The sequence below is a fragment of the Pollachius pollachius genome (genome assembly GCF_949987615.1).
Source record: "Pollachius pollachius genome assembly, chromosome: 1".
Classification (NCBI taxonomy): Eukaryota; Metazoa; Chordata; class Actinopteri; order Gadiformes; family Gadidae; genus Pollachius; species Pollachius pollachius.
Genome location: NC_136934.1, coordinates 23282832 through 23343968, shown reverse-complemented (window position 1 = coordinate 23343968; position 61137 = coordinate 23282832). Strand labels below are relative to the sequence as shown.

The following is a 61137-nucleotide window of genomic DNA, read 5'->3' as shown; positions in this document are numbered from 1 at the left end:
AATCGTAGGGGCTGAACGAGATGCCAGAGAAATGAGCAGGTTGGGGGTCGTCAATTATCCGACCACCGGAGCACGTTAAGGTTGCGCAGAGAGACGTGTCTCTTGTAAAAGCTCAAGGTGGAATGTAACTTGGGGGGGCTTCACACTCTCTCTTTCTGCGGCACCGCCCTCCTCCCCACCCATCCAGGTGCAGCATCTGAGCTGGAATGAGGGCAACATGTTGGGAGACATTCATATATATGAGCACCGACCATACATACTATTTATACATCATCTGTTCTTTTGCTTTCTCCACACTCCACACACTCCCCTCATGGACCTTCCTCTCCACAATGTGTTGACTGCTGACATTGTCCAGGTGCAGTCCTCAGGGCCCTGGGACAAATACCACAGCCCCCCCCCCCCTCCATGCCATCACTCACACAGCAGACAGGCACCATTTAACAAGAGCTGATGTCTGTATGCCTGGATAACAAACGGAGAGAAATAGCCAAGAAGACATCAAATACACAATCTGCTCTTCAAACACGCCAAAAGTCATGTCTGAACTGGAAGATATGGAGTTTAAATGTTGCTGTATATTGTTAATGCTTATATGGTTTACAAAGAACATTCCTATATGCTCTTAGATTTCTGAAATGGAGCTGGTCATTGCCATGTGACGTTCCCCCAAGTCTGCTAGGTATTAATGCAACAGAAATATATATTTATTGGCAGGTAAAGAAATCCATGTTACGTAGATTGTAACAATTATACCCTTTTCTCTTTCCATTGTGGGTAGTGTTCCATGCAACTTATAACAGTATTTAGTCAAACCTTGTCTAATCTAGGCCTGCGAACGGCAGTGACAGCAGCCCCAGCACTTTATTGACTAGAGAACGGCGAAAACATATCCATTCAACCGCAAATGTTACATGCACTTTAAGTACAACAACATATGTTTAATATAAGACGTGTACAATGCTTGCCATGAACATCGAAAAAAGGCATTATAAGCTAAAAAATAAGAGACGTATGTGATCTCCAACCGCTACAAGTTCAGCCGACTTCCCTCATTAGTTAAGGGGAGCAGACTTAGGTTCTACCACTTGACAACTGAACACAAAGGTTTTAGGTCGGCAATTGATTTAAAACCATTGGGGAGCCATACTTATTACAAAGTAACTATTATATTTATTAAATTATTACAGGGAATGCTCAGCGTCGCATTTCTGTGCTCACATGTTCAGCAATTATCAAGGGTTCAAAGGTCAAACACTTTTATTATTGACTTGACCCTATCTAATAAGTGAAGGTCAATGGTGCAAAAATGCTTTTTGTCCTTGCATTGAAGGCTCTGTCAGTTAGATTTGAGAGTTGTGGAGGGACAGACAGCAGCAAAGAGCAAAGCTCCTCTCTCTGCTCCCACCCTATATTTAAGCGATTCAAGTATGACTCAAGTGTGAGATTGTCATGTTGATGTAGGATTAAGGATGGCAAATAATAACCCTGGAGATGATTCTGGAGAATCAACAGCCCCACCCTTTCACTCTCCGTGTTTCTGCCTGTACTTCAGAATGAGTCCTGCGCAGTACCAACAAAAACAAGGATTTGTTGCAGAGGCTACTATGTCAGCCCCTGTGGCCACCATCTCCACTGTGGTTCGCAGATGGTCAGAATTCCTTCCTCCTATGAACTTTCCTGATTCTAGCAATGTAGACCTTAATGTCATGTGTCTGTGAGACTTTGTTTCCACACGTCCTATTGCCTTTTTGGCAAACTGAGCTTAAGCCCCAACAGAATACTACAACGTTAAAAGTCCCGTCGTATTTGTAACACGACACAAACAAGAAATAGAATCATACACCCACACACACACACACACACACACACACACGTGGAGGCATGCAAGCACACGCACGACACATAAACTGTGTTGGTTGAATAGTGAATCCTCCCAAGCATAAAAAAATAAAGATCATTCATTCATTCATTCATTCATTCATTCATTCATTCATTCATTCATTCATGTTAGGCCTTTGTGGAATGAGCAGCCAGCCAGTGATGGGTTCAATCCACCAGAGGAGGGGAGGGGCCCCTCACTGACAGTCTCTGAAACATGTCAGAGACCACAAGCAGGACTCTCTTCAGTTAGTCTGTCAGGACGGCGTGCCTGCTCTTCTAGCAGAGAGCAGGTATTTGTATGTGTGTGTATATATATATATGTGTTGGGCAGTGACGGTAAGAATTTCGTGGGATTAATTAAGTACTGTGAAACTGACTTTTGCTCCGTGTGTTATTTGTATAGCCAGCAGTAGAGCGCCACCAGTGTTACGGGCCCTAAACTATTGTGGGCCCCTCCGAGGCCAGAGCAATGGATCGCCCTGGAGAACCTTGCCATCGACAGCGACATCGCCAGGTGGAGGGTCATGACCCCTCCGATATGATCCTCCGCCTGAGGGACTACACCCACCTGACCCACTACCTTTGGGACCACACCCACCTGACCCAGAGGGACCACACCCACCTGACCCTGAGGGACCACACCCACCTGAATCACTACCTGAGGGACCACACCCACCTGACCCTGAGGGACCACACCCACCTGACCCACTACCTTTGGGACCACACCCACCTGACCCTGAGGGACCACACCCACCTGACCCACTACCTTTGGGACCACACCCACCTGACCCACTACCTTTGGGACCACACCCACCTGACCCTGAGGGACCACACCCACCTGACCCACTACCTTTGGGACCACACCCACCTGACCCAGAGGGACCACACCCACCTAACCGTCTCCCTGATGGACCTGACCCTGAGGGACCTGGTAATCCCAAGGGTATTTCTTGTTCTCCTTTCAGGGAAGGTTAACTTGGTTATCAACTCAAGGGAAGTAATGCAATTGAAAGTGTTGCGGTGGACGAGGAAAACCCTACAATTCATGACCCTCTCAGCCAGACCACAGGATTTGACCACCCTAATATGTCAAGTAACTCAAAATCCCAGTTTGAAAACTAACTCAATCTTACATTTGATGTTCATCTTAAATGATCAATTCAAGTTTTGTATCTTCATTCATGCATATCTATGCAAGTCTGAGTAGGTCCCAGATGCTCAGGGTTAAGTTTACTTGGACCTGTTTTTTGAGAAGAATTTTGAGAAGGGCTGTTGTGGGGCACACAAGTTTATAGCTTTAACCATTTGGTCACCTCTACGACATGTTTCAGTAAATGTATTCATCATGAGTTACTATTCCAACACTACACATGATTTCTTTTAGTTGTACAAGGAAGACAACTAGAAAATCTACCTGCAGGGCTCCATACACATGTTGGAGAAAGTTGCAATACTTCATTAAAAAAGGTGCGGACACACAGCCATTACTTTGACTCTTTATTTAGCTCTATGGTTTAAATGTGGCTGGACAGAACAGTAGTAACATATACAAACTAAGACTGGTGTTTCATTGCTCTGTGACATCACATACCTAAAACTAGTTTCAACCAGAAGAAAAAAAAAGCGACATCAGCTAACAGAATTTCTGATACAGAAAATACAATTTACGGAATGAAAACAAAAAAAATAAACACTGAGCATTGGAGCGGGCTCTCTAGCGCCTCGCTGTCCTTTGAATAATCAGGCCTCATTACATCAGAAATGAAACATTATGTAAAGACAAAACAAAGTTTATACTGGAAACCATGAGAAACATGCTGCAAAGGGAATGTCTCCCCAACGCTGACGTTGAGGTTTTATTTAACAATGGTTAAATTGCATCGATGCATTACTGAAATAAGGGATTAAAGTCTGCACTGTAAAAACAATGTCGTTTTTTGCTTAAAACTTACAACCCAACGGTTTGTCATCAGAGTTATTGATGAAAATCTCCTAAAGTAAAACATACAAAAAAACTAACATCTGAGAAGCCAATCCCTTGGCAGGGGCAGCCAGGCCCCGCTGACCATAGAACGCCGGGACCGCACATTCAGGGGGCCAGGGAATGGTACAAATGCATCTCATCTCTTCTCCTTTCAGATTGCACGTGTTTAACTTCACTACCAAACAGAAAATATTAAATCACAGCAAAGCAAAATGTGACAGTTAAGCACGGCAGCGATTTGACCTTATTCATCAGACGAAGCAGACTCGGCCCCAGCACCTCTGTGATGGTATGCCTCCTTTCTCCGATCGCTGCTGCCCGTTTATAGTACCAGTCCTCGTCTGCATTTCAATTAACCTAAATCCTACGTCTTCGGTCTCTAGGGTAAAGTCCTGTGTGTACACAGTCTAGCTCACAACCCCAGGGGTTCGAGGGGAAGAGTGGACCTGATCAAGGCGTCCTGCTGACGGAGCCAGACAGCGACAGCTAACCAACAAGCCATCCGTTGCGCTAACTAAATCCACATCTGAAAACTGAGGGTACAAAGACCTCACTACCAACCGCCTGCTCTCCTCGTATAGACCATGGAGGTTGGCATGCCAACCGGTCATCTCTTGGTGCTTATGGAAAGCAGCAGCAGCAGATATCTGCCTTGCTACAAGAGAACTCCAAACGGTACTTAAAGGCTTGGTATCCTCACTATGAATGGGCGTGTTCCACCGCCGTTGGACAGCCAATGGGAACACACCACCATTCCGATTCTGTTTTACGTCTACTGGGGCCTTAAGGGATAACAGAAAGGATGAGGGACCTTCAGAGTCACAGTGGTTAAGTCTCTCTCTCGCTCTCTCTCTGACACACATACAAAATTGTCCATCGGCCACCTTTCTCCATACGGTCCCAACACACACACAAACACACACACACACAGAGCTGTGCTGTAGGGGGGAAGGCTGTGATCGGTGGGTTTTCCTTTCTCCTGACGGCGGCGTCCTAGCGCCTCTGCGGCCCGTACACGGGGTAGGACAGCGTGACGTTGAGCGAGTCGTTGTGCTGGACCAGGGAGGCGTGCTGGTAGTGGAGGACCAGCTCCTTGAGGGAGGCGTACAGGTTGTAGGGCTCGGCGAAGCCGTAGCCTGTATGGGTCTTGTTGATCACACAGTGTTTCACCTCTCCTTCCACCCTGCAGGGAGACGGAGAAGCGAGCCGGATGAGAGAGGGAGGAGAAACATGTTCATGCTTGGCCTCAAAACATCACATCAATAATACAGAGGAGGGATAGGACTGACCCGGAGCTCAGGCAGCAGCACATATATAAATAAATGGCCTGTTAAGCCCTTTGAGACTGTAATTGTGATGAAGGGCTACACAAATACAATTAAATTGAATAGATATAGGGGAGGATAGGGGAGAGACATTGACAAGGCACACTGATAGCCAGGGGGCTGCATAGAGCCAGGGGACTGCATAGTCTAGGAGTGATAAGGGTGTTGGACTCTCAATCGAAAGGTTCTAGGTTAGATCCCCAATGTCTGCAGCCCACTCATGGGCCTTTCCTTACTCCAATAGGATCCTTAATGACATGTGTCTGACTTCAAAGTCAGTGGCTTTGGATAAAGGCATCGGCTAAATGACCAAACGGTGGTAACGCTGGAGACAGCCGTACTGACAGACAGACGAGAGGGGGGTCCTTACACCACAGAGCAGGCGTAGCAGCCCGGCTTGCTGCTGTCACGGACCAGGAAGGTCCCGTCCCTCTTGCCGCGCAGCAGAGTCTCTGCCTGGATGCGGTTGATGTTGCCCAGGCGCCACAGACACTCATCATGGTGAGGCAGGTCATCCTCGTCCTCCAGCATGCTGTACTCACTGGAGACACACGCACAGACACACACTTAGAAATCACTCTTTGTTCACTGTTGATGAGCCACTGAGGTGTTCGCTGTTACTACAAACCTACTGTTAGGACAACCTTACAAAGTAAGTAACAATAATACAGTTTATAAGATGACATTATCCCTAAACATGTTGCGTTTTCTTTCACAGAGAGAACCTGATTCTGCTCAAAACACACTAGTTCTGTAATTCTTGGCATCTGCAGCCTTCAGAAAAAGTTTAATTTCCATCCAATTCCAGGATTTGTAATCCACATTATTCAAATATTACCATCCCTTCATTATAGTTCTTATTATGGTGGCTCATCGGCAGTGTACTCACTCCTCCGTTGTGTCGTTCTTCAGGCCGAGCCATTCGTTTAACTTCCTCTGTCTCACACCCTTCTGAGTCAGCCACCTGTCACAAAGAATAAAGAGCATTACAACGTGCAAATGTGCAGATAAGTCGGATTTTGATAAATGTACCGTTTTCGACATTCAACAGCAGGGTGTGACTGGATGTGCGTGTGTGTTTGAATGTAGTTTAGGTCAATGTGCATGTCTTACATCAGGTACTGATCTCTCGTTTTGCGGAGCTGGATCAGATCCGGCTTGATGCTGTTCATCTTCTTGTCGATCTCCCTGTAGTCGGCCGCCTGCTTCTTCAGCTCCACCTCCAGGTGGCGCTTGCTGTCCACGATCTCACTTATCCGGGACTTCAACTTGTCATAGTTCCCCATGATCCTGTGGGGGAGACGGCAAAGGGTCATGATGTTGTCAAGCAGTGGTTTTCAACCGCTGATGTTGCGGATCACCGATTGGTGAACGGACAAGTAGGGTTGTGGGCACAACCTGGCAACCGCAGGCCACAGCTAACTAAATGTTATTTCTCAGACAGTAAGGAATATTGTAATTGCTGTACTTTGGAAGCTTTGAATATTATACAAAAATGTGGGCATTAAATATTCATTGTATAAAGAAAAAAGGCATGACTTTGAGAACATTGGTCCTTTGATCCATCGCCCTCTATTGTACATATAGTGCATGACACCATGTAGCTCGGACCCCAAATGATCCAGACTAATCACGCACATACAGCCCCGCTTCATAATAGTAATGTACGTTTTTAAAGTCGACATGGGATACATCTACATTACCCATCAATGAGACCTCATACAGATAACATACTTCATAATAAAGCTGTAGGCAGGTGTGTTGGCCGCCAGCCTACCTCTGGATCTCCTTGTCGTTGCCCTCACGCCGGAACCTCTCGATGTACTCCTTGCTGAACCGCTCCTGCGTCTGACACTGCTCCTCAAAGATCTTGATGGTCTCGTTGAAGGCTTCGATGGCCGTTCTCTTCATCTGGATCTCCTGAGAGAGGAAGAGATAGCATGTGAGGTGTGGAACGCATACATGTGCATGTGTGGTGCACTTACTGGGACCACGTGTAATGTACTCATGAGGACCGTGTGTCAGATACTCATGAGGACCGTGTGTAATGTACTTTGTGAGGACGGTGGGCGATGTACTTTGACCATGTGTGTGGGGTCGTAGTGTGTGTTCAATGTACCTACGAGGACCAGCGTATGTGTGTGCAGTCCTTGTACAGAGGGTGCATTGGGGCGTACCTGTGAGGTGCGGGTGTACTCCTCGTACAGCCGGTCGTACTCTCGGTTCTTCTCCTGGTACTGCAGGTGGTACTCGTGCAGCTTCTTGCCCACGGCCTCGATGCTGTCCTCCTTCACCACCTGGTCCTGTGGGCCACATCATCATCATCACGGTACAGGGATTAAAACGAATGACGTCCCGGGGACGTGATTAATTGCCATCGGGAGGATCAATAATCTCTCTCGGGTAGAGAATTTTGTGGGCACTGAATTCATCTTTCTGTTTAAGTTTTCAACACTTTCTGCAAACCAGATCGGGTTTGCGGTCGGAGGAAAAGACTTACGTATGTGAAAAGGTAAATGGAATAAGGACTGAGCTTCATTCAATTGGCTGGCACGCTCGCGTTTGTGTTGTTCACAGTGGTGGGTAGAGTACTGAAAATCTATACTATGTAAAATTACTTCCTTCAAAATCTACTTGAGTAAAAGTAAATATTCCAATTGGAAAACCTACTTGAGTAAGAGTAAAAAAGTACTTTGTTATAAAGTTACTCAAATTACAAGTTACTTTACATTTTTGTATTGGAGTGCTTGGATCAGTGAAAAAGACATAACGTGTTTGAATGCGTGAGTGAGTGAGTGAGAGAAAGAGATGCACTCTTAAAACATTTCTTCACAAGTTGCTTCATTGTGTGTATTGTTCATGCATCACCTTCTCTTACATGATCAGCAGCTTGCGGATTTCACTTTCTCTCCAGTTAGAACTGCTCATGATGATATCGCTGCGTCTACCCAAGCTACCCTGCGTCTACCCTAAAAAGGATTTTTGGGAAAATTCGGGACAAATCGGGACGGTTCAAAATGTTTTTCGGGACGTTGGTGAAAAAAGTTAGGTTTAACCCCTGTCATGGTCTGATCTCACACAGCTCTAACCAGGCATACACTGAGCCAGCAGTTTCCACCACCCAGTAATAATATGGGCGGTAGGGCAGGTCACCCTATGTAGTCAGCAGATTTGCCCTCACTAGGAACCTCTGGGCTGGTCCAATTACCAATTACAAATGGCTTTGAATACATTGATTATAAACATTAAATGTCCAACTAAATGCTGATCACTAAGTGCTCTATTAATGTCCAAATGATGTGACATATATAGTTTCCTAACTTCAGTACCGTGTGTGTGTGTGTGTGTGTGTGTGTGTGTGTGTGTGTGTGTGTGTCATAAGTGTTGTCATTACTACGCATTACGTAGTTATTACATAAGTGACACATGCATTTAGTATGTAGTAAGTATATCGTGCTCTTTTTCAAAGGTAACTCATAGCAGGGTTATTGATTGGTAGCTTGGTTTTTTGACCAGTTCAAATGTCAAGGCGAAGCTCGACCCTAGGGGGCAGGGGTCTATAGAGACTCTATAGGCCTCTAAACAGACTCTGGGGGCCTCAATAGTAAGGATGTTAAACAATGACCGTTTGACCGATGGTTGACCGTATCAATGTTAACCGATCAAAATTGGCGCTTGTCGGTTAAAAAAAAAAGAAGTGACTTATTGGAAGTTGGACGGACACCGCGTCTCTAGCCCACTGTTTAACTTCTCCTCAAGTCTTAATTATTCCTGCATGCGAGTGGCGGAGAATATGATCTCTAAATTATTATGGACAGTAGACTAAACGCTATAAGACTACAGTTAGCCATCTCATTCCAAGATCTTTTTGTGTGAAGTGAAAAAAATTATCCCTCACCCACCCACAATTTTTCCGTCTCCTCCAAACTAAACAAGCGGCGTCTCTTCGGAGCTGTAATTTTCTTAAATGAGCAGCGGCAATGTTTTAAATGAGCTCCTAACGCTGCCCTCTTCCGATTGGCCCCTGGTGAATCCCGCGCAGGATCTCAACCAGGTCCGCGCCATCTCAGACCATTGTGGGCGTTCGAGCCCGCTCTCTACACACGGTCAACTTGCAGTAAGCATGCCTCGTGTTTCAATTCAAACACAGGTCGTGCCGCGGTTGGAGCCACTCTCACTCAGAGAGTGTGTGTGAGTCAGAGGCAGAACGGGAGAGAGATAAGCAGAGTTACGAAATAGCAGGCGGCTGGCACGGCTCGAAATGGCTGTTATTTCAAATAGCACATTTTAATCTGATCGGTTAAATCGGTATTAACCGGTTAATGAGGCTCGGTGGCCGGTGAAGAATATTTTACATTTTCGCCATCCCTACTCAATAGAGACTCTGGGGGCCTCAATAGAGACTCTGGGGTAGGGCTGTACGGTATGGACTAAAATGTATATCACGGTATGATTTGAGGCATAGACGGTAACGGTTTTATATCACGGTATGTTAATTTCATCTTCTGATTTCGATATAAATGCTTCTGAAGAGGTAAAATACTGCTTAGGCAACAAAACTGCATGAAAAAAAAATGCTAAATCCTTTCTCAAGTTACTTCCATCTCTGGAAAACACTCTTCTTAGTATGGATTTCTTTCTCCACTTGCTCGTGGACCTTGCCGTACGGTTTTGGCATCTCAATTTGGCTGAAGTGTGTGCAGGCAGGTAACGCATACCTGGGATCTGTGCCCTTTCTATCGACATTTTGAAAGGGAACCATGTCCTTACACAGGTTAACAGTGTCGCCATTTGTTATCTCGTTCCACCGCTGGCTTTTTTGGTCGTAAGGACTGGCTTTGGAAAATGCCTGCGGAAGCGATGTCTGTGGAAGAGATGCAGAGACAGCTTCACGCTACCAGCGTCTGTCTCGTACGGTGTGGATTGAGAGCTTTTGAAGGGACTATTTCGCAATAGCATACTGCCTGAGAAGGCAGTATCGCTGTCAAATCTGTCTCTGGGAAAAGTAAGGTTGCGCCAAATTGAAAAAAGGAACTACGCTTCGTTACCATAATTTCAGCAATTGCGTGTAACTTTACTTTTTACATTGAAAAGCAGGCACTTTACTGTATTAACGTGTAACTTACTTTGTAACGCGTTACACACACAACACCGTCTACCGGTCACACAGTAACGTCAAAATCCATACCATAGCGCAAATTCACACCGTGTACTTTCTACACCGTTTATACCGTACACCCCTACTCTGGGGGCCTCAATAGAGACTCTGGGGGCCTCAATAGAGACCCTGGGGGCCTCTAAACAGACTGTGGGGGCCTCAACAGGGACTGTGGGGGCCTCAATAGAGACTGTGGGGGCCTCAATAGAGACTGTGGGGGCCTCAATAGAGACTGTGGGGGCCTCAATAGAGACCCTGGGGGCCTCTAAACAGACTGTGGGGGCCTCAACAGGGACTGTGGGGGCCTCAATAGAGACTGTGGGGGCCTCAATAGAGACCCTGGGGGCCTCTAAACAGACTGTGGGGGCCTCAACAGGGACTGTGGGGGCCTCAATAGAGACTGTGGGGGCCTCAATAGAGACTGTGGGGGCCTCAATAGAGACTGTGGGGGCCTCAATAGAGACTGTGGGGGCCTCAATAGAGACTGTGGGGGCCTCTAAAACAGACTCTGGGCGCCTCAATAGAGACTGTGGGCCTCTGCTGTGTAGCGCGGTGCGAACCTGCTGGTGCTTGGAGACGGGGTACAGCAGCTTGACGTCCAGCTTGGGGTTGTACTGGGCCAGGGACTCGTGGCGGTAGTGGTTGATCAGCTCCACCACCGAGCTGAAGGTCAGCGGGTCTGAGAAGCCATACTTTCCGTCCCGATGGAAGATTTTGATCAGCTTGTTATTGCCTCCTTTCCTGTGACAATAATTTAAACCGGTTACAATGGATAGGATGTATGCTCGATATACTACACAACCTGAGGTACATCTAAACAGGGTAAGCTCTTGTTGCAGCCTGTTTGTACTGGTGTAGCCTTTTCTGTGCACACACTTCTGTGTGGTCCACCCTTACCTGAGGGTTAGGGTGTAGTCTCCGTGCATCTTGGTGGAGGCGTCGCGGACCAGAAACGTCCCGTCAGCCGTGTCCCTCAGCTTCTCATTGACCTCCTCCCTGTGAAAGTAGATACTCATGAAGTACAGCCCCTGGCATGGTGCTCCTGTATGTGCTGTGTTCTAGGCTCTCATTAAATAATAATAAACCCTCGGTTTAATGCTAATGAAAAAGCTATTTACCCAAGCTACCCAGCCATCTGGTCAACCAGTAAAACATTTAGACAATACCGGTCTGGGAGCTTAGACCAACGTAGCTTGGCTCTGTCTCCGGACTACAATAAATAATCTGTTACCAATATCATCAGTGCCGATTCAGTCTCTGAGCAATCTGCATTAAACCCCCTGCCACAAATCGAAATATCGGACTTTGGTTATTGTGATAAAAGATTTTGTAAAATACTTTTAGGCGTTTGAATGCTGTGTTGTCCACAAACTCCATACTGACCAACGCTACATAAATACCTAAAGACTAAAATGCCATGTTGCCATTCTGCCAGCGAAGTCCCGCTACATGCAGAATTGATTCAAGGAAGTCCTTTAGACGATTTTGTTTATATATTTAAATATATATTTAGCCTGGTAAGCAAGACCCACATCAATCAAAGGGGTGGGATAAATGGTTGGATTTCAAATTCCCTCTGCATGCAATAGCATAGCGCTACAATCAATCATGTAGCAGGGACCACACAGACTTAACGCGGAACCGTCGCAACTCAGTCGTTGTAATGTTAAGCCCGCCCACCGACTCTATACACGATGTGATTGGCCTGACCAGAGTTTGGTTTTTCCAGCTTGTGAGCTAACGGAGAGTTGCTAGACTCCCCTGGCTGCAAATTAAATTTGCTGCCGCTAGGGGCGTCTAGATTTCTAGGCTAATATATATTGATATTGTTGGCCAATGTATAAGTGGAGCGAAGACAGACTGTTACGTTGATTTACACAGATGGGCATTGTCATTCGAGGGATGGCATAGGGATTAATAAGCACTAGTAAGCATGGCTATTTTCTCTAAAGATTACTGCTACATAGGCCGTCTTCAAGATAATCTGTTTCTGCGAAAATAGTAATCTTTCCAAACCGGACAAATGAGAGCACAAATCCAGGACCAATTTAGGGGCTGGGCGATACATCGATATTTGAAATATATCGATATTTTTTCAAACAAAATATGAAACGTGACGCTATCGTCAATTAGTGATCGGCCGATATATCGGCCGGCCGATATTAGCATTTTTTACTTGTATCGGACGATATTTTTTTCAGTATCGGACGATTTATTTTATTTTTTGCCGTGATTGTCAATGTCAATTTTTTTAAATTGAGACATTGTAACATTTGTTACCATCATTGTGTCATTTTTATGATGTCAATTGAGGGAGGCTTAGCCTGGAAATCCAAACCCACATCTAGAAAGCTGTAGGGTCTGGCAACGAGTAATGAAAATGGCCCAACTCGAGGGGCGACACAAAGCATGCATGCACGTATCCAGACCAGTGGAGCTAACCAATAGATAAGACTCTTGCCATATCCGGTCCGTAAAACAGCAACGCATTTGGCCCGCCTTTATTGATACATCGATGTGATTGATTAATGTTCCGGGCCAGGGGAGGCCCAGAATATACACAAGTATATTGCTCGTTCCCTGAGTGACTCGCTGAGCAAATTCAAATTGCGTTCTCGCGAGAACTCTGGATTTCCAGGGTAGTATCGGCTCCAAATATCGGCTCAAGAAAATCAGTATCGGCGTATCGGTTATCGGCTAAGGCTGATGAAAATAAATCGGTTTCGGCCCTAAAAAATCTGTATCGGTCGATCCCCATCGTCAATATCTATATAGTTTAATTTGCGTTGAAAGTACAACATATTTTATCCAAATAACAGCAGTTTCGAACCGCGACTGCCGCCTGCTATTTCGTAACTTTTTATCTCTCTCCCGCTCTGCCTCTGGCTCACACACACACGGCCCCCCTTCCACTCACGTCACTTTTTTAAATTCCTTATGGCGCGAAACATGGAGTCCGCCGGCAAACGCGGCGCAGAGGAGCTTGTATGTAAGCAGAGGACAACTGGCTCCATAGTTTGGAAATGTTTTGGGTACAAGGTGTCTGACGAATGACAGAATCAGCTTTTTTGTAGAGGGTGCTTCAAATCTGTCGCAACTAAAGGGTAGAGTACGACCAACCTCTTCCATCACTTGCAGCAGCACAACTGCTCAAAAACGCGTGCAGCGACCCGAAATCTTAAGCTGTCTCGGTATTAATATATATATATATATATATATATATTTTTTAAATTGTCCCAAAATTATTACGGACTCCGCTCCGGCGGGTGTCGCTCCATGTCGGGATTCAATTCTGTGCTTCAGATTGATGAGGAAGTGGAAGAACCAGAAACGTCGTAGAACCCAACCGTCTGAAGATATATTAATAATCTAATTATTATTAATATATAATAAGATTCATAATATTCCGGAGGCGCACACAGCTCTTGGCCGTGATATTATATATTATAATGTTCTCAAATACGAGGCGGTGGCAGTGTCTAGTCCACGGTTTATTCAACCATCAAACTGTATTCAATTCCGAACGATAGGAATAGTAACGGTAAATCCAAACGGTAGGTAGGTAGGCTTTAGTAAAAATGGTAAGTCAACAGTAACTCCCCCCCCATCAGCAAGGCAGGTTAACGAGCACAGCGACGCAGGCAGGCTGGAAATGAGAGCACAGCGGCACCACCGATGTAGAATGACGAGTTGGAGCGCGGCAACGGCAACTATGTTATTGCGTCAACAAATATCGATATTTATCTTATACCGATATTCTGCTTGAAGATAGAGATATTTCTTTTGGTCCATATCACCCAGCCCTAGACCAATGTTTTCTTTTTTCACATTCAAATATTTTTTTTAAGCTGCCCATTAAACAGAAAATAGGGAGAGGTCATCAAAAGGTTACTAGATAGTAGCTAGGCCTTAGCTGTAGCATTGTCTGAGGGTACTTGAATAAAGCGAGACTCATACTGTATGCCTGCCAATGTACATTGCCGTGTGTGCGTGCGCTACCTGGAGATGTCCCCCCAGAACCACTCAAGAGAATTTGTGTGCGTGTTGATGTTTGTGGACATGCGTGTGGGTGCGGATGTGCGTGTTGATGTTTGTGGACATGCGTGTGGGTGCGGATGTGCGTGTTGATGTTTGTGGACATGTGTGTGGGTGCGGATGTGGGTGTATGTATGCCTGCAGATATGGGTGTGCGAGTGGATGTGTGCGTTGGCGTGTGTGCGTGCGCTACCTGGAGATGTCTCCCCAGTACCACTCTGAGTCCTGGAGGGCCGTGCTGTTGTTGAAGATGCTGGGGACTGGGGTCAGCGGCTTGGTTGGTTTGGGCGGCAGGGCTGAGGGGGAGAGACGGCCAGCATGTCAGCCAATATGGTTGATGACACGACGGACGATCTGCAGTGTAACATATGGGCATTACCGGCCTCCCTATATTCTCAACCACATGAAAAATAAGACCCATCTTTTCTCAAAACTGTAATGCCAACATATGCCAATATATATATATATATATATATATATATAAAAAAGCAATACCACCCTTATTCCACTTTCACATAAATTAAATCGTAGATTGAAAGAAAGACAGCACACAAACGTGAATCATTTTCAGCTCTTCTCAGCCACAACACGGACAATATTCATCGAATGTCGGCCGTCTTGTCAGATGGGTAGTTGGGAAGCAGAGCCCTCCTACCTGAGCGCTGCATGTTTAAACAGCACAGAGTCGTGCCTCTTCCTCCACACGCCTCTGTCCGCACGACCATAACCCCTTCCTCCTCCTCCTCCTCCTCTGCCCTGGGCTCCATAGCGTCACATCACCCTGCCAGCTCTGTCCTTATCCATCATCTGCCTCTTCAGCCCCATATCATCCATACAGATCGCCATGGTAATGTCGGAAGACATAGTAGGCTACCGTTTTGGCCGTTTCTGTCCCCGTTTGCTTCCCTTCCGTGTTACTGCGGTCTTGTATGGAGCTACGACCAATACAATTTACAATCTGTTCAAAGTTTTAAAAATACCAAGAATCACCTAGAAATACCATGCTGCTCGGATCTACTGGCTCCAGAGGATCTCCCCACACCACCACACTAGCCTCCTCCTGAACCTAGCCTCGCTTCCTCTGCTCTCCTGCTGGAAGAAATCCATCTCATTGCCCAGCCGCCCGGAGATGTGTGACATCAGCGCTATCCCAGCCAATACCACAGAGGCGATGATGTCACCGAAACAGCACACCCACCACTAGCGTTGCACCTCTCAGGCTCCATGACAGTGATGTCATGGTGCCGGTGGCTTCGTGCCCCTGAGTGACAGCGGTCATAGCGCTTCTCTAATATAGAGCTGCTGAGCTACGTTCGGGGCTATTTCCTTCTGGGAAGAGTAAATGTCCAAGATTTGAACTTAAAATAAATAAATAAAGATATTACTGAAGCTTTACATTTCCCACGGTGTGTACACATTTGCAAGTGATCCATCATAGCATCATTTTTATATCATCACTGTTTACTATGGCCCAGTGTTCACAACAATATACACCTACTACAATGTTATGTTCAACAACACTATACACCTATTACAATGTTATGTTCAATAACATTATACATTGTACTGAAAATGTTTGCTTGTATGTCAGTCCTTGCACCCATTTCATGCCTAACCATCCCTGGATGGAGGGAATTTCATTTCTTCAAGGTTTCTTCCATGATAATTAGTTAGCGTTAGAGTTACGAGTTTTTCCTCACCCTAGGCCCTTTGAGACTATGCAAATGTTATTAGGTACTATGCAAATACAATTGACTTAACACATCTTATTATTTTACTTTCAATTTCTTTTGAGTAAGTGAAGGGAGGAAAGACAATACATGGAAAGGTAGAAGCATACGAAGAAAGCCGTATAGGAAGAGAAGGCTACCTGGAGCTGCTTGGTTCATGTTGAGTTCGCTGGTGATCAGGACCTCTAGAGCCTGGACCAGCGCGTCGGGAGCCTCAGAGCTGAGGACAGACAATTCATACCACAATCAAAGTGTGTGTGGCCAGATGTGTGCAGATGTGTGTGCATGCAGATGTCTGTGCATGCATGTGTGCATGCAGATGTGTTTGCGTGCATGTGAGTGCATGCGGATGTGTGCCAGTGGATATGTGTGTGTGCGGATGTGCGTATGGATGTGTACAGATGGATGGGTGTGTGTGTGTGTATGTGCGGATGTGTGTGGTGTGCGCGTGGATGCGTGCCTGAGTGTGTGACTGACCAGGTAGCGGCGGAGGAGGTCCTGAACAGCAGGGGGCTGAAGCCCTCCGCCAGGCTTCTGGGGCTGAGCTGGTTCCTGGCGCTCTGGAGACACAGCCTGGCAAGGTGACGCACCAAGCTGAGGAGGGTGAGTCCGTGCTGGGCGGGACAGGCCGGGGAGCTGGTCACCCCTCGCAGCACCTGGGCACAGTCCTCCAACTCCTTCACCTCTACAAAACGGAGGGGTGCAGGGTCAAAACCACCAGCAGCACACATTTTGTAACACGCCAAACTAAATGACTCAATCCGCTAAATGTGTTTCCGAGGCGTTTGTCAACGGCCTCGACCGGTGCTGACCTTTCACAGCGTTGACCATTTCCATCTGCAAGGCCGGGGGGACCACAGGCCCCGGGAGCTCCTGGAGGAACCGCACCACCCCGTCACAGAGAGATGCCACCTCCAATTGCTCAGGGTCTGAAAACAAACTCCCCCTTAGATTACCGTTGCTCAAAAAAACAAGCCCCTTGTCCATAATTTACCATCTGGTCATAAAGTGGCCTGTGTTCTGAAACCATAGCCAATTGTCTCTAGGTGATTAAATGCGTAATTTAAATGGTGTAGGTGGACGATAATGCAATCGTATGCAGAAATGCATAATATGAAGATATTAACTGAGTAACATGCATTTTCCCCCCTGCAATGGACAACTTTAACTGCTGATTATTTGCTGATTAACTGCTGCCGTTACATTATTTAATGTATTGACATAAACACATGTTCCCTCCTTGAAAGCAATTCATAGAGGGATGGGCGACCAGCTGAAAAAAATACTTCAATATCATTTTAGCATTTCCCTGCGTGTCAGAGAGGCTTAGTGTAGCAGCTCTCATTGATTCCAGAGTGAGAGCGTTCTCTCAGTTTAAAGGAAGGCTACGCAACATGACGTTATCAGGCCCAGAAAGGGTTAGAAAGAGAAACAGAAAGGCCATTTGGAGGACTATTTGTAAGGCCATTGGAGCTACAGGTGAGACAGGTGGCAATCAGATTGGCCCGTTAAATGACTAAACATTTATGCACAATGCACTTGTTTGTTGACAACAATGAAAAAACGCTTATAGCTGCATACTCCTTGTCACTCCAGACGCCTGATTGCGACGTGTCAAGTGAAGCAGGTCCAAAAGAAATGGAAGGCCACGCCCTCATGCTCAGTGTAGCTCCCAAGTTAGCCTGGTATCTTGTTAGGATCTGCACCCGTTTTCATCCTGTTCAAAGCGCTAGCCTCACCTGTTTCAGCCAGCTGCTTGGTGTCCAGACTGCCTCCGGTGAAGCTCTGGTACAGACCGGGGCTCTCCACACCTGCAACAAGCACCCAGGAGATAATGAAGAGGGTCTCTTTTTGGTTTGCTCGAGTGAAATACGCATGGCAGAGTATGGTTGTTGAAGGGTGATCAGGCCCCAGATCCTTGTAATGCTTATGATAGGGATGCATCGATACCGATACCAGTACACGGACCATGATACTGTGCTAATGTAGTCCTATTCTAAAAACGTCTCAGATACAAACACCCAATACCACTTTACTCAACGTGACATTTTTCACATGGAAATTTGTCTTTTGTGATAGTCAACATAGTATTCTATACCATTTTAACAAAGTTACTGAAATAAATGTAGAGAAAAAAGCGGTAAAATCCTTGATCGTACATTCATACATACATACTCGTGTGATGGGATGATAAAGTACTCATAACGGTACTCGGTATTGGCAAGTACTCAAATGAAAGTACTTGTGGTCTGAGAAAGTTGGAGTCGGTACATCCCTAGTTTAGGAGATGCATTCAATAATAGGCTTATGAATGTTCTGCTTTGTCTCAATGCGAGTCATAATGAAATGCCCGGCTTTGTTTATCACCTCCACCATGGCACACCGCTAAGTAACAGACTTAACAGACTCAAAACAAAGCGTCACACAGCGTTGACGTGGGAAAACACTGCTTCCTGTACAGGGCCTAGTGCACTGAGCAGCTGTAGGCCCTGGTGGTGCAGAGAGGGCTAAGTGGTACCTTTACTCTCAAGGGCGTCCATGAGTTTGCTGAGGAGCAGAGGGGCCGTTTCTGGAGGACTGAACTGGTCGGGCAGGTCTGGTAACACACAGCTCACTTCAGACAAACACACAAGATGCAGAAACACACAAAAATCCAGTTACCATCTTGATAATGTCAATGTCTTTGTGTGCCTGGTTTAAATGCAAATCTGACAATCTAACTTCCGTCCTATTTTCTCAGAGCTGGGATTCTTAGTCAGCATCACCAGCTGGGAAATTCTGTGGAGTGTGTGTGCGTGTGCGTGATGTGTGTGTGGCAATGAGGAAACAGCTTTCAGGAACTGATTCATACAAGCTGCATACAGAGTAATGTCAGGTACACAATCATCTGAAGGTTCGGTTTCACTTGGGTCAAACATGATTTAAGTCGGTGTACTCTATAGCTACCTACATTCCAGGCTATGGTAGGAGTAACCTTCTCTGGTATCTCTAAAGAACTTGAGGTGGTTAGTGAGAAGGACAGGTGGGCTCCTCACCCTCACATTCCGAGTCCCCCCTGGATGAAACCGCAGAGGGCGGTCTGGGTGGGCGGGGCTTGGGAGTGGGCGGGGACATTCTCTTCCTGCCTACAAAGGCCACATAGGTTCCTGGGAAATCTCCCTTCTCCTATTGATCACAGACACGTTTGAGAAAAAAATGATCACACAGCAATGTGGAATTTATTATAATATTGCTTGATTTGGTATTAGCTGTATTATTGTTTAATTGATACATCACATAAATAAATCATATGATGGTTTTTCATTGGTAATAAAATGTACAAGACCCATATCAGGATACCAATACCAACACATGACAATGTCAATTTATAGATCCTGTTTTGGAAAACGGAACTACAAACAGTTATCCGTTGTCCTGTACTCTGTTTAAGGCTTTTTAATTTAAACTTGGGACAAAATGTACTATGATTATTCTGTGCCGTCTATACTATAGTAAATGCAGACTACAGACTTGAGGCCCTGCTAGACTATTAAGTAGAGCCTTTTTATTTTTTAACATGCGACTGATAGGGAAGTTTAGAAAGGCATCATCAATGAGCCGGTAGAGGTTATGCACCTTGTCCACAGTCTCCCTGTAGACTGTTGAAAATTGTGTTCGAACCCACAAACATTGACTCAGAGTCAAACAACCCAACTAATACTATCCTGCCATACTATAGGCCTTCTAAAAACGAACATTTTGCCATATTAGCATCATTTACAATATGTCCCAAACTCTACCTTAAAGTATGAGCACAAGAGTTAACTCAGAGAAGCATGTTAATGTCTAACTTGCAAGATCAGGGGATGTGTCGTTTCTCAAATCCAAAATACAATTGGCACTGAGTGACCACTGAAGTGTACCATTGATCTGGGCCTACCTGTGTAGTCTCGTTGAACCCTGGCAGCCAGCCGATCTCAGAGGGCCTCTCTTCAGTGCCAACGGGGCACCCCAGGGCCAGGAGGGCCCCCTTACTGACCACCAGCATGTCCCCAACGCGGAGCTCAATGTCCTCCTCCCGCTCCTTCTTATAGTCGTAAAGTGCTCGGTACTGAAAGCCTTCAGAACTCATCCTGCTGTTTGTATAAGTAGCTTATCGCGGGGTGCACTATACAATACAAAAACACGTTTGTTTTATTCAAAATATAGGTTTCTCTTTTGCCTGAGGTGTGTATAAGAAGTTTGGAGTTTCTAAACTAACTGATCATGGCTTTTTAAGGGCTCCGTCTCTCCTGTCTCCATTTCGGATCTCACCGTCATCCCTCTAAACCAGGAGGCAGCCTGTCAATCAAACCACTCCGAGCTTTCATATACAATAGTCTCATTAGAGATAAGGGCCACATCTGCGTGATGTCAGATACACCTGCAAAACAGAACACAAAACAGTACAATATCAGCATGTTGAATTCGATCACTGTACAATTGCAACACCAAAGACATATTACTATTGCTCCTATGATTTAAAGTATACAATATTTTCATGTGTGCGTTTACAGAACAAAACAAACATGTTAACCGCCTCAAAAGAGTGATATGCATGTCGTCCTGAAACGCTATACAGAGATGCACATACATACTCACTAGCACGTACACACACACACACACACGCACGCGCATACACAAACGCACACACAGCAAATGGCCCCAGGAAACGGGAAACGACAATGCATACCGATGCTAGCCATGTAGCTCATCCGAAACACTATAATCTCACCTTATTAGTAGACAGTTCAGATCTTCAGCCTAGCGACAAACTAACGCCATGATGACGACGAACAGTAATTAAATCAGAAACATTAGCCTTCCTCGATTTATTCCCTTTAACGAATCGAATATCTTCAACGCGTAGAGACTCGTGGCTTAGCCGTCTGGTCTAATAAATTACAACGGGGCAGGCACTGCAGCTAGTGTTGCCAGATTGGGACAGATTTCCCGCTCAACCTGGCAACACTGGCTGCCGCGCGCTGACGTGACGTTCAGGAGCCCAGACGTTTGCTTTTTGGCAGGATGAATATGAATTTGCAGTTTTGATTTCAGAGCTGAATTTCCTCAACAATGTACTTACCTGGAGGTTCCCATTTATCATATTTTAAACACTGGCTGCAGTGTTGCCAGATCTTGCTGGGAATCTGGCCCAATCTGGCAACACTGCAGGCACCCTCGATCCCGACGTCACATCCGGTAACCTAGTTTTTTTTTTTTTTCTCCCCTCTAATGCCCTATAAATCTATGGAGCTGTCAGAGGGGGAGTGCAGAGGCCTGTGCCTCACAGAAACAAAAGAGTGGGGGTACGCGCACTGACACGCCATTGTACTGTATTCATTCATCCTCGCCCTCTCATTCAAGGGCCGCTTTGAAAAAGGCCTGTTGTTACAGTCTTGGTCTGTGGGGGAGGCTCCCGGGTTCCTCCGACATCATGTGATTTTCAGATGACTGACAGACAAACAAACCAGCCATTGCAAAAATAAATCTTTGTTTAATAAATTTGATGTTCGCCTGTAGGCAAATTATTTATAAATGCTTCACATTCTGTCTTAACATAGGATAACTTGGAATGTTTATTGATTCACAGTCCCTGCTGCGTCCCAACACATCTGTGACGCCTTTTTCACACTACATGCGCCCGTCACGGATGGGGGCTTGTTGGCGTATCCATGTGTTCTTCCGGGTTGTATTACAAAGGCGATTTCATTGGACAGTGTCCTTGCGCATATTTGCATAACGCAGTCTGATTGGCCGACGGATCTGTTGCTGCCTGAAAAGTTGAACATTTCTAAACTTTTTGACTTTCTGTCCAGACAGAGTCTGCATTGGTTACATGTTGAAAGTCCATAGTGCGGAGAGCTATAAGGTGAGGATGTTGCCCAGTTTGGGCACAGAGAGGGTGATCTGTCCAGAGAGAGCCAGCTCCTCTTTCAGGTGTTTCCCGACGTGCTCAGAGTAGAGAACATCACAGAAGACCCAGATCTGCTTCTGCTCCCTCTGGATGTTGGCGTTACATGTTGGCAGACTGGACCTCTTGATGGAGCGGTTAAGCTGCCGCCACACCTTTGAACCACAGGACAGGAAGTATTGATTAGAGGGGTCTTGGTGTTGCTAGCAGCTTAACATCATCTGATTACGCTCTATTAAGAAATTTAAATAATTCCTGTCACTCAGTCATACACATCCAAAGAACCAAAACCACACTGCACAAGATCAAAACTAAATAATATACATATTATAATAATAACATTATTTGAGGAATTCCATCATAGTGTATACATCAACTTGTGTTAGAATCTATCTCTTATACCAATGTTAACGTTTGAAAACCACCAGTTGTGAAAAAGATGAGGCTATAATATAGGCTCATCTTTTTTACAACTGGTAGTGGTGACTTGTTGAGTTAGGTGAAGTCTATGCCTCAGAATATCTACTATATTCTGAGACAAAGACTTCACCTAATCCAACAAGTCACCGCCACTCACTCACACATCCCCCTCCCATGACATCCAATCATCATCAGCTGGTATCTTCCTCCTAGAAACCTGTAATAGTGGCTGACCTGCTCCAGGTCACCAGCGGACCCCAGGTTGTGTTGTCCGAGGAGCCAGCGGGCCCTCTGCTGCAGGTGCAGCCCATGCCTGATCACCGTCTTGAGGAAGGGTTTGGAAAGGGATGGGGTACTCCGCAGCGGAAGCCTGTGATGTGCCACAACGCTCCAGGACCTTTTGACGGCCCCGTCTTGGATGTGTGGTCTGCTCACGGGTTTCTGTGTCCTCTTTTCTAGTGTTGGCCTAGCCCTGTCTGGTGAAATGTGGATGGGTGGGCTCGGCTGGCTGACGGTTGCAAGGGGAGGAAGAGGAGAGTGGGGGGGTTTTGGAATGTACGAGACATCATTGGATTTCCCTAGTTTCCCTTGAGACGGTCTAGTGCTTGGGGTTATGCTGCTGCAGGAGAAAACTGTTTGATTTTCAGGCCCGGCGTCAGTGATGACGACCGCAAATGTGGGCTTCTGTTGATGGTCGGTCTCATGCAGTCTGTTTACTGGTATCTGTGATTGAATGTCTTGTTTGTTATTGTATACTGGATGAGCAGCCGTATACACCCTTGTATCTGACTTTAATCTGTCTGGGAGAGAGCTTGAGGTAGGGTCACCAGAACCTACTCTGCTTGTCAGGTTTTTTGAGTTCTGGTGGGTTTGGTTGTCTTCTTGGGTCTTCCTGGTGATGGCTAGAATCAAAACACAGAGTTAAACATTTAAAGCAAGGTCTGAGAAGAAAAATTGCATTAAAATTCTCCCTCACTAAAATGTACAAGTACTACAATGGTGTGTAGATCAAACACACTAACCATGGGCTGTTGGAGCTGGTTTGGATGGTCGGATGGGTAACAGCCGGTCACTAGTGGATGGAAACCAGGGTGTAAAGGTTGGCGAGACCCGGCAGAGAAATGGCTCCAGCGCAGTCTCTGTCCGCCATATCAGGCTGCTTAGTTGACCTGCGTCGGCAGGCTTGTAATGTAAAACCACATCCTCCATATGGAACACTGTGTCAGGATGACACAGAGAATCCTTGTATTTTCTTCATGATGCTACAAAAAACAGATGTCATAACGTGAGAGGTAATCATTTCAGGGTTTATATTATCACTTATGTCTGACAAATGTGCTCATTGTAAGTCGTTTAGGATAAAAAAAAAAACGTCTGCTAAACGCCCTAAATGTGAATGTACCATTCTCCACAATGTAATAAGGAACAGCAAAATACCTTCGTAGGCGAGGTGGACTCAAAGGTTTAATCAACAGAGTTATTTTCATACGATTTTCTTGTGGATTGTTTTTTTAGGGTAATTGGGGGAATCAAACGGTAGTACCTATTGGGTGTTCAGTAACCTAATTTGTTGACATTACACAAAACTAAAGGACAGTAGATACTAGACAATTCTTTCTGCGGAAATGAGATGTCGCCAAATTTCTAGAAGCGCTGTCCTGCAAGTGTCCTGGCATAGGACAACGGATTTAAACGACAACTCATTCCACATCAAACATAATGAACTAGATGTTACCGTGGATGTTTTCGAATAACGTTGAATAGGTAATGTTTGTAAAGCTATACCTAGAATATTGAAATATAAATAAACGGTTAGTTGTCTAAGAGAAACCGATCACTGGTTCAGTTATTCGGGCCTGTAATGTATAATAGGTACTTACATGCTAGTAGGCCATTAGTTGTTTATAATGATGATTCTATGGTAGGCCAACATCCATGTAGGTATGCCATAATAACATCACGCTGGTGCTGCCAACAACATGGGCGCTGTTCCGCGCGATTACCACCAAATCTCGCGATGTGCCTGTTTGAAATTACGGACTACAAAATTACTGGCTTCAACAAAAGCCCGTTGACTTTTTACATAATACTTAACTATATGCTGAATGCGGCCTTCATCCACGTTCAAATACCCATACGTTATGTGCAGTACGGATCCACCAATAATCAATACTGTGCCCCAGGTACAACTACAATTAAATATACAGCGAATTCGATTTTTCCACTGGATACTCAAACGATTACTCAATATGGAGTCATTTGAACACAAGGTTAAAATGAAATTAACCTTGTGTTTATATTAAAATGAAATTAACCTTATTATATATATTTAAAAAGCTACTTCAGCACCAAGAAGAAAAAAAAAAGGGCTTTTCTTTGCCTTATTCTTCCACTGTATATAACCAGCCCCCCGCTTTTAAGCCTCCCGCTGTCCTTATTGGGTTCCTCTGTGTGTTCTTCAATTATAGGTCCCAGGGCCGGCCCTGTTCACCTGTGGGCCCTAAGCAGGATCATAAAGTGGCGAAGTCACGCCCCTTCCGGTAGAGCCCATGGGACCTATAAGATCGAAAAATATGATTGGTTTTCAATGGAGAGAAAATAATTATCTTCTGGTCCCAATATGCCCCGGATTACACATATGTTGTTTGTGGATTTAAATGATAATTTTTCATGTCAAGAGTTTGACCGTTTATTGTGCAATTGTTCAGTTAAAGGCTGTAGAGAAAACACAATGAGAAAGACTACACGTCTCGTATGTGACGTCACGCTCCCTGCGACTGGCGTGGACAAGACAGACAATCTCCCCATCGGCATCTCCACATGCCCCGATTTATAATGTTTTTCTCCTCTTTCGATGCTTTTATCCTCCCCTTGGAAAAAAAGCGGTGAAGTGGAGCAGAGAGATCGCCATGTCTGTATCGGAGTTCCAAGAGTGGGTGGTGAAGTATATCATTCGCGTCGAGAACAGCGAAGAGCTGTGGTTCACAAAGCGGCCTCACACAAAACCTAACATTATCAAACTTCTTTTTAGTTTTCTTTGCATTATCATTTAAATCCACAAACAACATATGTGTAATCCAGGGCATATAAAGACTGGGACCAGAAAATAGTTACTTTCTCTCCATTGAAACCCATTCATATTTTTCGATCTCATAGGTCCCGTGGGCTATACCGGAAGAGGCGTGACTTCGCCACTATTTTGGGGCCCTGCTTTGCGGTTGATAGAGTAGTTGATAGAGTAGTTTTGCCACAGAGAACAAGCAACTGTATGCGTTCATAACCCTTACTGTTTTTATCCGTACCCCTTTGAACATGATTTTCTGCTATTATTTTACTACTTATTAAGTATACTCACTAAAACAGTCAAAGTAAAGCTTACACACTTACCACATTTCTACTTTTACTTAACTCTCTGAATGCCTTGTATATTTTAAAACAGCACTAACTGTTTTGTCCACTAGGCGGCTTACAACTTTTAGTAGCAAAACATCTTCAATAAAATTGCTGGAGTCTTAACCCTTTGAACTGCTTTTTCCTTTCACATTTTAGGTTAAAGTTGAAATTTGTATTTGTGTTTGTATTTGTATTTATTATTTAGAAGTCATCAAGATAACAATAAATTCCACAATAAAAACACTGCACCACAATTATAACTTCAGTTAAATTAGACAAAAGTGCAAAAGCAAGGTTCAAGAGTAAAATATATGCATGAAACTAATTTGTAATAATTGAAAGAAAGATACAGTAATGATTGTCTCATTCTCTACAACGTCATCTATCTTATTGTCTCCTCTTCCTTCACTTCACTTTCTAGATCAAGCCTGAATTATTATGACATTCAAATCCCAAGAAATCAACAAAACAATTAGCAAGGAAGAAAATGCTATGAATAATAAATAAATGAATAATATATAAGCAAATAACATAGATAAAAAATAGATAAAAAACAAAACAAAAAAAACACAGTCTTAAAGCCTAAAAAATCAACAGCTTTCATTTCGGCCCGATCCCCTTTCAATCCAAAACCAGCGGCGCTGAATCAAACATCATGTTCCTTGCTTGTTGCCCTCTCAGCAACACCGAGCATTAACAACATGTGTAGGGTTGCCAGGTCAGTCAGAATAAGGTCATTTTAGTTTATCATGATCAGACCTCTATGGGACAGACAGACACAGTAAAAATTCTTTCTTATGCTATTAGGAGCTGTATGTTTATGTTTCCTTTCAAGTTAAGTAAATTGTTTTGTGTAATTAAAAAAATGATTTAAAAAATTATATATATACATAAAGAAAATAGAGCGCTCTTGGAGGCCGAATCTGAGGTCCCATGGCATGCTACTTTATGGATGCTTTTATATAGGTGTTAATGGGCCCCTAATGCAGTACTTGAAGACGTTCACTAAATTCAGCCTTGGTGCAGAATTACAGCCACTACGAGCCAGTCCAACAATGCGCTTTCCACAAACGTGCCGTTTGTGGAGGCGGGTCAAGGTGGAGGGTGGGGTTGTGGCCCTGAGCAGCTTGAGGCCACAGTTCCATGCGCTCGTGTTTAGTGGATGTATGTAATGGCGAGGCGCACACAGCTTTTGGCCGTGTTTTGTAAATATTCTAGAATACTCCGGGTGCTCCTGCGGGAGACCTGGAGCTCTATATCTAAATAATAAATATCCTATTATACATAGATATCAATATATATATTATCACGGCCAAAAGCTGTGTGCGCCTCCAGACGATATTTTTAATCTCCAACGACTGCGTCGGGTTCTCCGACGTCTCTGGTTCTTCCACTTCCACATCAATCGGAAGTAGATTGAACCGCGACATGGAGGAGAAAGGGATTGTTGCCCGCGATTGTCTCCCGCCAGAGCCCTGGTGCCCGCAGCCGAGGCACCACCGCATGGGCAGCGGACAGCGTACAGCACCGGGTGGTGGTGCTTCGGCAGCGGGGCTCCGGCGGGAGACAATCCCTTTCACCTCCATGTCGTGGTTCATGTACTTCAGGGAGTCAAAGCCACAGTTCCTTTCCCCAATTCCTTCTCAACCATGGCTGAGATATCCCCCACTACGAGTATCGTTGTGGAAATACCAGACAACCTGACGTGTTATGCGCCATGACAGCAGAATGGTTAGCCAAATAACAAAGTGTACACTTGCGTTACAGTGTGTGCATTCACACACACGTTGCGCTCGCACGGTCGTAGCTCATCGTCTCGATCAGAGGGTCAAATTCTCTGGGCGGGCAAGGCAGAGAAAGGGGAGGTAACATGGCCCCTTATCACGTCAAATTCGAAATCAGAGCGTCTGAGCTTTCATTTTTCAAAAGGCGGAGCTCGTTTAACGTGATTTCTAGCTGCTTAAAGAACTATGCAGACTAGGAGAACTCATTGTTAGAAAACCTCATAAAGTGAACTTTTCATGCCATGGGACCTTTAAAACCAACACAAACAGCTGAGTCGTTTGTCAACAGGAAGTTTTAATTCATACGTCCGTCGTGTTTATTCAAATTACAGTAATATACCAGCGCTGGCCAGACAGCTGAACTACTCGAAGCAATCAGGTTTCAAAAGGATATTTTTTTTGTCTTTTTTTTTTTTCTTTTATCATCTTGCAACAGAAAAAAGCACATATGCCATGAGAGGATGTGATGTAGAGTGAATAGGGGAGGTAGGGTTATACGTCTGGTCTAAACAAAACAAAAGAAAATAAACTTTGAATGGTGTACATGTTGTAAAAGGAGTCGAATATGGCACATTTGGTCCACGTTGATAGTTGTATCATCTCATCATTTTCTAACATGTATTAAACTAAATAAAAACAACATAGCTCAACAGATCGTATGTGTGTTTTGTCTTTTTTTCTGAAGCACAGCGTCATGACAGATTCAGAACACAAGGGGGCCCTGGCTCTTTAAGATACTTTTACGTCATCCGTTTCTCAGCCAATCATTCGTTTCTATTCTCCCTGGTACTGACTCCATGTTTCTGTACGGGGTGGAGCTCGATGGGTGATTGACAGGGATGATTTTGGACATTCACAGGAAGTAGTCTGGAGTGCGTCTGGTCACATGGGGCTCTCCACGGCGAGGAGCAGGGTCGAACTGCAGGCTGAAAGTCGAGAAGGAGCGCCATTAGATTGAGAAGTCATGTCTCCTTCCCTCACTTTGGTTGGTTGAAAAGACTAGTTTTAAATTAGTTACACTTCATCCACTAGACTATGGCTTGCTTGTTCCACATTAATACTGTTTCTGCATTAACATAGCACCAGTCAGCCTACATTCTCAGAGTCGTGTATGCAACAGTTTAGAATATAAAGTGTATTTTAATGGGACTTTGGCTAAAGTAAATCCTAGTACTTCCATCCTTTGTATCAAGATACAAAAGAAAAGACAGTAATGACTTTAACAGCAGGGTTAGTTAGTGCAAAACCCTGTAACCAAAGATCTCATCAGAACTGGGTTCGGCCCTGTCAGTGAAACGCTACCCTTGGCGTCCCTCTTACTAGGTTACTACTTACAAAGAGTATTTGAGAGTGTCATCCAGTTCCATGATGGCTGCCTGGTTTCCACAGCGGTAGCAGTAGTTTGGAGCACTGAAGATGGTCACCACGTTCTTATCATGGCCCCAGTTGTAACCCTAGAAGAGAGTAACAGGCCATTACTCAACATGAGCCACCATCTCAAACTACAATCAACAAGACATTTGATTGCACTATCCATCTACTCAATCTGGTAAAACAAAAAAAGACTGAATCTGCCCCTTTCGTTAGATGTCAAGCCGTTTTACATTGGGCTTCCCCCGAATCCCAGCCCTTAACTGCGGTAAGCATTTCGCTAGAAGCCACGGGAGCAAATGCGGTGTGTGTGTGTCTGCTTTTGTCTTGATGTACAAGTTAGACAGCTTTTCATTATTGTTTTAACTTCTCACTGCAAGAAGATGTAAAACAATGATGACCCATCCCATCATCATTATGATCCCACAAGAGGTCAACTACTCGAATCTGCAGCACTTTCCTCCCATTTAAATTAGAAACCCTGCAGCCCCATGCTGGGGTTTACAAGCATATTTCTGGGATGCTGATAAGGACGTGAGGCCCCGTCGACTGGGGCCGGGGCTTACCTCCATGACCAGCTGATGGGCGCGGGACACCAGCGTGAGCCCGTTGGCATGGTTGAATGTCTCCGAGATGTCCTGGCCAAAGGTGTAGCCAGCGCCTCGGGGAGAGATACCCCAACCACCGCGGTCATCAGGATCTGACCACAACAGGTCACACATGGGACCCTGCCGGACACACACAATTTCTTTTATCAAAAGGACATAGAATGCATATGAGAAATAAAAATAAATACGTGGGCAACATTTATGTAATCTATCCACAGAAATCTAACTGGACTCAAAACGGATTCAACTAGCTCATGCTGAATGAACTGAACAACCGAGAGTTTGCATGCTCACAGTCTCTTGAGTCAAACAGTGTCTGCTGCTTTGGCTTGTGGTCTATCTGGTGCTCTGAGCTAAAGGACTAAAATATCTCCTGCTCTGCTTGGGAACTGAGGCTAAACTCACAAGAAGCAGCTCTGAGGTCAGTAGATGTTTCCTCAGGCTACTGGGAATAGTTGCAGCTGGGGGGTTAGGGTTACAACAAAGCCCAACGATGCACAAGAGCCTTGATGGGACGAAAACAGATCGGCACCCGCCCACACCCCAGGACACACTCCATACCCCCCTCCCCACGCCAAATGACTTAATGCAGATCCATCACAGATTGTACACGTCTCCAACACACCCGAGTTGTTGCCATAGCACATTAGGATTTGATCATATTAAGGACAACTACGCAGCCTGGGTCCCGGATGCACGCTCACGCACGGACTGACCCCTGATCCCTGCTTGACTACTTTGAAACTTGAACGCGCTTTCAGAGACTGAAGAACAGCGTTTTCAGTTGAGCATCCCCTGAGACCATCCAACCTCAGTCCTGGAACATTCTTGGGGTCAATAGGATGAGGAATTGTGCTAACCTCATGTGGGACCTCTTGCAGGCGGTCCAGGGCTCGTATATGATCCAGAGTGTCTATAGAAGGTGAAAGACCCCCGTGGAGACAAAAGATCTGGGTTGGAGACAAAAGCAAAAAGGGGTTGTCCACTTTAGAGAACAGTATCATTATTATTGTACATTATTTAGTCTGCAACTAGAATTACAATGTTTTTTTTAATTAATCTACATAACAGAATAAAATTCATTTGATTCATTTGCAACATTGGTTAAGTAAATATCTTAGCAGTCTGCAAGTGTCTCACCTGTCCATCTACCAGGGCTGTGAGAGGCAGGTAGTCAAAGAGATCTGTGAAGTACTTCCAGACATTGGCGTTGCCATACTTCCGGAGACATTCGTCATAGAAGCCATACACCTGTGTGATCTGTCGCGACTCATGGTTCCCACGCAGGATGGTGATTCGCTCCTGAAAACGCACCTGGTGGGTGGGGGCAAACAGATAGTTCAGTACTGGAGAAATGGCTACTTGACTCCTAGTTCGAGGTAGGTAATCCTCTAGCCTAGGGTTAGTTATTCAAGATGAGATTGAGGAAAAGTAAGGATGGTTGCATCATTCCAAAGGCCGTCTCAAAGACCTTTATAGGGCCACCTCAAGTCTGCTATGGCAACAAGCCCTGACCCCTAGTATTCTTTACAAACAACCAGAGAGCAGTCAATGTAATAGAACACTTAATTACATTACATCTTCCTCTTTCCTCACTTTGGTTGATGAAACAGTTTCAAAGGGATTAGTCCATTAGTAGGCTCAGAGTAATTAGAGTACCTCCACTTAATTATGGCTCATTAGGCTACCACTGCAAGAACCCTAAATGTTAAACACAGTAACATGGAAGATCAACATAAAATCTCAACAAGGAACGTTGAACAGATACAGGAACAAGTTGATAAGCTTAGTTTGCACACACACAAAAGACGATGACAAGTGAGGGCGCAAAAGGTTTGACCTTCTCTGAACTCTCCCGTTTTCAGGAAATTATCATGTCTCATGATTTACTTCATTTGATAATTTCCTGCATCAACCATGGGCAATAATTTGACCCAGTAATTGTATTTCATTAGCTGCGCTTTCTTCTGTACACCATCAAAAATATAGTGATGCATCATCATGACAATCTATTCCTGCCCCCTCATGAACCACACACAGTAGAAATGGGTGTAAGTGATGAGCCATTAAGGACCCGCCATGATCAGACAAGTTCAGGCTCAACCTCTATCGGAGATGAGTGAGCAGCCACAGTCACCCACGCTCAAATTCCCTTTGTATTCGTTCTAAATCTCCATGCCACACAAATACCACCCGCAAGGTACCTTTAAAGTGACGAGCAGTGTGACCGTCTCCACGGAGTAGTAGCCTCTGTCAACGTAGTCGCCCATGAACAGGTAGTTGGTGTCGGGAGACTTCCCTCCGATCTTGAACAGCTCCATGAGGTCGTGGAATTGCCCGTGCACATCCCCACACACTGTGACGGGGCATCTCACCTGGAGAACAGCAAAACAACACACGCAACCAGTGTCAGCAGCCCTGATCGCGCCATCTCATTGACAAGACAAAGGTGGTGGTGGTAGTACCTCCCATACTGCTCGGGTAGAGCACATTGGCCAAGTACCGAGGGCTGGACAGCGGTCTGTACTTTTGGCTCACTAGTACAATACAGTAATGCTGCCTTTTTCTTATTTGGCACCAGCTATGGCCTCCTTGGGTCAGAGCTTCAACTTGTATGAAACCTAACATCCTGTGGATACTTGGCTAGTACCAGACCATCGTCTACCCTTTCTTCCCTAATAGAAAGAAACTGATCTGCTGACTCATCACATATCTCCAACCGCAAGGGCAAGTCAGAGGCTCGGGGCTAATCTGCCGTCATCAAGCTGTGTTATTTATCGGGTGAGTGCGTTGTGAATCATAATGGAATGCAACTGATCTAACTGGTATTAAAGTGCAAGTGCCGTTTCAGCCTGATTAGAACAGGAGATTTTAAACGTGTGTTTTGGTCAGAGAGGTCAAGAAAGGAGGAGGTGCGTGTTATCCTTATTGTTAGAACTCACATCAACTTTGTGCTACCTTTTCAGTGTATCGTCAACAAACTGGTTAGCATAGACTTCAAAACATAGGATTTTGCTCCCGTTTTATCTATATGACGGTCTTATTTTGGGGACCTTGACCAAATTGCATTGATTACTTTGTTGCCGGTCATATAAGACATATAACCACGTCTTAAACAGATTGATATATTCAGATCTTTGCTACAGCCACGCCCTTATTTACATGCACGCTGAAACAGTCACAGATATAAATCCTTTGTTGAAATGACCATAAAACATGGTGGAAGGTTTGTTATCAGTCTCACCTCCTGGACGTTTGACTCCTTGGTCAGAATCTCCTTGGCCTAGGAAAGAAAAACAAGGCAGTTCAAGGTACCTCATTCTTATTTTAAATCCAGCTATACATTATACTTTACCCGTTGTTCTAATGATCCAAATATACACATTACAACCCGAATTTGAAACTTGCATTATACAAATGGTTTAAAATACTTTGTTGCAACTTTAAAGTAAAAGCAGGTTTATAATGTCAACAAATAGGAGCAAACAGAATAGAAAAAAAGAGTTAGGCAAGTAGGCGGTAATGCATTCAAATTTACATCACTTTTGCCTTACAATTATTAAATGGAGAACACTATAAACATGCATTATGCATCAGAACTGGTGTTTCAAACACCAGAATGAAACCTTATAAAACTTGAATACGTTTTCTTTTAATGGGTTCAACAACAACAAGATTGCAACTACCGATTTTAGTCTTAATTATATAGATTTTGAAAGCCATATTTTATTTTCCGCAGCAAGTAAGTTATGATTCAAATAGTGTGAGAATATTTGCCTAAAATCCACTACTTGCTATAGCATGTTGACATTGCCTTTTCCAACCCCAAGATGTTCTAGATAAAGGTTAGGTCGATGGCAAAACGGGATATAATATACACACACACACACACACACACACACACACACACACACACACACACACACACACACACACACACACACACACACAACAATAAGCGTTGTGTGACTCCCTCGTCAATTGTGATCCTATTTATCCATGAAATGTATTATCATTTCGGCAAACTACAAGAAGTACCACGAACGTCGCTGAGGGTAGTTTGTTTATTGGATTCCAATGGCATGCCAAGCAGGTATTAGGAATAATGCAATTTCATTTTCTGATCAGGCATAGAGCCACTAAAGAAGTTTTTTATATGCAATCAAGGGAACCTTTTTTTAAAAAAAGCTACTACAGTATAAAGTGTACGCGTGTAATAACACATTCAGTGCCAAGCATCTGGGTCGAAATGTGCACACAACTTTGATGATCGGTCGAATTAAAGCATACATATCTTAATAAGTAGGCCGAAATGTGGACCCGTCTAATTGATAGAACATATCGATTCGATTGCAACCAAGGGCCGAACACGGATGGGTGGGCAAAGTGTGATTCATACAATGCATATATTTGTATATAACCCTACGTCACCACGAAATATAAAAGCCTGGATGAGTTTTGATACCTGTTCATCGAGCAGGTTATCAAACCTGATTTACACCGAATGGACCCGTAGCCGCCTTGATGAGGCTTCCAGGAATTAGTCGGATCCGGTTTCGCAATACAGGCCATATTTATACACGGGGAATTTCTGAACTAAAAAGAAAATAAATCGGTTAATTCGCACATACCTTTTCGCAGAGTGTTCTCACTTGGTTTTCCGATAACTGTTTACAGTCATTTAGCTGTTCGATCCATTGGTCTAATTCTTTCGTAAAAGATTTGTCTTCCATGACAGCCGCGGTAGGTTGCTAAGCTAGCTGAGTTAGCTTCCTTCTATTCACTTAGCCTTTAGCTCCCCGTACTGTTAGCCCGATCTAGTCCCGCCAAACCGGTCACAAAACGCACAACAAGATCAAACTATGAAGACCCAATCATTTAATCTATATCATTATAAATGCATCCACGATCGTTGCTACTGTACAGAAATAAGCAATAAGCACACGGGGTCGAGTGTATCGAGGTTCCCCGATGCGGCAGAGCGTCGTCCGGGAGAGAGTAGCGGCGTCACACGGCTAGCCGACGTGCTAAAAGAGCTAGCTGTGATAACATACGGGGATTTGAGCGTTTATTGTGCCGGAGCGCCGCCCTGCAGTGTTGCCAGATTGGGCGGGAAATCAGGCCCAATCTGGCAACACTAGCGCCCTGTCCAAGGGAGGGGATTTGTTGATGCCAATGACTGAGCCTGTTCTCAAATGGGGCTGTGAGGTCAAAGCGACAGTTTCCGATATAATACATTAATTGTCTCCGAAATAGCCCCCAACTTTGTTGATAGAACAAAGTCTATCAACACTGTTCTGCATCTACCTCATGTATATTTCAAATTTTCAATTCCAATATTGTTGTTATTAATATATTGCCATTGCACTGAACTGCCTTGCACTGTATTTATATTTATATTGAAATCTTAAATCTCTGGCCGTATAATGACTGCACTGATATTGCACCACTTCTTCCCCTTATATTGTTTCTTCCTCTAATGTTGTTATTGTATATTCTTTTTTGCAAATTAATATATTATGTTGTATTGTTATACGGTATATTTAACAGTATATTTATATTTCGTACTGTTCTTTCTGTTTTTTTGTTTTCTTTTTTATATATTAACAATAGGTTAAGTATTGAGTGTTGTACTTTGAGAGCAAAGGGTTAACCGAAGTCAAATTCATTGTTTGTTACGCAAACCTGGCCAACAAAGCAGAATCTGAATCTGTATACTAACTATTCGTCACCATAGTTCGTTCTAAAATAGCTTGATTTCTATCGCGACGCAGTTAAAATAGATCTGCAGCTCGATAAGCAGTACCTTGGTTGCCAAATATCCTTAATCACGGAATATGGTGAGTTATGGAGTGATTGTAGTTGTACAATTATATATATATATATATATATATATATATATATATATATATATATATATATATATATATATATATATATTGTTGGTGTATGCTTCTGACTTCCAAAGTTCCAAAACTTGGAATTTGCAGGAAACAGTCACCTTCGATGGTAGGCGGTATCTACTATTCTTTACAACTTTTGAGCAAAATACTCAACGTGCCATTAAGCAAAACAATACAGTTACAGTGGGGTATGTTTTGACGTATCATGAACTTATCTTATACATACATTCCTTTACTGAAGGCCCCGCACCACTTGGACGCACCCATTCGGGTTATGCCGTGCTTTAAATCGAGCGCTCTCGTTGTCGTGCTGCATCCGAGCGGATCTCGCGAGAAGTCATAAGTCTGCGTGGTTCACAGCAGCCAGGGAAACTGCTACAACTATATGATATATCTGGATAAGCGTATACATGTGGTCATAAAGACTCTGTCGATAAAATATGGCGTATCTTACTACAAATCCCGCGGATAAGGAGAGGTAGGCAAATATCTAATCGTTGGCCTATTCACATAGCTATAGTAATGTGATCGTTACATTTAAATTGGTGGTTCGAGCAGGCTAGGTATGTAGCCTCAACCCAGTAAGGATACGTGTGACTAAACTTGCTGTTTGACAAACAGCTGTTTGAACCTCAGAAATCTGTCTGATATAATTTAAGCAAACTTTATCATTATCATCTGTCGATTAGATATGATTGCCGCAGGACAACTTATGGCCAGTTGTAGATGTGGTGGTGGTGGTTGCACCATGATTTAAATGCAAATTACATTTGACTAACGTTGGCCTTTATGCCATTGCCATTTGAAACTGCGATGAACTCGTTTCTAGGTCAAAACAAATAATGAACAATAGTACAGTAGACATTTGAACGAAAAATAGGTATTAAATGGGAAGCGTTTGAAGCACAGCTATTCAGAGCCTATTCTGATGTGGTCTACGGTTATGACCGCCTTATCCATTTTAACCAATTACTTTGAACACCAATCAAAGGACCAAGTTGTTGAGTCTCCCCGCATACAATGTGTTGAGATCTATGGTTTACTTATTGTAGTCAGTTGTGTTTTTTTTAATACATTTTGCAGTATTAACCGTGTGATGCTCATTTTCTTGTGATTGTAGGTTTATTTGTGTGTATCCAGTCTACCTGAACAGTAAGAAGACGCTGGCAGAGGGGCGACGGATCGCGGCAGAGAAGGTAAGGTCACCCTCACAAGGCTGAACTTGATTGTAATGGAACTGTTTTGTCTGCATTTAGGCTACAATTAATTGCAACAAATAGAACTGTTGCGGTTTTATTCAATTTTTTTGTAATCGCAGGCAGTAGAAAATCCTTCCTGTTCTGAGATCAAAGATGTACTGAGTGCAGCTGGGCTCAATGTTCTTTTGGAGGTAAGGCAATTATATGTGAAATATACTACTAGTCAATATTCAGCAAATTCACATGTGCTAGTAGTACACCATCCTTACACCACCACCATTCCATACAAACTGATGTCTGGGGTTGACCCGAATGGACCGCAGATCCCCTGGCCAACTCCCCAGCCTCCTTCGAGCTGTAGTGACATCACGGTTACCTGATTGGCTTTAACGACGGTGTTATAAATAGTGCACTATAAGTTGTGTCGCCAGTGGTTACTGTGCTTCAGAACCATGCTGTTTATTTTAAATTCCACTTACATACCACAACAAGTAGCCATGCCTCTTGCTGCTGTTTGATATGAAGTGTGCATGTTTGTATACAGAACCACATGCACCCCAGGGAATGGAACAGAGACGCACAGTTCAGAGGTCGGGTCAGAGTTCAACTCAAACAGGAAGACGGCAGCCTCTGTCAAGACAAGTTCACCTCGCGTGAGTCTACCGAGTGCCTACTGAGTGCCTAATGTGTCTGTCTCTAGGTACACATGGGCCGTGACTCTTGAGGTGTAACTGAGCTGCTGTGTTCCGTGTGTCTCTCCAGGTAAAGATGTCATGTTTTACGTAGCAGAGATGATTCCCAAGTTGAAAACCCGCACCCAGAAGAGTGGAGGAGGAGACTCTAACTCCCAGCAGGCTGACGGAGGCAAGAAGAACAAGAAGAAGAAGAAGTAGTGGTCATGGTGGTGGTGGTAGTAATTGTAAAGGAAATACGGTTGAGGTTTTATTTAAACAGCATTTGTCAGCAGGATTAACTGACTTCATAGGAGTGGTGGGGAGTTGCTGACAAATTAAGTCTGTTTTTATTTGACATGTTTTTGTTTAAAGCGGATATTTTGGTTCTCTATTTCCTGAATGAGTGTCAGTGTTTGTACCTCCTAATACCGGGCTGCAAGTATTTTTGTTTATTTCATTCCTGGGAATGTGGAAAGTTTGAATAAAAAGGTTTTTCAATATTGGCTGTTGTTGGTTACTTCCATGTTTTCTGTTAGGTGCTATTGGATGAAAAGCTGATTATACCCCAACTTCCACTAGCAGTTGTGGTTCAAATGTAAACACTGCATCTGGATCACAACATTTAGTTGTTTTGGTTAATCCTGCTGGAACCAGTTGATACATAGATCCATAGATCTCCTTATACAGGGCATAGCTGACCTCTTGTATGATCACAATCAGTTCTTTAGAAACATTTTCCCTGAAAAGAAATAGCCCTTTCTCACTTGGCCTTTGATCATGGTTTAATTTCTAACCGGCTATATCGAATGTGGTAAAAGCATTAGTAGACAACTATGTTTACGATAAAGAAATGCGTTTGGGTGCGCTAACATTAACTTCTCTCTTTTTTTTCTTCAATTAGTCATTTTATATAACAGGACTGGGCCACTGTGGTGGCTGAGACTGCTTCCACTTCTAGATATTACTGTTTGTTTTCACAACATAACCTGTGCCAGCTCTGTGTTGTGTAGTCCTAGTAAACCAACACATTATACAGGGAAGGTAGAGTATCCATACATCTCATTATACCTCACAATCTCCGAGTATATGAGGTATGCCCTCTTTTCAGCCAATGTGTACATACAAAATGTCTTCATAACCATCTCATTACAGTATAATCCCATAGCTTTTCTTGTTTAAATAGCATCAACCTAATTCTACCTTATGTACTGTAATATTCTGTCAACGTTAAACGCCACCTCGTGGCGATGTACAGCCTTACAGCATGTCTAAATTATCAATCTTCTATTCGCTCAATAACCTAATCCAACATATGCAGTAAACTCATTGGCCATACCGACCTAATGACAATGTTTTCTCTCGAAGACTAAACGATCAATAACTAGATAACGCTTAGCACGCCTCATCTGCAGCGGCTTGCTTCTGAGCAGAACAGCGACGTTTAGTGGCGGCGTGGAGCCATTACAAGAAGGAATGCCTTGTAATGGCTATGTTTAACCGGCTCCGTGATGAGAGGTGTGGGCCGAGTACTGCATTTAGGGAAAGTCTTACTCATAACTAGCGAAGAATGTCTGGTGCTCTTGCCATGGCAAACATAGCCAACACATTACTTTTTACTTTGGCCATTGTATGTCGTGGATCTGTCCGGCTATCGTGAGATGCAGAGTGAAACATTGGAGTGCTGAAGACAAACAAGTCTGTACTGCTGCTGTTTGTGTCGGGTGTTGACAGGAGTCTGGAGGAACCGACTCCTTGACAGGAGCGACAGGTTAGGTCAGAATGAAACGCATTCCCGAGTTCTGACCTGATCTTCAGAGTCTGCGGACCTTTAACTAGAAGAGTCGTGTGCGTCAAAGGCAAGGGTTACCGCTCTTACAAAGTCTAGTGACTGAATGTCTATGCTTCTAGTATGCTGATTATGTAACACAAGTTAACAAAGCTGGGTTAATTTGTGTCCACGCATATTAACAGTTAAAAATAAATGACGGGAAAAAATAGGGCATTTATTCTTCAAACAGACATAAAGGACCAGAACCAGCTTCAGCTTTGAAGATACATTCACAGGTTATCTAAATCCACACAAAGAACAGTGTTACTGATTTAATGACAAGTGATTAGCCCTATTCCTACTGATCAAACAAACTATAATCCCTCAGTATGCAGCCATTCAACTACACAGAAAATACCAGCCTAACCTTCTATCCCCCTTTACATGAATGGGACCCTCCAAACACATCAGTGCCTCGCTCGACTAAGTAAACTAAACAAGGGAAATGCTGGAGATTGTGGTTGAAGAGTGATATTGTTGGAGCCATCAGTGTAGTCTGAAGGAGGCGGTAGAAGGGTTCACTTCGTCTGCTCCTCCTGCTCTTCCTGCTCTTCCTGCTCCTCCTGCTCCTGCTCCTCCTGCTCCTCCTGCTCTTCCTGCTCTTCCTGCTCCTCCTGCTCCTGCTCCTCCTGCTCCTCCTGCTCTTCCTGCTCTTCCTGCTCCTTCTCCGGCGCGGCCATCTTGGCTTTGCGGCTGTACTCGTCGTTGAGGCTCTTCAGATGTTTGTTTCTGTTCTCCAGACGCACCAGCCACTCGCCCCGCAGCCTGACAACACAGAGCAGGAGCGACCACAGTGACTGTCATGGATAATAACGCTGTGACTGCACGTAGGGTTTTTTCTCTTTGTCTTTGCAATGTCTTAATCAACACGTGTACAGACAAATAACGAGACACTAACAGACTGACTGCAGACGGACAAGCACAAAGACAGTCAGACAAATGAAAAGACGGAGTGAGACAGATGGGCATGCAGGCGGACAGACAGGTAGAGCAAAAGACTATCAGACAGACAGACTGATAGTAGATTGATATTCACGCAGAATGACAGACCAACAGCCAGGCGGGCAAGTAAGAAGTAAAACTGACAGACAGATGATATGCTGCTGCCGGGGCTGCCTGTGTGAGCCAGCAGATCACTTTCACATCCCAGGGACAGCTGCTGGCTTATCACTGTGATATCCCCATTTTACCACCTTTTATTTCCCTCACCCTATCTGTTACACATTCACACGCACGGCCACACAGGCACACAGGGCCACACACATACACACACAGCCACAAACACACAGAGTGCGATAGAAATAGATATGAAGTCATTTGTTGGTGAAACAAAAGAACAATAGCATGCATCAAAAGTCTCTTTACAGATATGTCGTTAATTTGTGTGGAACTGCATCAACATACAAAAGTTATGTGTGTGTGTGTGGCCGTTTGAGTGTGGCCGTGTTTCTAGGGCTTCCAAGACTAGATGTTGAGAATTCCAGGGCTTGTTTTAGCTTTGTTCTGTGTACGTGATGCTGGAGCTACAGACAGGGACACAACCCTTCCACATATTATTATTAATCTGGTATTCTGTTCTCCGATCAAATAACAACTCTGATAATCTTACTGACCTACCAGAGGGTCTGACTCTCACACATACACACTCAACCGCGAGCACAAACACACACTCACACACATTCCTGCACATGCATGCACGCACGCACACACACACACACACACACACACACACACACGCAGCCTGACGCACACTTTCAAGGATTTACAATAATCTAGGAAGAGAGGGAGAAGGACAGATAGGCATAAAAAAGAAAGCAAGAAGCAAATACGAAGTTGAAGGTGCTTATAAATTTAGCCTTATCCTAATGCTGCATTAACGTCACTTCCTCCACCACCTCCAACTCCTCATTTCCTCTCCTTGTTCTGCTCCCTGTAAGACCTCCCCTGCTTTCCTCTCCGCCTTTAACACCGCCTCCTCTCCTCATCCACCTATAAAGGCTAACTATTCATATTATTCAGACTTTCTCTCGACCTTGCACCAATAAGGAGTTCATTGGGGAATATGTCAGAGTGGAAACTTGAAATCCGAAACCTTCCACTTGCCAAGTTTTCTTACGTTCGTAGTCTTGCCATAAAGCCGCTGCCAAGAGAACCAAATTCTCTCCACCAAATTAGATTAGGACCAGTAGGGATGTACACAGGACACATATAGGATTTATGTTAATGCTTCTCCTCGACCAAGCACCTCCTGGTATGTAGTGATCCAGACCCCTAGTGACGGTGCTGTGCAGGGCAACTCCAACATTAACTCCATCCCCCTCCACCACCTTCTCCTCCTCCACCCTGAACACCATCTCCATTCACCTCCTCCACCGCCACTCACACAACCTACACTCTCACTCCCACCACCTTCCACGCCTCCTGCTCTACCATCTCCTGCTCCTCCACCTCTAACCTCATCTCCTCCTCCTCCACCTCTAACCCAATCTCCTCCTCCTCCACCTCTAACCCAATCTCCTCCTCCTCCACCTCCTCCTCCTCTACTAACTTCTCCTCCTACACCTCTAAAGCCATCTTCTCCTCCTCCACCATCTCCTCCTCCTCAATCTCCAACACCATCGCCTCCTCCTCCTCTACTATTTTCTCCTCCCACACCTCTAAAGCCATCTTCTCCTTCTGCAACCTCTCCTCCTCCTCCACCATCTCCTCCTTGCAGGTCATCTTTCTGTGATCTGAACCCCACCGTGCGGTGGCAGGAATGCTATCTGTTAATCCCAGCTTGTTGAATGACACACGTGTGCACACACACACACACACACACACACGCACACACACACACACACACACGCACACACAAACAAACACACGCACGCACACACACACACTAAAACACGGTTCTCTCTAATTGTTCCGTCCATTCTCTGGAATATATAAATACTTCTGATCACTCAAATGCATTAGTTTTGTTTTGCCAAACACATTTTGAATGTGGAATCGTACTGGAAAATGTTTTCTTGTTTTTTTTTTCCCAGATAACAAACACTCCGATATTATGCACATGTTTTTGTTTGTGAATTTAGTTCTCACTTTGTGTGTTTGCGTGTGTATTTGGCAATGTGCGTGTCTGTGTGTCTGGGTTGTGTATGCATTATGTGTGGGGGTGTGGTGTTTATATAGTATGTGCATGTGGTGTGTATCTCTGTTCTGATCCCTGAGGTCTTGTAATGAGCGCTTCTGTTTTTAGACCCTGACTATTTACTGGAGGGTCACATGTATCCAGTTTGTCCATGTTTAATTTTTAATGGCGAAGTGGATTAGCAAGTCAGGCAAACATTGTGTCCCGCTCTGAACTCTCTGGTCTTACACTCCCGTTACTGTCATTACGATCGCCTCTGACTTGATGTGGCCAAGAGGGCAATAAAGACTTTCTGTTCACGACAGTTGACGTCAGGTGCGTGCCGCCATATGGGCAGGTGGGGCAGCGAACTACTTGCAAAAGCATGCTCCGAAAAAAATAGTTCCTCAGTAAATCAATGCTCATAGTCTACTTTTAATAATGTGGTCACATTAACTATCTATAGTTTCTGTAGGCATTCCAACTAATTTTGTCTGTTTGTCTGTTGACATGAAATTTTGGATGATGGCGGCAATTCCAGTTGAGTTTAACGTGTCATGCAATGTTGGGGCAGGGTAGCTCAGCGGCCGCGTTCCCCCGTATGTTTATCGCATATCCCTGCAGGCTGCAATAAGAATTGCAATCCGCGCTAAAAGACGCCTATATGGTGGTAAAGTAGTCTGCCCCATGGTCATATTCTAGAACTGTTGTTGTTTTAACCCGAATTATTCAGGATCTTTCGTCGTTTCTATATCAGTTTCTGAAATGTAGGGTCACCGCACGCTACTGGTTGACATTACAGCTTCTCGCTAAAATCGGTCTGGCCTTGCAGAAAATTAAACAGACTTTCCAATCCCAAATGTGTCTGGATACGTCAGCGCTAGGGAGAGAGACATTTCGTTTATATCGAGTGGGCTTGGCTGAGAGAAGGTTATGAATTTTACAGTTTAACAGTTTATTTTTTAATAATTAATTTAATTTGATTTGTTGGAGTTTTATCGAACAGGGCAAGGCCGTGCCCATATGGGTAAATAATTGTTTTAGGTGTGTATCATGATGCATGGTCTACATTGAAAACGTTTTTGAAGAAGCAGGCTTTTTATTATAAACGGCCAGCCAAGAGGACATGATGATATGACATTTGAAGACTATTAGAAGAAAATATAGTTTTGAGAATGGATATATTATGTTAATTGAAAGTTAGTCATTGTAGTTACAATAAATATCCCTGATGAAGGTCGAGCAGGTTGTGATGATGTTAACATGTGAGGAGAGGGGATGATGTTAACAGGTGAAGGGAGGTGATGATGTTAACAGGTGAAGGGAGGTGATGTTAACAGGTGAAGGGAGGCAATGTTAACAGGTGAGGGGAGGTGATGGTGTTAACAGGTTGGGGTTAGGGTTAGGAGAGGAGAGGTGATCATGTTAACAGGTGAAGGGAGGCGATGTTAACAGGTGAGGGGAGGTGATGATGTTAACAGGTTAGGCTAGGGTTAGGAAAGGAGAGGTGATGATGTTAACAGGTGAGGGGAAATGATGATATTAACAGGTGAGTGGAGGAGAGGTGATGATGTTAACAGGTGAGGAGAGGTGATGAGGTTAACAGGTGTGGGGAGGTGATGATGTTAACAGGTGAGGAGAGGTGATGATGTTAACAGGTGAGGAGAGGTGATGATGTTAACAGTTGAGGAGAGGTGATGATGTTAATAGGTGGGGGAGGTGATGATGTTAACAGGTGAGTGGAGGAGAGGTGATGATGTTAACAGGTGAGGAGAGGTGATGATGTTAACACGTGAGGGGAGGTGATGATGTTAACAGTTGAGGAGAGGTGATGATGTTAACAGGTGGGGGAGGTGATGATGTTAACAGGTGAGTGGAGGAGAGGTGAGGATGTTAACAGGTGAGGAGAGGTGATGATGTTAACACGTGAGGAGAGGTGATGATTTTAACAAGTGAGTGGAGGAGAGGTGATGATGTTAACAGGTGAGTCGAGGAGAGGTGATGATGTTAACAGGTGAGTGGAGGAGAGGTGAGGATTTTTCCAGCTCTGCTTCGGAGATGTGATGGTGTCACAGGTGAGAAGAGGTCATGTCTTAGGTTTGTTGCAGCATACACAACAGGTACTGACTTTCTCAACGCGCTCTTCGACTTCCTCATCTCCTCGGTCTCGCAGTGCACCCCAACGGCCACTATCTTCTTCTCCCAGAAGTTCTTGATGTGGTCCTTGTCGTGGATCAGGGCCAGGCTCATCTGCAGCACATGACAGATTCAGGCTCAACCAATCAACACAATCCCCTGAACCCAGAACACAGTATGCCTGTTGTCTAAGACGACAAATGTGACATATCTTGATCACTTCCAAAGTGATAGTGTGCTTATCTCACAATACCATAACACATAAATACTGTACTTTTATTTCAATGTTATTATCCGTTTATTAGTAGTTCTGTTCTGATGTACACAATAAAATCAATGTGATTCTTTCCCTGCAACTTTTATTGCGGTAGAGAGGTACAATCTGACTGTAAAATACCTAATAACAACAACGATAATAATAATAAGACAATAATACTCATTCATCAATAAGCAGAAGCTAAACTTATGCACAGGATTCAGAATGCAGGAGAGCGCCTCAGCACACATGCCAGGCCAATCTCCCTCTTTGTCTTTAACTACCGTCCGCAACAAGTTTAAATCCTTGGAAGTGGCATTCAGGGTATAGCGCCCGGATCTGCACCCTCCCACCCATATCGGTCATTCGTCCCTGAGGACCCCCTGAGGTCCGCTAACGAACCGCGTCTGGCACTGCCTCGACCGCGTGGAAACCCTCCTAAAGGCTCCTCGAAGGTGGAATGAACTGATGTAAAGGATTCTTCCCCAATCTTCAAGGAACACGCCACAACGACACATTCCTAATTCCTTATTTTATTTTACCAGTATCTATTTACTATTAATTTATTTTAGTATTGCTTTTACAAAGTGAAACACTATTGACTGATATGATAATATACTTTGTTGTTTAAATCAAGTTGCTGGTTATCGGCTGTCTCGACTTGTCTTATTTGTGTACCCAAGGCAAAGATTTGACCAGTATTGAACCAGAACAGGTTCCAGTAAAGCTCAAACATAAAATGTACATGTTGAATTTATTCTGGACATCAAAGTGTGAAAAGAATAGACAAAAGCCATGGGTAAAGCTTGTAATAATTGATAAAGCAAGGGAAAACTGATACAGACCTTGAAGATTCGCTTTGGGACTCTCTGTGTCTGTAGGACCGCTCCTGTTCTCACACAACTCTCACTGACCAGCCTCACACTGTTCTGGTGTGTTTGTGTGTCTATATATGTGTCTGTGTGTGTGTGTGTGTGTGTGTGTGTGTGTGTGTGTGTGTGTGTGTGTGTGTGTGTGTGAGCACATGCGTATGTGTGTTTGCGTGTGTTAGTGGGTTTGTGTGTCCATGTGTGTGTATCTTGTGTATGTACTACTAGTAATTTATTATATGTATATCTGTCACTGCACGTTAAGATCGTAGCCATGCTAGAGGTCTGTAACATGAAGGTTTACTTTGAACTGGCCCGCAGAAAGAACAGAGGTGGAGGTAAGGACAACATCCTGCCATCGGGTCTTGCTTCATGTATTCCAGTTGTAAGTCAAGTTACTCCCTCATATTGAAGAATATGAGAGAGGATGAGAGGAGAACAAAAGGGAGACAGAGAGAGCGATTGAGAGAGCGAGAAAGAGAGGGAGAAAAAAGAATGTTCAATGCCTTGTAAAAATAAAAGTAAGTACATCCTCCTTTCCCTTTTTGGTATCCCCTTACTCAATACACACACACACACATAGATACACACAAACACGCACCTATTACACATTCAGACACACACATGCACACACACACACACACACACACACACACACACACACACACACACACACAAGGAGCGAGTGTGAATTGAAAATGACATCATTGGTAAGTAGGTGGTGGGTGCGAGTTGCTTGGGTCAAATTGCCTGTGTTAATACGCACACATATTCTGCGAGACAAGGATTTCTGTGTGTGCATGTGTGTTTCTAACTTGGTTGGATATCATACTTTCACGTCCTCTGAGAATTAAAATGTCAAAATATCATATCCCCCATCTCGAACCCAGCCATGACATCACTCATCATTCAGGCCAATCATAACTCGGAGCAATGGATACCCCATACCATAAGCCACATACACTAATACTACACACACACACACACACACACACACACACACACACACACACACACACACACACAGCAAACAGTCGCACACAGTGAAGCCAAAATCCATTCATAGGACCCTGTGGGGCATGCAGGGTGAGGAGATGATATAAGACAGACTATATGGTCCCAAAGGACATATTTCCAGGACAGTTGTATCTGCCGCATGGAAAAGATATATAATAAAACATACCAGTAATAATACACAAGTGATTAAAACAATTTAACGTGCCCATGTTCTTACTGTACAGTTTTTGCCCATTGCTTGAACACGTTTTGCAAAACTTGGCTCATTGTGTCAAAACTCGACACGCAAGCAAATAAGACACAACACTGAGAAATATACCATTCACATCTATGTCAAATTGCAACTCTTCTATTGAAAGCTACCAATTCTTTGTCAAAATGTCAGTCTGATGACAAAATGATACACACGTATCATATGAATACACTTTCAGATCAGCAGCAACACATTTAAATTTAAATAAATCACTGCAGTCTTTCATAGTCACTGTTTTTATTCAGTTCCCCAGAAGGCACGTTTTCACAACAATCAAAAAATAGAATACTCAATACTGTACATTGCAGTACGGTACTTTACAGTGCAGTAAGTTAAGTTTGAGCAAAAATAAACCAAAAATACACTACTGTACTGTAAACACAGAAAAATACAGCAATTGTGGGTGGCTGGGCTTATGGATCCTCGCCTTGTGTGCCGAATCCATCCATGGATTGACCTTACCACAATGTCTCCGCAGGCCTGTTCCACTGCCTGCAGAAGAGGCATACGAGCATGTTGTCATATACGCGCCGTTTCCAAGCCGAAAAAAAATCTTCTATAGGGTTTAGAAATGGAGAGTAAGGGGGAAAATTGTTTATGGTTTGTGAACCAGTTCCGGACCAAAACAGCCTGATGGAAACAAACATTATCCCAGACAGCAACAAACCTGGGCTGCTCTGAACTGTCCTGTTCAGCAGCATCATGAAGTGCATCTAGAAATGTGATAATTTGTTGGGTATTGTAGGGACCTATTTTTGCATGATGGTGCAGTTACCCTCAAAAGCTTATGGTGGCACACAATGATATATTTCCCCCGCGCTGCCCTGGGACGTGCACAATTGCCATTTAGCCTTTTAGTAGCTGGCTGTTTGGTGATCAGTTTTGTAAGCGTTTGTTTTCAGGTGTGTATCTAAGAATTTTCAATTACCCAATGTGTTTTGTATTTTGAATAGATGTGTTTTCCCAATGGTACGCTAAGATTCCATTGTTGAACTAAGTGTCTTATGTATGAAATAGTGTGTAGTGTGCAGGAGCAAGTGTGTTCCAGAAAGGATCAAGTGTGTTGCACAATTGCAACTAAAGTGCAAAGCAGCGCTTTTGTTTTAGGTATGGTAACAAAAACTTCAAGTTGTGTTACTTCGGTCTAAGCATGTGTCTATAGTGTTCAAGCAATTTGCAAAAACTGTAATACATACATAATACAGAACAATACAACAGTGAACACAGTATAAGAAGCTGTTTGTAGCCATAGTTACACTTCTGTCAGCATGTACGGTATGAGAAGATCTGCATCCCTGTGTATTATAGTGACCAGTACGCATTATAGTAAACAGTAATACACACATTATGACCTGTGGCAACCTGGATCCGGCCAAGAGCCCCTGGAAGCAGTCTACCCCCAGATGGCACTATTCAAGGCATTGAAGCCAGGGCCAATTAACTAGATGCAGAGCACCTGAGGAGCAGGTGGAGAAGCAGGGCTTAAATAGCCTGCTTCTCCATTCCTTCTGGGCTCGCCCAGGCATGTGGCAAGCGTGCGGAGAGACCGGTCCTCCAGGGTGACGGGACTCCACCTGGAGGGATTGGACCGTCGATTCCTCCCAGGTTTTTGGTTATTTCGTAAAGGACTTTATGTTTGGGTAGAATAAAAGTGCCTTTTTGGCTTTTCCAAGCTAATTCGTGTCCTGTTTGGGGAGGAGGTGGTTCACTCAAGGAGTGAACCGCTTGTACACACATTATAGTGACCAGTGTGACCAGTAAAATACCAACTTGACCAGTACATCCCCTTCGGCAAGCCACGGACCAACGCGTTTCCTCTCTACGGCGTTTGCATCAACCAAAACACTGACTGGTCGAGCAGGCTGTCAATCTTTTGATCAGCCTGCCAGTAGGCCTACAACAATAAAACGAATGCCCCCGTCCAAATCTAAACACTGTAGGTATATTTATAAATATTTAATGGCGCACACTCCTCAGGATAGTCTTTCTGGATTTTATCACTGATTCATGATGCCTAGCATTGGAGTCAGAAACGCTATACTGCCCCCTTGTGGACACGTTAACGTGATGTGGTGGTAGAGAGCATGCAGCTGTGCGAAGATCCGCGGTTTCGCAGAGCTGCCTGCAGGAGTTGATCTGCACTGCTTCCATGTGGACAACATGTTTCACTACAATCGATAAGCTTTGGTAACAATAGGTCTATTCATACTTTGCACGTGACGTCACGACGACTGGCTGGTGGGCAAGAACAACGTTCTCTAGCAACTTAGTAACCTAATCAAGGATCTGCCAGGACGTCGCCAGTTTTACCATACGAATGAAAGTTGGTATTTTAAAGGTGAAAACGATATGCCAGATAGTTGCTGTGCGATTGGATGTATTAACTGCCGAGGAGTGAAGCCGGGGTTATGTTTTTACCGGATCCCATCTGAAAATGAGAAAAACTATTATTGTCTATAAGATTAGAAATTGCCATAAGTAATATATATTGTTTAATTGAGCATTAGAATAACGATTATTTCAAAATGAAAATAACCCTCCCTCTGCCGTCATGGGGATAGCCCGTGTTGCCAGATTGGGCGGGAAATCTGCCCAATCTGGCTACACTGGCGTAGGCGTCACTAAACGATCCTAAGCAGTTTTATTTCATAGTGCAGCAAAAAGATCCGCTGCGTAGGAACTTCAGAAATGCTTGAGAAAATTTAACTTGTGTGGACGTTACCGCATTACTTGGTCAATTAAAGAGCTACTTAAAAGTTATTTAATTCAGAAAAAAGCTATTTGTGGATCGTTTTGCGGGTAGCTAGATAGTACTCACTCAACTTTGCTTTGATTATGAAGATATTCCCGTTTTTCACCTCCCATACGACAACGTTGTTAATCCACCCACTCTTGAAAAAAAGTTAGCTATCCATACTGTTATAGGCTTTAATTTTTTGAGCGGTATTAGTGCGGTACATTGTAAGGTGACGGATTCTATATAAGATCTGTAAATATCTCCAAACTTTGCCAACTTTTTAGCAATGAACACATCAGCGGAAGCTGTGTATGGATCACAAGTTTCGAGTATGTTTATCTTTTCTTGATATCTAATTTGAACAATTATGGTCTAAATAGTTGATTGATTGCAGTATTGGAAAACTGCAAGGCTGCAATTCCCCTGGCTGGCCGCTGTTCGTCCCCATTTTGTCGGCGTCTGTGCCCCTCCAGGTAGCCAGGGTAGTCACGTGACTGCAAAGTATGTATAGACCCCTGAAGAATAAGTCCCGCCTCCGAGGCTCCTGGTTCCATCGGTCCGTGGTGCCGTTAAAGTAGCATTTATAATTGTTTACTACTTAACGGCACCGACAATCCAAAACCCAAGTGGAATCTAGATGGAAAAGTGTGAAGTTCAAAACGTGAGCAGCTTTTACTTCTTCGCCACCTACAGAGTTTGTTATGTGCAATCATTAAAAAAAACCTATGTTATTTCCCATAGACATTTGACCGATGGAACCAGGAGCCTCGAAGGCGGGACTTATTCTTCAGAGGTCTATGTATAGTCCTCACTCAGCGGTCAGGTGACATTCTACCCACAATCCACTGCAACTGTTATGTTGGTTTCTATTTTTAGTTAAATAAATAAATTGCACAATTATCAACTATGGTTAGCAGTAGTGGACCGTGGTCATACTCAGAGGCAACCAAAAGTAAACATCACATCTAACATAACGGTTGATGCTAGGGTGTGTGTGTGTGTGTGTGTGTATATGTGTGTGTGTGTGTGTGTGTGTGTGTGTGTGTGTGTGTGTGTGTGTGTGTGTGAATATGTTTGGGGAGGATCATCTTTATAGTCCCCAGGGTGTATTGCTACTGTCTCACATGCACACACAACAGAGACCCCCCAAGGGGTCACATGTCATCTGGGTAAAAATAGCACGGTAGGTCACTGAAATACCCCAACACACTCCGACACAGGACTCATAACTCCACGTTTTCAATAAACAAGTTAGTGAACGCAGACTGAAAGCACTAGAACGACCTCAGTTGATTTTGGATTTGCAGGTAAGATCTAGCTGACTGACTAACCCCAGTAGGACTAAACCCTCTCAATGCAACAGATTCTATCTAGAATCTGAAGGTTCTCTGCCACTGGTGTGTGTTGAATAAGTTCAATCTTTTTTGTTACATTATTTTAGTAGTTTTCCGATTGTTCTCGTTACGTATCGAATGAATATTACCAGTGCATGTACAAACGGCTCGTACTACTACTAGAACCTATTTCAGTGGCCTCTAAACGGGGCAGGGAAATGGAGAGGATGTTGTCATCTGGGGGCCCCAGAAAGAGGAGCTGATGCCTTCGGGGTGCTAATGCCCAGGAGGTGTGGGGTATGGAGAGGTATTGGTGCCCTGGAGGTTAATGGGAATTGGGAATGGGGTATGAGGAGGTGCTGAGGACCGGGGGGGGGGGGGGGGGGGGGGGGGTATGAAAAGATGTCCACACTTTCAAGATGCATTCATGTGTTTACATTACTGAAATAGACTAACAATTAGAATGGTTTCTATTCTATTCTACTAGTTCTTCAGATTATTTGTTCACAGAGGAACAATGTTTTCACAGTCGATCCATACCTATCAACTAAGGCATCACAAGGAAACAACAAAGAAGACAACCAGGAATTGTAAAACACATATGCGATAATATGAAGCTTTCAATTTCAAATAGATTTTGAAAGCTGCAAGCTATACATGGACAAATTGTCTTATTTATTTACAGTATTCTTAACTTCTCATGGTTTCCAACTATCTCTGTAGTCTAGAGCGTAGATTGGATTCAAAAATTAAAAATAAGAAAATAGTTGAATTTCGGTCAGCTGTTTAAAAGGTATTGATATCTATACTGTATTTTACCAATATGATTTAAAGGGCCATTCGGCAAGGTTTTGAGGAAATTCCACTATCCGGTAAGAATTTGTAAAGGCATGAGGCAAAAACAAAACTCCCCTTGCCCTAAGCCCCTCCCACAGAACGATTTTCCTGATTGTTAGCCACAAAACTTGCCCTGATTGGTAGTTTGTGTGGCCCGCCTGTTGAAGCATTTCATAGATAGAATCATTGAAAACCTTTAATTGCAGAATCCTCGGATTGAGAGATAGCTGCTGGAATATTATAGGATTATGGAGTGATTTCCCAATTCTGATTTAATTACTTTATAGGAACATCGCATATTGGTCCTTCAAAGTAGAAATCCTGCTTTAAACATGTTACTAGTATTAAAGGGGACATATTATACCACCAGGTTTGAGTGTGATTAGCCTTGCAAGCCGTTACAAAAATCTGCCCCATATGATATCACTAGTGGGAGCGTCCACCTAGATCTGTGCTGGAACACAGAACATCAAGTATCAAAAGGAACAGCATTTACAACATAACATATACCATCATCTTACTATAATTAGAGAGGTTCTGTATGAATGTTTTTGGATATATGTGCTTTAATTACCTCAAAAACCTTTCATCCGATCCACTTCATACTTAGCAGGGGTATTTCTGAAGACCAAAGGAAGTGCAGCCTCGAGTGTGAAGTTATTCTCAAACCTGTGCTGTGATTGTCCCGTGATTCTCATGTATTTGCTTGGCGGAAGGCCTTTGCTATCGATCTGAATGCATGAGAACCATGAGACAATGAACCATCTAAACAACGTCCTACTATTAAAAGAGGCTGATAGCGGTGTTAAAGGATGTGGCTACGGCTCTATATTTCTCCACTGCAGTAAGGATGCGTGTGGAGAGGCTTGGGGTGCCCGTCTACGACCTGGGCTCTCTCCGCAGTCTCTGGGAGGTACGAACCCGGAAGTACAAACAGAGACAGAAGAAGGAGAAGGAGAGAGTGGAGAAGAGTGCTCTTGTCAAGTAGGTCTACAGATACATAGGCCCCAACATGTCTGCCTGAGCATAGGCCCCAACATGTCTGCCTTAACTCGGACCCCAACAAATTTCCTTTGTGTAAGTTTCACTCAAAAATGACCATATTTCCCCCTTTTTTATTTACACAGTTACTGAAAGACATTGGTACAACATGTACTAGATTAATAATATGAGAAACATTCCACTATTTCGGGAGCACTAAACTATGTTGTCTCACGTTCAGGGACCCATACATTTTTAGAAACCTTCTGATGCAAAAAAATCTTGTACTGATGCAAAAAAAAAAGGCTGCTAATTTTCAGTTAAAAAAAACCCCTGGCATTATTTTATCCGCTGAGGGCGTTTTCATTGGCATAACAACCTGAGCTAATCAACAAGTACAACGTGTTCTAGACCAGTGGTTCTCAATTATTTTCTGTCATTCCCCCCCTAGGAGACAGTTTTTCACGCCCTCCCTGAATTAAAATAGCCTACTATTGAGAACCTGCTAATAATTATTTATTTAGATTAATAAAATTAGCGGAGGTAACATCTGCAACAACTTAAAACAATTTCCAAGTTCAGTTTATTAACTCAATTTGTAACATTTCAACAAGACTGCTAAGTCTGTGTGAATCTCAAAACAGAGAAACAAGAGCAAATGATTCACTTGGGTTTGCATTTAATTAAAAATATTTTTAAACAGTAAACATTAGTCACATGTCAGCTTCATCAGCTTATTCCCTTTCAAGCATGAATAAAGACACCAAGTCCCTCTGTCATGGCTTTGTAAGATCAAAATTCTTGTAAAACTTCTGACCCTTGGTATTGTGTTTATTTAAAATAAAATAAGTAACTTATTAGTCTCATAGTATTAGAACATGTGGTACTTGTTGATTAGCTCACGTTGTTATGGCAATGAATATGCCCTCAGCTGATTAAATAATGCCAGCGTATTTTTTCAACTGAAAATTAGCACCCATGTCAACTTTTTCTGCTCCTTGCACCTTATCATGCTTATCATGCTATGCAGCATTACAAGCCTCTGCCAACTAAAACATGAAGCAATTCAAGAAGAGGCATAGATAGAATCGCCTTGTGGTCAACTTTCATTTAATAGACATCAGATTATGTCAAGGTTTTAAAATGATTATTATTATTATTACCTGGTCATGTTATAACACAGCTGGAAATCGTGGATTTTCTGATAAAGACTAGCTAGCCTTTTTGACAGAAAAAACAGCAGATATTATGTTAAGTGCGCTCGTGCTGCATTTTTGGTTTTGTCAAATAGGAGATGCCCACCCACCAATCAGAGGTTAGAGATTCCTGCAGGAAGGTTGCGCTCGATTTCACTAGCCCATTTGAGCCTGTTCATTAGTGTACAGCATCCATTCTCTCATTGCTTGTGTAAAAAAAAAGGTAGAATATTAGATTTGAGGACGAAATGATAGGGTGGGCTAAGGCAAGTTTTTTTCAAAAAAGGTCTAGCTTCGCCACTGCTCCTGAGCCAGAGGGCGTGGATCGCTTTGCTTTAAACAAATCCCTAATAGATAGGCTGATCGGATATGCCTGACTGCTTTGACCAACTCTGCCACTTGTTTGTTTACTAATGCTATAAAGAGCATTCAGGAGCTGTAACTGGAGTCTGATATGTTACTACTGTCCTTCTGGCCAAGGAGGTTATGTTTTTGAATATCTGAATATCTCAAAAGGGGAGCACGGATTTGCACCAAATTTAGTGGTTAGGTTTGTTACGGTAGATGTAAGAAGGGATTAACTTGTCATTAACCAAAAAGTTGTAGGGTATTACACAAGTTGCATTACTTCCCATAGATTGTGTGACACCACCGAACACCACCGAATCCTAAGTGGTTTGTCAAGGGTTGATGATGATTGGTTGGTTGACCTCTCCCAGCCCCACCCACTTAGCTAAAGCTTAAAAGTTTAAAGTTAAGGTTAAGCTTAAAGTTTAGCTGAAGCTCTTTGGAAGGGACCTTTTGGGGTGTCATCAGACTCACAGCAGAGCCACAAATTGACCCCCATCCAAGAGAGGCCCACTTCTCTCAAGCTGATTCCTTGGCGGAGGCCTGTGCTCCACTGAGCCCATTTTGATTATAGAAATGCCATAGCCATTGGTCGGCTATCGTTGAGGAGAAGGTTCTGACTCCGCACCTTCCTCTGTATGAGCTCATTTGGGATAAGACAGCTCCTGGCTCCTTTCTGAACAACCTATTCCCTGATTGGTTCAGTTACTTCATCTGGCCTGTGAATTAAAGGTGTGTGAACAATGCAATGCAATTAAATTGCAGAGCAATGTAGGGAGGGAGGGGGCAGAGAGGGGGATTTTTTTATTCACTTTATATTAATCCCAAAGGAAATTGAGGACTCTGCATTCAACCCATCACCTACAGCACTAGGAGCTGCACCAACTACCCTAGGACCTACTCCCACCCACACTACAGAAACCCATGTGAACACGGGAACATACAAATTACAAATAAAAAAGTCCCCTCCCTCGGCATTGTAACCAACAACCTTCTCGCTATGAGGTTACAGTGCAAACCACCCCAAAACCAACAGGGTCACCCTGACAACTGTACAACCCTCATTTTTGTGTTGTTGTTTATTTTAAGATTATGTCAATGACTTCTGACATTTCTTTCTGAACTGATATGAACACACACTGAGCTATTAATACGGTAGCCTGAGGGCTGCTGGGAGATGTCGTGGTCATGCTGTGACTGCTAATAGCGTGTCGTACACTTGGACCGGAGCAGGACATTTCTCTGACACCCACACATCCGTAATGACCTATAAACACATGCAGGGACACATCATTGGGGAATGTGTCTATTGTGTTGGATGGTGGTTACTGTTGTCCCTCCATTGTATGTATGTATGTATGTATGTATGTATGTATGTTTATGCACGTCTGTGTGTGTGTTTGTGTGTGCGCGCTCACTCACATGTTTGTGTGTGTGTGTGGTGTGCGGGAGCTTGTGTGTTTGTGTGTGTGTGTGTGTGTGTGTGTGTGCTCACGCTGGTGTGTGCTACAGCTTGTGCCCGCTCACTCATGTGTGTGTGTGTGTGTGTGTGTGTGTGTGTGTGTACACTAATATATGTACATATGTATTTGCTTGTGTGTGTGTGTGTGTGTGTGTGTGTGTGTGTGTGTGTGTAGGATCAACCGGCAGTGGCAGTACCGCGTGCACTGTAAGAGTCTGCGGGGCGGAGAGGTGGATGTTCTGCATCGTTACCTCGACAGAGACGTGCTCCTGGACGACAGCCCAGACCCACAGCTCGCTGGTACACTACACACTGTCTGTCTGTGTCTTTACCTGTCTGTGTCTTTACCTGTCCGACGGCCTCTTTACCAGTCTCTCAGTCTCTTTATCTGTCTGTCTGTCATTCACTTGTCTGTCTTCTCTTCCTCTTTCTGTCTGTTATGCACCTGTCTGTCTGTCTGTCTGTCTGTCTGTCTGTCTGTCTGTCTGTCTGTCATTCACCTGTCTGTCTGTCGTTCTGTCTGTCTGTCTGTCTGTCTGTCTGTCTGTCTGTCTCCTCACCTCTCTGTCTGTCATTCACCTGTCTGTCTGTCTGTCTGTTTGTCTATGTCTCCCTTCCTGTCTCCAGGCGCCGAGGGTGAACAGGACAGACTGGTTCTCAGGCTGGAAGGAGAACAGTGGAAGGTACCATCAGACCCATCACTCGAGTGTGCCGAATTGACACTATGATGATTCAGATCCAAACATCTTTCTGAGCTTTTCTTTCCCCTTGAGCTTAAAGTGGTCCTACAAGTCTATGACCTTATGTACTGTTATGTACTGTAATGTACTGCAGTATAATGTATTAATCATTACAGGTGCAGCAAAACGACGATGTACGGTCATTCACTGGACAGAAAATGTTTCAAATCAGATTTTGAGTATGGATCATTATCATTCATAGATTATGGTCATCAATCAATTGAAAGTAATCTGTCTCCTCAGTATTCTAGAGGTTAACCATGTACGACCGCCTGGACGTCAGATCGGTGTACCTCCGCCTGTCTGTTCACTGTCCTACCTCAGTCTGTCTGCCTGTCTATATGTCCGTCTGTCAGGAGTTCCCCAGCGAGCTGCAGTGGATGTTCCATCTGAAGGAGTGGCATGTGCGCTCCACCAGGATCAGCCGCCTGCCAGACTTCCTGTTCCTGTTCAGCCAGCTCACCAACCTGCAGCTGCCCAAGAACGCCCTCAGCGAGCTGCCCCCAGAGATAGGTCTGTCTGTCGACATTCCTGCGCGTCACTAATTAGATGGGGCGGTATCCGTAAGAGAGTAATTGTTACTCCCGCCGTTTGCCCGCGCTTCATTGAATTTCTTCACTTTGACATTCAGAGCACTGGGCAGAAATCACATTGCGTCAACACCCTCTGGGGCCCTCGCAATGCTCTGTCTTGGGGTTTCCCTGCTTCCCCCTCACTAACAGGGTGCTTTTCAGTGCTGGCAGAGGGTCATCTTAAATAAGTTGTTTTTGGGACTGATTTGAGGCTTACTGAGGGACTTATTTTATTTATATACTCTCTCCTTGTTATTATTGTTCTGTCATGAGCATTAATATGCTCATGAATAATAATGTCATCAGCAGAGAGCAGTGACTACAAGTCACTTCGGTCCCCCTTATCTCTGGTCTTGTTTGCGGGGTCTGCTTGCTGGCCCACTGCCTCTTTCATGTCTCTCCCTAGGGAAGCTGCCCATGCTAAAGGAGCTAAATGCTAACTATAACCGCCTGACCAAAATCCCTCCGGAACTTGGGGGCTGTGAAAACCTGGAGAGACTGGAGCTCACTGGCAACTACCTGGCCCAGTTGCCCTTTCTGGTGAGAGAGAGAGAGAGAGAGAGAGAGAGAGAGAGAGAGAGAGAGAGAGAGAGAGAGAGAGAGAGAGAGAGTGAGAGAGAGAGAGAGAGAGAGAGAGAGAGAGAGAGAGAGAGAGAGAGCTAACCATTAGCTACTGAAGTGCACTGTGGGATTACTTACCTTACTTTCCTTATTGCCAGCTCCCCATTGAAAGTCTGTGCAATATGAAGAACCATATAGGACAGATCTGTACTCAGCTTAGACATGTACTGAATGCCTATGGAATGGTCATCCTGCAGTTTTGTCTATTAGTCTATTTAGTCTATTTCCTGTCCAGCTGAGCAGTCTGAAGAAGCTGGTTCACCTGGACCTGGCGGAGAACAAGTTCCCCACGGTGCCCATCTGCGTGCTCAGGATGAGCGGCCTGCAGGCCCTCGACATGAGTAACAACCTGCTAACAGACCTCCCTGAGGACACAGACAGGTGCAGTACACACACACACACACACACGCATAGAGACGCAAAAGCACACACACACACACACACATGCACACACCCCCCAAATAAAAATGGAAGAAATACGATCCATTTCACACTGTCTTTGTATGATAGCCATCCAATAATAACGATCCATACCAACCACTAGGGGGAACATATGGCATGTGTAATGTGATGAACAACAGAATATATCAATTGTTCAAATAACTAAATAATGCATAGCCAGATTAGAAGATCTGATAGACTGAAGTACAGACAGGATGGCGCCCGTCTCTTTTACCTGTGTGTGTGTGTGTGTGTGTGTGTGTGTGTGTGTGTGTTTGCCCATGTGTGCCCATGTGTGTGTGTGTGTGCTTGTGTGTGTGCCTGTGCGTCCGTGTGTGTGTAGGTTGGAGCAGCTTCGCTCGCTGTTCATCCACAAGAACCGCCTGACGTACCTCCCTCACTGCCTCTCCAACATCTCCAGCCTCAACGTCATCGTCGTCAGCGGCGACGAACTCAACTGCATCCCTACTCACCTCTGCTCGAACCCGGACATTAAGTAGGTGATGGGGACGGTGTTGGTGATGGTGATGGTGGTGATGGGGATAATGATGATGTGATGATGCTGATGATGCTGATGGTGATGGTGATGGTGGTGGTGATGATGATGGTGATAGTGAGGATGAGGATGGGATGATGGTGATGGTAGTGAGGAAGATGATGGGGATGGGGATGATTGTGATGATGATGATGGTGATGTAAGTGATGATGATGATGATGATTATGGTGATGATGATGATGATGATGATGCTTGTGATGATGGGGATGGGGATGATTGTGATGATGGTGATGTAGGTGATGATGATGATGATTATGGTGATGATGATGCTGATGATGATGCTTGTGATGATGATGATGATGATGATTGTGATGATGATGATGATGATGATGGTGATGGTGTGTAGGTGATGGTGATGATGATGATGATGATGGTAGTGATGATGATGATGATGTGTAGGTAATGATGCTGGTGGTGATGATGATGGTGATGATTGTGATGATGATGATGATGATGATGATGATGATGGTGATGATGATGATGATGTGTAGGTGATGGTGATGATGATGATGACGATAATGATGCTGATGGTGATGATGATGATGATGATGATGATGATGATGATGATGATGCTGGTGGTAATGGTGATGGTGATGATTATGTAATTATAATAAATAAAACATTAAACGGATGATGAAGACATTGTTTACCCCCCCCCCCCTCCCCCCCGTAGGTTTGTCCGTCTGTACGACAATCCAGGGAATGAGGCCAGGAAGAAGAAAGAGGAAGAGGAGAGGAAGAAAGGAAAGAGGAGGAGCTGGGAGGAGGGGACGAGGAAAGATGGTTCAGAGAAAGAGTTTCTGCAGGCCTACATGGAGTCACTGAAGGATAGAGGTAAACACGCACACACACACACACACACACACACACACACACACACGAGACAACAACACAATTCGATCCCCTCCAGAAACTCAAGTCACTCACAGCGTTATCATAGCTCCCCCACGGGGACATGAAGGCAACCCTTCTCACTGACGGGGAGACACAGGGAGGGAGCAGAGAGGTTAGGGGGCGGTTTTGGGCTCTATTCGACCTTTTCAAATGTCAAATTGCCATTGGTGCTTGGCATGCTGTGGCGCTATCTAGTGATATAGAGAGAATAGCTATCTATCTAGTGATAGAGAGGATAGCTATCTATCTAGTGACAGAGAGAGGATAGCTATCTATCTAGTGATAGAGAGGCTAGCTATATATCTAGTGACAAAGATAGGATAGCTATCTATCTAGTGATAGAGAGGATAGCTATCTATCTAGTGACAAAGAGAGGATAGCTATCTATCTAGTGATAGAGAGGCTAGCTATATATCTAGTGACAAAGATAGGATAGCTATCTATCTAGTGATAGAGAGGATAGCTATCTATCTAGTGATAGAGAGAGGATAGCTATCTATCTAGTGAGAGAGGATAGCTATCTATCTAGTGACAAAGAGAGGATAGCTATCTATCTAGTGATAGAGAGGCTAGCTATATATCTAGTGACAAAGATAGGATAGCTATCTATCTAGTGATAGAGAGGATAGCTATCTATCTAGTGATAGAGAGAGGATAGCTATCTATCTAGTGATTTCCCCTTTTATAAAAAGGGGGAAAACCTTTATATATGGGCGTTGTTTCATCAGTTTAACATTTGACCTCTCCTCAGAAACCGTGCCCTATTCCACCACAAAGGTGTCCATCTCCTGCCTGCTGTGAGGAGAGATGATCTATTGACAAGTGATTTTATTTTTTTTTCCTCCATGGCACCCTCCTGCCAGTTCAACAGGACATTAGTATATATGATACAATAAATGAAAAATTTAAAATGTCACTTCTCATATTAACCAAAGCCGTACGAAAGCATACAAGTAGAGCGATGATCCAATATGGTTTGTTTAGTGGCATCATACTTTATTCATTCAAATTCATATTAAGCTGAATGTAAAATAAGGCTGAATGTAGTTATGTATTTTTTTCTCTTTTTTTTTACAAATGAACAAAAATGTCTGAAGTTGAAGACTGTTGTTTGTGTGATTTGACCACACCTGCCCTGTATTTTATTCCCGATATGAAACCTTTCCTTCTTTAATGTTAAACAATTGTTCCTAAGCTTTGCATTGATATAAATGTATACATTAAATTGCTATACTTCAAAATACTGTGAATCTTTCTCCACCTGCCTGACCTGGTTATGTTTAGGTTGCAATACTGGCTGTCCAATGGTCACATGACACCTCAGGATTATTGGTAACTCAAAGTAAATGGGTAAAGCTCGCTGGAAAAAGACTCACTGCTTAAGTGTTTGAGTTCAGGCAAGATTCTTTAAACTGACAGCATCTAAACTATTAAGCAATCCTGAAATGTGCAAAACAACACCAATAAATCCATAGCAGTCAAATCCAGATCAATCATTTTTATTAATACATTGCAAGCGATTCAAAATTATAGTTTTAATAAGC

General features: G+C 43.9%; 6 protein-coding genes across 10 annotated transcripts in view; 2 read left to right on the top strand and 4 right to left on the bottom strand.

Annotated features, from left to right (window-relative positions):
• Positions 1-3377: 3377 nt before the first annotated feature.
• LOC307080739 (phosphatidylinositol 3-kinase regulatory subunit alpha-like) lies at positions 3378-21032 on the bottom strand. The gene is made up of 17 exons (XM_079743604.1): positions 20870-21032; positions 20036-20518; positions 19152-19281; positions 18635-18730; positions 17856-17927; positions 16929-17045; positions 16594-16801; positions 16257-16336; positions 14580-14682; positions 11249-11347; positions 10912-11092; positions 7371-7496; positions 6971-7113; positions 6307-6483; positions 6083-6157; positions 5564-5734; positions 3378-5051 (listed from the first exon to the last, which is right to left on the bottom strand). Exons 2-17 carry the CDS (start codon positions 20225-20227, stop codon positions 4862-4864), a joined length of 2160 nt encoding a protein of 719 aa, XP_079599730.1. The 5' UTR covers positions 20228-20518; positions 20870-21032; the 3' UTR covers positions 3378-4861.
• Positions 21033-21611: 579 nt separating this feature from the next.
• On the bottom strand, positions 21612-24444 carry shld3 (shieldin complex subunit 3). The gene is made up of 4 exons (XM_079735341.1): positions 24349-24444; positions 23491-23730; positions 22703-23370; positions 21612-22203 (listed from the first exon to the last, which is right to left on the bottom strand). The coding sequence occupies exons 2-4, from the start codon at positions 23675-23677 to the stop codon at positions 22000-22002; spliced, it is 1059 nt and encodes a 352-aa protein (XP_079591467.1). The 5' UTR covers positions 23678-23730; positions 24349-24444; the 3' UTR covers positions 21612-21999.
• Positions 24445-27920: 3476 nt separating this feature from the next.
• Positions 27921-34648, bottom strand: LOC307071590 (serine/threonine-protein phosphatase 2A catalytic subunit beta isoform). The gene is made up of 8 exons (XM_079730622.1): positions 34256-34648; positions 32869-32907; positions 31829-31999; positions 30765-30938; positions 30485-30574; positions 29583-29744; positions 28981-29099; positions 27921-28571 (listed from the first exon to the last, which is right to left on the bottom strand). The coding sequence occupies exons 1-8, from the start codon at positions 34355-34357 to the stop codon at positions 28499-28501; spliced, it is 930 nt and encodes a 309-aa protein (XP_079586748.1). The 5' UTR covers positions 34358-34648; the 3' UTR covers positions 27921-28498.
• Positions 34649-35874: 1226 nt separating this feature from the next.
• Positions 35875-37900, top strand: srp19 (signal recognition particle 19). Its single transcript, XM_079747959.1, has 5 exons — positions 35875-36005; positions 36648-36723; positions 36846-36917; positions 37271-37379; positions 37489-37900. Exons 1-5 carry the CDS (start codon positions 35968-35970, stop codon positions 37617-37619), a joined length of 426 nt encoding a protein of 141 aa, XP_079604085.1. The 5' UTR covers positions 35875-35967; the 3' UTR covers positions 37620-37900.
• Positions 37901-49176: 11276 nt separating this feature from the next.
• On the top strand, positions 49177-60830 carry lrrc2 (leucine rich repeat containing 2). Of its 5 annotated transcripts, none has more exons than XM_079734648.1 (11): positions 49177-49212; positions 50353-50434; positions 52628-52766; positions 55945-56069; positions 56397-56452; positions 56866-57022; positions 57488-57621; positions 57938-58083; positions 58487-58639; positions 59373-59533; positions 60345-60830. In XM_079734648.1, the coding sequence occupies exons 1-11, from the start codon at positions 49192-49194 to the stop codon at positions 60392-60394; spliced, it is 1224 nt and encodes a 407-aa protein (XP_079590774.1). In that variant the 5' UTR covers positions 49177-49191; the 3' UTR covers positions 60395-60830. The 5 variants fall into 5 exon arrangements, with proteins under 5 accessions (XP_079590774.1, XP_079590773.1, XP_079590777.1 ...); XM_079734647.1 differs by lacking the exon at positions 49177-49212 and adding an exon at positions 50201-50272; XM_079734651.1 differs by lacking the exon at positions 49177-49212 and having other exon boundaries at positions 50356-50429.
• A 271-nt stretch (positions 60831-61101) lies between these two features.
• Positions 61102-61137, bottom strand: part of mfsd14bb (major facilitator superfamily domain containing 14Bb) — a gene marked incomplete at its 5' end in the record, with an annotated part of 15365 nt that continues 15329 nt past the window's right edge. Inside the window, one exon of the mRNA XM_079732789.1 lies at positions 61102-61137. This exon is cut by the window's right edge and continues 2643 nt beyond it.

What these genes read in the sequence shown, in the direction of transcription:
- LOC307080739 (XM_079743604.1), bottom strand. Translation starts at nt 20,227, where the DNA reads ATGAGTTCTGAAGGCTTTCAGTACCGAGCACTTTACGACTATAAGAAG. An exon ending in AATGGTCAACGCTGTGAAAG is followed by an intron (nt 16,802 to 16,928) that starts GTCAGCACCGGT and finishes TCCGTTTTGTAG; the next exon opens with AGGTGAAGGAGTTGGAGGAC. An exon ending in GACTACACCCTAACCCTCAG is followed by an intron (nt 11,093 to 11,248) that starts GTAAGGGTGGAC and finishes TTATTGTCACAG; the next exon opens with GAAAGGAGGCAATAACAAGC.
- shld3 (XM_079735341.1), bottom strand. Translation starts at nt 23,677, where the DNA reads ATGGAGGATGTGGTTTTACATTACAAGCCTGCCGACGCAGGTCAACTA. An exon ending in ACCAGCTCCAACAGCCCATG is followed by an intron (nt 23,371 to 23,490) that starts GTTAGTGTGTTT and finishes TTTTGATTCTAG; the next exon opens with CCATCACCAGGAAGACCCAA. An exon ending in CCGCTGGTGACCTGGAGCAG is followed by an intron (nt 22,204 to 22,702) that starts GTCAGCCACTAT and finishes TGTGGTTCAAAG; the next exon opens with GTGTGGCGGCAGCTTAACCG.
- LOC307071590 (XM_079730622.1), bottom strand. Translation starts at nt 34,357, where the DNA reads ATGGAAGACAAATCTTTTACGAAAGAATTAGACCAATGGATCGAACAG. An exon ending in TGAGAACACTCTGCGAAAAG is followed by an intron (nt 32,908 to 34,255) that starts GTATGTGCGAAT and finishes TTTCTTTCCTAG; the next exon opens with GCCAAGGAGATTCTGACCAA. An exon ending in CCCATCAGCTGGTCATGGAG is followed by an intron (nt 29,100 to 29,582) that starts GTAAGCCCCGGC and finishes ACTCTCTTCTAG; the next exon opens with GGTTACAACTGGGGCCATGA.
- srp19 (XM_079747959.1), top strand. Translation starts at nt 35,968, where the DNA reads ATGGCGTATCTTACTACAAATCCCGCGGATAAGGAGAG. An exon ending in AATCCCGCGGATAAGGAGAG is followed by an intron (nt 36,006 to 36,647) that starts GTAGGCAAATAT and finishes TTGTGATTGTAG; the next exon opens with GTTTATTTGTGTGTATCCAG. An exon ending in GACGGATCGCGGCAGAGAAG is followed by an intron (nt 36,724 to 36,845) that starts GTAAGGTCACCC and finishes TTGTAATCGCAG; the next exon opens with GCAGTAGAAAATCCTTCCTG.
- lrrc2 (XM_079734647.1), top strand. Translation starts at nt 50,249, where the DNA reads ATGGAAAAGTGTGAAGTTCAAAAC. An exon ending in CGAGCTGCCCCCAGAGATAG is followed by an intron (nt 57,023 to 57,487) that starts GTCTGTCTGTCG and finishes GTCTCTCCCTAG; the next exon opens with GGAAGCTGCCCATGCTAAAG. An exon ending in TGCTCGAACCCGGACATTAA is followed by an intron (nt 58,640 to 59,372) that starts GTAGGTGATGGG and finishes TCCCCCCCGTAG; the next exon opens with GTTTGTCCGTCTGTACGACA.